The following is a 61,190-nucleotide window of genomic DNA, read 5'->3' as shown; positions in this document are numbered from 1 at the left end:
TATTGACTCTATTTTTTACAGAGCACAGCTAAACCATATTTTTTTACAAAACATAACTCATGACAATGAAGAACACAAAAACAACAAGAATATTGCGTACATATGGGATCATAAAAGATTTGAAGATGAATAAGCCAGAAATATAAGGTAAAAGTGTCTATATGATCTGTACATCACTGACCTCCATCACAAGCATTTAAAACATCTGAACTACAGTTGTAAGTGGAGTCTTTATTGACTTGAGAGTGGTCAGTCATCACAACATGCTGGTCATAAGAGTAATAGGTCCAGTTCAGTAGAAGACTTTGAGGTTGAGGCAGATATGTTACATTGTCCCACATAAAAAAGGTTTCACTTCGATTTAGTGCAGTTTTCCAAACACGAACTTTTGATAGGTAGCCATGGAAAGCCTTGCCAAGTTGAACTAAAAAATACCTGACAACAAAAATTTCAGTCCTGTTAAAATCCAATAAAGTATCTATATTTTTTTTTTAATTTCCATAATAAAAGAATGTATCTGTTTATTTTAAAATTTGTATTAATTTTCAGTAGTAAAAATTGGAGTCAATGCCAAAGAAGACGTAAAAAAAAATAACTTACTCCTGTTGTAAACCTTTGAGGGAAACACATTTTTTCACATCTGGTCGTCTGTTAATATCTATATTTATTGAGCAAGTACCGTTTTCAAACCACACACCAGTAAACATATGCCATTTTTTATCTTTAGGTTGCGAAATGACAACAAAGCTTGAATTGAAAACAGTCATGGCATCAGTGCTGTTGGTGGAAAGACAAGACAAATGAAGAAAGTTTATATTTGTGCTAATCTAAGGGACATAAATTGAATATTTAAAATAGGCAAGAGTAGTTCCCATTGATATCTTGGAAGAGGAGGTTAAGTCTTGATATGATAATAGATACCAAAGCCTCATTATTTAACATTTGTACTCAAAATTTAAGGTAAAGATTTATTCTAGGTTAGTCAGGACCCTTAAGTATATAATAAGAAAAAGTTACAGGAAATCAAATTGTGATTGTAACTTGGGAGGAGGCCTTAAAGATCATACAAAACAAAAAACAGAAAACTTGCCTGTTAATAAGACAATGTTATATCATTCGCAGTATGTTTTTTTCTTTGGTTTTGGTTTTTATTTATAGGCTAGTTTTTCAATAAATAAAAGCAGTATGAATCATATTTTTAATTTAAACCTTAAGAACATGGTCACTGTATATACTGTTGTAATTAACCATGTGGCAATCAAGAAAAGGACCTCTTTAATATGCAAAAGAGAAACAAAGTTGTGATTAATCGATGTGTTTTTTTATACTAGACCAGGGGTCTCCAAACTACAGCCCTCGGGCCGGATGTGGCGGCCCGCGAATTTTTTTTTCAGGGAAAAAATGTTTGTTAGACGTGGCTGAGGAACTTCGCCCATAAAATTTAAAACAAGTTGAATATGTAGCTTTGGGTGCAATTACCATTGCCTTCCGTGTTGCAGACATTGATAAAAACATTGTGACTCAGATAGTGAAAACTGCTAACAAGTTTCGCAATTTTTCAATTGCAATGGATGAGCACAGGGCAACAACTTGACACACTTTCAGCAGTGCAACGTCTTAAAGGCTGAAGCAACAGCTGAGTTCCCCAAATCATTTGCATGCGAGATCATCAAAGACCTCCAGCTGCACTTTCAGTAGCGGTTTTCTGACTAGGATTCAAAGGCAGAAGAAGTGAGACTGTTTCAATCCCAATTGAAGCAAATGTAACCAGTTGCCCCAGATGAACTGCAGATGGAGGTCATTAAATTGCAAGCAAATGACTTCCTTAGAGACAAGTTAAAAAAATGGTAGGTGGGTTTTAGCGTTTGCCCAAGGAGAACAAACTTTTAGACACCGAGTGTGTTGTCGGCCCTTGACAGTGTTTCTTTCAGACTTTTTCTCCTGGGGGGGGGGGGGGAATAGGGGTGGTATTTTAAATATGTATATATTTCTATATAAATTATATTTTGATGTTGGGGGGTGGGGGTTGCGGGGAACTCCGCCACCCCAAGAGATGCATGGAAGAAACTCTGGCCCCCAAACTGATATTCGATAGTTAATGCGGCCCTCAGGCTGAAAAGTTTGGAGACCCCTGTATTAGACATACAAAAATTGAATTATCTTAACTTGTTATACTTCATTAAAGCCAGCATAAATCCATCAACTGGAACATCTTTAATTTGCAAAAACCAAAATGAGACAGTCAGATCTGAATTTGGTGGAATAGTAAATCCATTCTGTGAGGTCACATACTTTTTTTTTTCTGCTAATTCTTTCGTGAAGCCCAAATCAAAATCACCATTTACCACTGAAACATTAAGTACAAGAAGTTAAACATTAATGCATAAAATAAAATACGTCTCAAAACTTTGAGATCTATTTTCCTTGCTATAAAATCTGCCGAGTCATAACAAAGCACATTTTTACACTACTAAGGTAAACTATGTCAATAGAAGCAAAGGGTTAGTAAAATCTTAAACATTGCTTTACAAGACTCAGGTACATCAGATGGACTTGAACACCTTAATGCAGTGGTTCCCAAACTTTTTCGAGTGGCGACCCCTTTCATAAAAAGTAAGTGACCGCGACCCCCATAAAATTAAAAAGCCGAAATTAGTATGGAAAGTAATAAGCACTAAAATAAGATTTTCTAGAAGAATTTCAATATGAACTATTACTGATAACTGTTTTAATAGCATGAGTAAAATTGCATGCTATTTACTAAACATTAGAGGTTAAGTTATTGTTAATGCCAACCCATGTCATTATCAACATTCAATGTATTTCTTAATTTTGTTTCTAATCGGAAAATAGTGTTGAAAATCTATTCTCGAAAAGTCAATCAATTTTACGTTTGGGTATGAATGGTGAATACTACACCAAAATTGAGTGAGCAGTTTTTCATCTTACGCGGAATCATTCCACAAATCAAAGAATTCATTTTGTAATTCATCGTGAATGCTGGCAACATCGATGGAAGAAGAGAATGGGTAATGCGTCAATGCAGATTCTTCTTCTTTCAGCTCAGAAAAATAGCGCCGCAGTTCGTTTTTAAGAGATTCAAGATGCCCAGGAATTGCTTCTTTCAAAATTTTAATTATCTCACAATCAGAGTTCTCAATTTTACAATATTTCCAAGATTTATTTTCTTTGCTAATTTTGCAGCTTTGATAAAAATGCAAAGAGATTATTATGAAAAGAGATAATTTTTGTTCATTTTTCCCTGAAGCTTCAGGTTAAGCTTATGTTGATGTTCAAATATATCTGCTAGGTAAGATACTCTCTCCAACCACTGTATGTCGTTTTAAGTATACCAAAAGATCTTGTTTCCTTTGTACGTCCAAGAACAATTTGATTTCAGATTTCAATTCAAAAACACGATTCACAACATTTCGTTTGACAGCCAGCGTACTGTAGAGTAGAAAAGAAGAACCTCGTGATCTATATCAATGTCTTTGCTCAGTTCATTGAAGGCTCCAGATTTAGTATAATGTACGACTTTTACTAGCAATGTATTTATTTTCTCCATGCTATTTCAAAAAATAGCAACTCTTTTTTGCTATCACCTGAATGAATATAGACAAAAACGAGCAAATGCGAACAGGAATTTTCGTCTGTTGATGTATCAACTTGAAAAGCAAACAATGGTGAAAATTTGATTTCATTAAAAAAATTTTCTTTAACATCTACGGACATGTCTGCTATAAGCAGCTGAATAGTATTATTAGACAGAGATATTTGTTGCATCTTTAATGCACTGTAATACCCAAGAATAAATTTCACCATCTTCAACCTGCAGGTATTGATGAGATTTTCTCCTATTGTGTTTTTTTTTTCTTGACATTTTCTATCGCGACTTCATTTGATGCTTGCACGAATGATGTGTTTCCTTGGTGAAAACGTTCTGTTCGATCAAGTCTCTGATGTTTGCAACTAGCTTCATGCCGACGCAAGAACTGCATATCTTTTTTGGTGTGATCCGAATGACACGCCTCAAATGAAGTTTTGGTTTTGAATATTTCATAAACTCGTGACTGAGAACAGCTTTGTACAGTATGCATTGCTTCTTCTCTATTCCATTTCAGGTGATGTTAGTTAAGCCGAATTACAGATATTCTTTTAAATATTTGTTTTGTTTTTCATTACTAAGGTTTAGCATACCAGTTGGCGATCCCTAGAAAGCCCTTTGTGACTCCCAGGTGGGTCGCGACCCCCAGTTTGGGAACCCGTGCCTTAATGTGTGTAAATATTTTCTAATTAAACATCAGCAGTTGATTAAGATTTTCCAAAAAGTTACCAAATGACAAACATTCCCTTTCAACACCTTCAGACAAAATTTACCTTTACATTCCTTGCCAACAGCAACTTGATCAGGTGGACACATGCATCCAGGTGTGGGAACTCCACTGGCATCAACATACACATGGCAGTTGCTGGGGTCCAGACACGTGGAGCACAAGTCTGCCACGCAACCACCTTCCACACCTAAAGGGACAGAGAAACAGCTGAACTCTACTTCACCAGCCCTATAGACCACCAGGTCCAAAAGGGTAATTTATTTGCATTAGCTGAGGTGTTTCAAATGTAAGTAAAAGCTATGTGTAATTTTGAAATCTTGTATCTTTAAATTGTCCATTACAATTTTTAAAAATTTCAGATTATTAGCTGAAATGAAACATCAGAATGACCATTGCTAAAATCACAATTATACGCCCACTCCCCATCTATATATATAAAAAGCAATGTATGTGTGTGTGTCTGTCTGTCTGTCCTTTAAGCATTACTACACCTCTTATCACATTGCCGTGAAACTTTGAGAAGTTGTTGAGAATATTCCTGGGGAGGTTTCTGCGAAAAAAAATATTTCAAATTCGCAGGGGTGGCGCGATTTGTTTTTCTCTATATACGGTATATAAAAATAGTCGATTTTTTATTTTGACACCCTTAATTCGATAGCCATGAGACTTTGGGGAGTTCATTATACTACTCTAGGGAAGGGTTTTGTAAAAAAAATAATTTTTAATTTCGCAAGAGCGGCGCCAAGGGAGGGTCCGATTTTTCTCTATATACGGTATATAAAAATAATAAAAGTGAATTGCAGTGACACCGTTCATCCGATAGGCATGAGATTTTGAGGGAGTTGATTGGGACACTCCAGGGAAGGGTTCTGTAAAAAAATCTTTTTTTTTTAATTTCGCAAGGGCGGCGCCACGGAATGGTAGAATTTTTCTCAATATACGGTACGTAAAAATAAAAGTCGATTCTGGTTCGATACCATTTATCTGATCGCCATCAAACTTTGGGGAGTTTAATTTTGCAAGGGCGGCGCTACGGGAGGCTGCGATTTTTCTCTATAAACGGATATAAAAATAAAAGTCTATTTCGGTTTCACACCGTTCATCCGTGTTCCAATAAAACTTTGGGTAGATGATTAGAACACTCAATGGTAGGGTTCTGCAAAAAAAAATATTTTTTAATACTGCAAGGGCGCGCCTCCACCCTCCCCCCCCCCCCCCAAAGGGGGGGAACAATTTTTTTTCTCTATACACGGTATATAAAAAAATAAAACTCAGATGCTGTTTATTTGAGTGCCATGAAACTTTAGGGAGTAGATGAGAATACTCCCGAGAATATTTCTGCGAAAAAGGAAACTACAGTTTCTTATGGGCGGCGCCATATAGGGTACAACTTTCGTCACGACACGATTTGGCGCCCAGAATTTTAGAGCGACTATGTTGGCACTTCGCATCTATTAATCGAGCGTCCTGCATAGCGAGTAAGGGGTACTACTATATTTAGCGGTAAAACTACAACAGGCTTCTAAAAATAAATTTGTAACGCGAGGAAATCCTATTGTACAGTTTCGTCGCCTTGCGAAAGATGAAAATAAAACTTTTTGAATATGAGGAGTCTACTGTAGAGTTTCGTCACTTTGCAAATGATGCAATATGCATCTATTATTAGACAATCCAGTCAGAAATTGAGATCGAGCTTCTAATAATAGACCATTAGTAACGCTAGCATATTGCATCAGTCACACTGATGTTTAAAACACGTCAAATAATTTTTTTACGTGTTAAAGAAAAAAAATCGTGTTCATTTGTGTCACTTTAGCGAATGACAAAATCTGCATCATTGTTTACAGGGTGCTATTTGGCACGCTGGGTTATCCTATGAGCACAATGGAGCCTGTTAGTTTTAAGGAGCCAGGGGCCGTATGCTGCACCTATGCGGTAGTGTAATCGGGGGGTGGGGGGGGGGGGGCTCCTGAGAACGCCCCTCTACGTCCCTGACACATGGGCAGTCACCGAAATGTGTTCTACCATATTATTTCGGTTAGTGATTAATGTACACTCAAGGTTTTCATGCGGTAGTGTAGGTAAACCCGTGTCCCGATATTTATGATCCAAGCGCAGGCATTGTTTACATTTAAATAACTCACTTTTAGAAAAGGTCACGCGTCTAAGAACATATGATTGGTAACGCGTTGGTGAAATCCTTCTAATACATTTCGTCAAACTTTCTTCTATCCCCGCGGCAACGTGCGGGGGACGGGTACGCTAGTTATTAATAAAATAACAAAATAATCTTTTAGTCAAAATTACCCTCCCCCACACACACACATGCACCACCACCAACATATTTATTAAAAAAAAAACATGATGACCTACCAGACTGACCACTGGCACAGTCACAATAGAACTGTGTGTTGTTTAAGACGCATGTCCCATGTGTACAAAGGCCAAGGTCAAGGTTACACCAGTTCTTTTCTAGCTCACAAGACTGACCAGCACTGCCCTCTGATGACAGGAATATTTAAACTTTATTAAAGCATATTTGGCTTTACAAAAAAAAAACATTAATATACTATTTACTTTTAAACTTAAATAATAATAGATTAATGAAATTATTAAAAAGTGTGTAATCATTTGGATTAAACATTGTTTTGCTAGTTTAGATGTATTCAGCTTGGCTTCATATTGCTAAGGCTTGGAATCACAATAGAAAACACTAAAAATGAAACATGAAGAGGGAAGTATTTGAGCCCTCAGTAGGCCTGCATTTGTTTTAGATTAAAAGAAAAAGTCTGAAAAAGTATAATATTCTAAAAGGTTGGGTTTTTTTACTATATTCTACTTCATTATTTTTTGGCATTGAAAGCTGTTTCTTTTCTGTTAAGTTTTTTCTTTTACATCCTAACAACATTCTTCATTCTTTTTATTTGTCTTTATTCTTTATCCACCTAGCTCTAGATACTGAATGAATAATTAAGTTACCTGAACAGTCACATTGGGCACTACCATTTGTGGACTGGCAAGTTCCATCTACACACAGGCTATCATTAAATTTGTGACACAAATCTGTAGCATTTTCACAGGTATCTCCTCCTGTTCCTGGTAAGCAGCTAAAAAATAATGTTTAAACTCCTGTCAGTTTTTTTATAATAAGACGCAGTAATACATTTGTTATATATGTCGTTTAATCTCATTTCATATTAACCATATTGATAGATAATACTTTAATTTTAAAACTATTTGTATTGGTGGGTCTCATGTTTTATATCTGCACCAGTATTTTGGACTTTGGTAATAACTAATTTAATTAAAGCTCTCCATAATTAAGTTTGGGGCTAGGTGATGGCTAATTTAATTAAAACTCTCCATGATTAAGTTTGGGGCTAGGTGATGGCTAATTTAATTAAAACTCTCCATGATTAAGTTTGGGGCTAGGTCATAACTAATTCAATTAACGCTCCTCACCAACTAGGTTATGAAAGTTCTACTCACCGACAGAAAGACTGGTCCCAGAGGTTGATGCAGCTGCCATTGTTGTGACATGGGTTGCTCTGGTTACAGTAGTCCACAGCAACTTCGCAGTCACGACCTGTCCAGCCTAGTGGGCATGCACATGTGTACGTCTCATTGTCATGGGAACAGTTGCCCCCATGCAGACATGGTTTCTCCATTGTGCAGATATCAACAGGCCCCTGAAACAGGTAAATTTTCTCACTGATTGTTCAATGAGAGTTTATTCCCCTCATCAGAACAGTTGTTGAGTCTGTATTCAAGATGTCCGCCCTGCTACACACCTGCACATGTAAGATGTGCTCATCCAAGCTGACAACACAGAGACCACTTTATAAAAATATCTCAGTACTCACGATGGTACTTTATAAAACCATCTCTCACAGCCATGGTTAACAATTTTTTTTAATACTTTACTAATTTTTTAAAAAGGTACTATCAATGCAAATTGATTTATTAGATGTCATTTGAGTAAAATGTCCAAAAAAACTTTACTACTGGCACACATGGACTATACATTTGGATAGCCTAAATATCAATGCAGCCTATAATGTTATCAATCCATCTAGGTTTAGGAACATATTCATTAACTGGTGCATGACTTACAAACATACACATGAATGTATATAAAATGTGCCTGTAATAAAAAAATCAACACAAAACAACTACTGCGTGATAAAATCTTGTATAAATGTTACATTTTGTCTAATGCACTACACAATATAATAATAAAACACTACATCAATGAAAGAGTTCTTTCCATGATGTTAAAAAGTACACTTATAAATGTATACAATTATCTGTAAAGCTATGAGAAGAGTCTCACTCACTTTTTGTAGTGTTGCATTCCTACAGAAACAGTTGCAGATGAGTATGTCTTGCAAGTTATTTGAGCTTTGACATTTTTCTATGCAAGCAGAATAATTTGACGTACATGGAGCACCTAATGTAAAATTTAAATGTTAGCCTTCTCATCAAGGAGAAAAAAAATCAGATTTAATTATATATGACTTAAGGCATACATTTATTTGAAAATAAATAATGCGGCTTTATTCATCACTAATCTATTCTTTATATTCTTTTTTTTTTAATTTCTTCATAGCAAATATATATATAATGTTGTGGTAAAACCATGACAAAGGCTGAAAATATTTATGTGCCTTCAGGAAAGATGACTACAAAAATAACACAGGATAATTTTTGTGTGTAACGTTAAATTAGACAATTTTATTTTCAATATAAGCGATGCTGAATATTAAATTACACACATAAAATAATACTGCCGTAAATAAAACTTATAATCACAAAAATTGACTTTAACTGTGACCTACTTTCATTCTGACAATCACAAAAAAATTCCTTCATCCTGTCTGTACATTTGACCAAATCTGAACAGACGTCTGTTTCAGTTTCATTCTTCCACTGGAATTGACATGTAGCACCAATAAAATCTGGTGGACAGCTACAATTGAAACCTCCAGTAAAATTCTGGCAAGTCCCTCCATTAGAGCAGGGCGAGCTGGAACAGTAGTTGATTGGCTCACACTTGCCTGTTGAACCTGGATTTAAGTTTTTTATAGATTATACATTTACATACATAAACAAGATATGCTGTCAATATTATTGATTATAACTCATTAATTTATTTTTTTAAAATGACAAAAAGTTTGAATGACAAATAGGGGCTTTTTTTTTTTTGCATGAAACTTTATATTACAACTTTTACTATTGTTGAGGAACTGAAGAGTTCTGTTAAGTTGAACTTATGAAAGTTGTATTTGATTCAGGTATGCTATTGTAAAACTAACTCAATAAGGTTGCAGGTCTATATCATTAAAGAAATTTATTAGATGGAAAAAAAAATATTTTGTGGTATTTAAGAATTTTATTATAAAAAGATTAATATTTTTTTCTTTTAAAGAATTTTATTATTTTTTAGAAAAACTAATATTTTGTGGCAGTTAAGAATTGTATTTATTTTTTTTTAAAGTGTGGCATTTAAGAATTCTATTGTAACAAACCCAACAAGTGATGTTTAGTGATTGAGTTAGCTAGAGAGTAATATTGAAATCTAAACTTACTGAGGCTGTAGTGTTCCCTACATGTGCAGCTGGCTGTCAGTGAATGGTAATCATTAGTGCACTTATCTCCATCTCCTTCTACACATGTGATATCTTGACACATGTCGTGTCTGACCTCACAATGGCTGCCCTTAAAACCAGGTGCACAGCTGCAGCTGTACTCGTCTATGTTGTCATCACAGGTACCGTTATACAAGCAGCCCTTTGGATTGACTTTACATTCATCTGATGAAGAAAAAAATATTAAATTTATGTTAAATTATACATAGTACATAACTACTAACCTGAAAGTCTAGAAAGTGTTTATAGGCTAGTCTGTATTGACACCCCTAAGCCTACTCTGTTTTTATGGGTACTTAGCTTGATTTAGGTTAAAGGCATTTGGGCATAGTGTTGACCATACTATCCCTCCATATTACATGGTCAGAGAAAACAGAAGAACACTGCAATCTTTTAAAATTAGAACTACTTTTTGAAATTTAAAACTTCTAGCTATTTGCATAAATATTGTCTACCACTTGCTTAACTTTTTATTTATTGTTAGAATAATTAGGAACATTGCAAATGAGTATATATTGTACATCATTCTAACATGCATAAGAAAAACAATGGAATCAAGCAGAATTTAAACCTCTTTGTATCTGTGGAAGCAGGGGGAGGGTAGTTTTAAATTAAAGGTATGAGGATTTTAATCTTCAAAATACCTTAACTCCCAGAGTTCAAACCCTGGCAGATGAGGCTTGATAGCTGGGGACAGAAACCATTTGGGAGGGAAAACATAGAAAATCAAACAAATGCTGCCATGAAGATTGATCTTGGCTGGATGAAGACTAAGGAAGTGAATTCAGAAAGAAAAGCAGGCTGAAGTCTTGAGTCAACCTAACACATGTTGACAGGGAATGCTTAATTGTGATGGGAGGAAATCACCTTCACTATATTTCAACTAAGAACAAAGAGGTTGAATATGTAAAAGTCATGGTTGGCCCAAACTCACCAATGTTTTTTTCACAATTCTTGCCTGTGTAACCAGGTGGACACGTACACTCATAACGTACTGAGTCAAATGTCGTACAGTTTCCATTCAAACAGGGATTTGGGCTACAAAAGTCTGTTGGTATTGCACACCTAGGGAAGAAATCTCGAAAATATTATTATTAAAAAAATGTTTCACAAAAAAAATTTGAATAATAGCAACAACTAAAAAAGATACAAGTTCATCAGAAAACTACCAAAATAGCTTTGTTAATTCAGAAAATACATTAGCATCCATAATTTAAAAAAAAAAAAAAAAATATATATATATATATATATATATATATATATATATATATATATATATATATATATATATATATATATATATATATATATATATATATATATATATATATATATATATATATATATATATATATACACACACTCATGAATTCAGCAACATAACCAATGAGTTTCTTGTGGTCCATGAACATGTCACTATACTGGTCTGCTATGTAAATTATATTAATAGAAGACTACTCAAATTTGTTATTAGTATGTATACAGAAAGTGATAACCATCTCATACTCAAAATTATTGATAGAGAGAACAGATCTAGTAGGCACAAATAATCAACTTAGAATTTTTTATTTTTTTTTAATTTATCCAAGAACAACTTGTGACATAATCTAATGAAAAGAAGTGGAAGATTATGTGACACAATGACTTATTGAAAAATGGGAACTAAGTTCCAAGAAAACAAAATATTAAAATATAATTCTTGCAGTGTAAACCTCACGTTTCATTATAGTCTTGACCAGCAGGGCAAATACATTTGAACCCATCAACCATCTCCTGACAGTATTCAGGTTGTGTGCATGTGTCAGCCTTACACTGGATGTCTATGTCATGCTCACACTGCTTCCCTCCAAATACTGAAATAATAATAAATAATTTTCTTATTCCTTTGTGTTTATATTTATTTATAATGCTTTGCTATGAGGGATTTAATCATGTAGTAGTTAAAATATTGGCTACCTTGTTTTATTTTGATTTTTACATTGTATTTTATTTTATTCTACTCAATATTTTATTGTAATGTAAGAGTTTTGAAATATTCAGATATTCAAACAATATCTAAACTATACCAATGCATATGCCTACATTAATTAAAATGCAATCATATACTTACAATTTACTTGAGTGCAGTTCTTTTTGTAAACGTTAGCTATACCATCAACAACTACAACTAAGGTTAAATATATGAGGCAAGTAGGACGCTGAAAATAATAAGCTAAGCATTCTTTGTTCTCAAGACAATTTGCTTCACAGTCCCTTTGTGTCATCACACCGGTCTGGATAATCACTTCATCTCCTGTTTGAATCCCAAGGTTTGTAGCTAGTTCAAATTTGCAAATTTCATCTGCAATAATATCAAAAGTCATTTTAGACATAGTTTTACTTTATAAATTGCCATAACACATAGCTCTAAAACAGGTTATACTTACTGTAAGGACAACTGCATGTGTAATCAGATCCTTTGGTCACACAAGTCCCATTATTGTAGCAGGGCTTTGTATGGCAAATATCACAGGTCTCGTTACATCTGTCCCCATGGTAACCTTCATCAGTAAAGCATTAAATTTAGAGTGCACTTCATCTTATTTCATGTATATAGCTAAACTTAATTTACTTTAATAAGTTGAAATATATTTAGAATTGTTAATATATTTTTTACATTTTATGGATAGGTTGTACTAAAAAAAATATGTTCTTCATGGAATTTCTAAGCTTCTATCAATACAGGAATGGTACACCATATTTGAATGGTTAAGCTAATTATTTCTTGCCAGAAATATTCAACTACAGTTAATGATCTTGTTTCAGGGCAGAATGGTGGCTAGGTGAAATGCTGACCATAAAATCCTTTAATGCCAACATGAAATATTTACTCCACTTAATCTGCCATACGCACCATCATGTTTGAAAGTGTACCCTAGATTTAAGACTACTGAAAATGGCCTAGTGAAAAGTAATTCCAATATAGTGTTAGCCAAGGTTGAATTTTTTTTTTACCTTCATTACAGGTGCACACAGGTCGATGATCTTTTATAAGACAAGTTCCATTAGAGCCTGCAGCATGGCAGTAGTTGGCAGTGCACAGCTGATCCACTACAGTTGAAATGTAGAAAATAAATTAACAATATATACTGCAGTGCAATCAAAGGGTTATATTAGTAAAACTACATTGTGGAAATCTGGGATTAGACATCATTATGTTAAATGTTTATTTTAATATATAAGAAATTACATATCTATCTCTTTTATTTATGTACCAAAAAGAAATAGAAATCCATGCCTGCATTTTTAAATGTCCTGTGAAATGACAGTATTTTTTAAGTGCGTGATTGTCTATATTACACTTGAGATATTTTGTTTGAACTGAATCAATTTTAAATACTAATTAGCTAGCTAATACAGAAAAACTCTCTCAGCATTAAAGGGCAAATACTTGCACCAACATATTATTGTATTCCTGTATTGTATATTAATTGAAGGAAAATTAACTAGTAAAATTTTAACTAACAAAATATATGGTGGTACTTATAACTACCATCAGGAATGTAGGACATTACAGAACTTTCCTTTTTATAAAAATCAAAATTTACAAGACACATGCAAATTAGCAAATGAACTAACAAACATGGTAATGCTTAAGACAATCATTGTTTATTTTCTTACAAAATTACTACACATAAAGTACATGTTTATTATGACCATGATGGATAAAATTTCTTTTCTCATTTTTGCTTTGTGGTTCATCTGGAGTGGCAAAAGTTGTTTGACCACACTGTTTTTGCTGCACAATTTCCAAGAACAATAAAACAAATTGTGGCAAAAACTCAAGCAGCAATACTCTTGAGTTTACACAAGTATTGCTGTACTCTGATGCTGAAACATTTGATTCAGGTTGGGTATCAAAGGCCTCTTGAAAATTGTATCTAATGTTACTGAATTGTAACTTCGACTAAATTTTTAAGTATCTGTTTCTACAAAAGTTTTTAAGAGCTCACTGGATCTACAATCTCCATGTCAGCACACCAATAGAGATTTATTTGTGGCAAGCAATGGTATCCTAAGTAACAGTGCAGATCCAAAAATGAATAGAACTATGAAAGTTTAAATGCCTTGACATGTTGCTGTATTTTATTAATGTACACATTCATTTTGGAATTAAATATGTTCTATAGTGTGATGAGGCATCAAAGTCAAAAATATATCAGTTTCAAAGTTTTATCAAGCAATGTCCCTTATAGAAACTCAAGCAGACTGGTAGATAGTGGAAGCTTAGATCACTTCATTTGAGGAGAAGAGTGTAGCTCTTCACATCACTCAAATATTCTGATTCAGTGTCAAGAAGTTGAACACCAGCTCTTTTATTCTAATTCATTAGCAATGTTTTCATCAGTGATCACAAGTTGCTGCTAATGCCTCAAGAAGACACTTGATCTCTTATCAATTGAAATACTTCTCAGATGACATATGTAGAAATAAAATAGAATAATAAAGTATTAATATGTGGTCATGATTTGAAAACAAACAATTTTTGTGGCATGACATTTAAACAGATTTGCCTAAACCATACAAAAAATAGGAAACTACAAAATATATTGAAAAAGAAAGCCAAGTCATCCAATATGTTTACACTACTACCAAATTTCTCTAGTAATTTCAGTATGACTGTAATAGAGCTTATACCAGGCCTACATCTCAGTAGTAAAAATCCTAAGTAGAAAGGAACTGACTTCATAAATTAGGATTTTAGATGTACTGTTTACTTCTTTATATATACCAAAGAGATATTAATTCAATTAATATTATAGTTAGATAAACTTTCTTCTAAATATATAAATATCATTTTAAGTATAATTTAAACATTTAAAATCAAAATATTATTTAACATTTATGTCATTGCCCATCAAAATGAGACCATTTCTAAGAAATTGTAACAAATAATATGACCATATTCTTACAAATATTAGCATAAATATTGATCTAATACAAGAACAATTTGATTAAAATAGTAAACAAGAATTAACACACTCACCTGACTATGAAGACTCTAATAAAAATATATTTTGCTTGAAAACCACCATTACGGAAAGAGATTGAAAATAGCGCCGCATCTCTGATTTTTGGAAAAAATTCTACCTTAACCGGTGACTTAGGGGATACAATAGTATTTGTTTAATTAATATATTTAAGCATTGTCTTTAAAAATATACACCTGTTCTACACAAGTTAAATTAAGATGGTACATATAAGTACCAACAGTAAATAAAGACTACATAAACTTAAAAGAACTTAATATAATATTGAAAACAACACACCTTTCTTTGAGCAGTCTGTCAAGCTTGTTGATCCTGGCTTGTCTGTGTAGGTATCTTCAGGGCACTCCTCGCACTGTAGTGACTTGTTATGATCGGTGTAGAAATGTAGAGGGCACTCGTTACATGGTTGATACCCAGTTACAGAATACTCTCCGGGTAGGCATGGGTCTAATTTACACAAAAATACCTTATGGCTTGAACTATATACATATATGTTATACACATACACAAATGTGTGGATATATGTGTGGATATATGTGTGGAAATATGTGTGTATATATATATATATATATATATATATATATATATATATATATATATATATATATATATATATATATATATATATATACACACACTCTCTGACCCTTTGGGGTAGGGTGTCGCTGCTATCTAAGAAAAGGAATTTTATTCAATATGTGAGTTAAACTACAAAATAATGCATCTACAGTGTGTTGTCAAGTAATGTATTAAGACTAACAATAAGTCCCACTTCTGTTTAAGGTGCCAATAAAATGGCATGGCATATCAGTTTGAGCTATTAGCTATTCTTAGATAAAAATTTATAATTTTTTGTTGATTAGAACTCAGTTATTTAAATATTTAAATAAAAGAAGGTTGGCACTACATGTGTTTATTCTTAATGTTGGGGCATGAGTTTGTCCACAACATGGTGCAGTTTAACAGTTGATTCAACTAATACCCTTGACCCCATTTGCTAAGATAGCTACTGGGGAGCTTGTGGCACCCAACTCCAAACTCCGCAGCCTCTCCAATATTTAAAACCTTTTTATGGCAGAAACATCTAGAAATATATAGAAATATTAATCTATTCATAATAAAAACATGAACCAACAGCATTATTTAATTTAGGAGATTCTTAAAGGCAACAAATCTCACCAAAACAAAAACTTTTGTTAACAGCACCAGATACACCTACGGTTGAACCACCATTTGGACATGGAGTGCAGCTTAAGCGATCTGGTGAACTGTAGGTGTCAGTAGGACACGCTGTGCAGCCATCTTTAACATAACCAGTCGAGCTATTGAAACCACTAGGGCATAGGGCTGTAATGGTGAGGAAATGTATGATAAGGCAAATTATTGAGAAAACTTAAAATGTAAGATTTGCATTGTATCATTAAATATTTGATTCAATGCTTTCCAAAATCAATCCATAACTCACAGCTAAAAGGAGTCATGTCAAAGGGCTTTGTATTCATTTTTGTAAAATCAAACAAGTTTAGTAAACCTACAGGCACTAAACTTTCAATTTATTTATTGATCAGAAATCTTAAGTATTATACAGCAGATCTATTATAATTTAAAAACAAATGCTGAACGAACAAGACTTATACTAACCAATACAGTTCTCCACATGTGTACGTGGTAGGGAGGAATGTTTAATGCCATCAGGACAAGGTTTGCATGCTGTCTGACCATCTTCATCCTGGTAGGTTCCATCAGGGCATGTCTGGCATGTGGAACTAAAATTCATCCCTGCTCCACATGGTACTATTGATTAAAAAATATGCAAAAGATAGCATTAAGCTCTACTTCCCCGAAAAGTAAAGTTTTAAAAGACCCTTGAAACAAGAAAAAATGAAGGATTCAAGTCAGTATTTCAAAATTTCAAAGATTAAATGTATATGAGGCAGACACATTACTAAATCTTTAAAATAAAAAAAAACTAATTATATTTAAAATATTTTTTGTTTGTAAATTTAAATTTCAAAAGAAGACTATTTGATGTGTATGCCAATCACTGGTCACCTGTATTCATGAATTAATGTCCTTGTGTTTAATAAAACAGATGTTCATGAATGCCAGGCTTTTATTCTATGATTGCTGAGGCAATTTTCAAATATAATTCTGTGGATGTTTGATGTTTTACTTATGAGTATGAAGTAGACTAGTGAAACAGTCTCAAGAAATGCAGAATTAGATCATGAGGGATTTGTCAACATAAATCTATTAATTACTCACAGCAAAAACTTTCATTTTGAAAACGTATCTCATAACTTTTATCATCACAACTAATGCCTAAGTTTTTTGGGGCTTCAGAATTGCCAACAGTCCATGGAGTAGAGCAATCTTTGCCAGTTACCATAGGAGATGTGGGGCCAAATACTTCAGAGTTCAAAGTGTCTTTGATGCATTGTTCCAACCATGTTGCATTGGCATTTGTGAATAATTTCAAGGTTAAAGTTGTTGTGATCTGTGAAATAAAACAAAATGCCCATAATTTTAAATTCAGTTTTTAGAAAAATTAATTTTAAATTGTGGTTTTAAAAATTATGTAACAACTTTGTTTTAAATACTGCCCCCCCCCCCCCTCCCAATCAGTTTAAACTAGATATTACGTTAAGACAAACCTAACCCTAAACTTGTTTTGCTTAGCAGAGAACAGTTAATTTGACCTGTCAACACTTCCTATTTATTAGCTGATTGGTAAAGTAGACATTTTAATTTTAACTTTGCTGTAATTAATCAATGAGAAAAATATTGCTACAATTTTTATTTTGCAACATGGCCAGTGGTTAAATATTTCAATTGGAATTTTATTTAAAATACTTTGATATGAAGTTTTCTTTAATGTAGCCCTCTCCATAGACATGTGATTGGTGATATTGTTTAGGCATACCAATTCCTTGATCAAGTTTTTTTTACATTTATTTTAACATACTTACACTCATTAGTGTAGAACGACTTGACTTTAGATTTGTTGCCAAAGTTCTTGATGCTCCACAAATTTCACTTAGTTTTATGTTGTTCAATAGAATTGTGTGATGCTCAAAAAAGCATTGATTATCAAACCCTGCCAGCATTTGTGTTGTAGTGTTATACGTGACAGATATGTCATAACCAACCAAAGTGTTTTTAAGTTCTAAAAGAAAAAAAAGAATGTAGGTTAATGAAGTGTTGTATGTAGTTTTTTATTCTGCCAGTATAAAGGTTAGGGATTAAGAATAGAATTAATTTTAAGGAAAGAGTTGGTGATTCCTTTATTATCAGACTGGCTGTGATACATTGCACTGATCAGCCACTACTTAATGTTAGACTATGGTTAATCAGCTTTCCAAAGTTTAAATAATTACAGAACAGAAAAATGTAATACAAGCTACATGATGATGAAAAAAAACATTTTTGACGGCTTTGTCAAAAGCATATGAACAACTTATAAAGCATGTTCAAAAGTACTCTGCCTTGATGTTTGCAAAAGATTATGGTGTCATTATGGCCAAGGTTTAAGAATGTTTAGTTGATATCACAGGAATGGTGTTTCACTGGAAAAAGAAAATGGGAAAGCCAAGCAGGATATGGTGGTGCACAGCAGAAAAAGGACTGACAAAAGCAAGGCTATCTTGACCCTGGCCAACAACAAAAAACCTCTATTTTTTTACATTTTCCATATTTAACTAAAGTGTATGCTTCCTAAATTAAATGGATGAAAGTGTTTATTGTGTTGTTCAAAATAAGTCTCACCAAGACAGTCCATTGAACTAGCTTGTGACCACATCCCATTAGTGCATGTGAAGTTTTGCGCTTGAGTCTTGTCTTGGAACAGAAAATCAGCATTGCAGGCAGCTGTACATGTCATAGTACTGTTGTTTCCCGTGCAGTTGATGCTTCCATTTCCTGGAGCTTTGATTACATCTTTATAGCAAGATACAGCTGAAACGGTTGTTAAAATAACAACACTCAATAATCTAATTAAAACTAAATTAATATCATCAAATCACAATTAATACATTCAGATTTAAAACAGTTTTAAAAAAATTAAAATATGAAGGCTGTTAGGTCAAATGTTGCTGTTTAGTTTTGCCCTACTTTGCTTCACATTGATATACATAAATATATGTTTATTTACTTTGCCTTCAAATATGCAGTTCTCTTGTATTCACTTGTAAAATGGCACAATACTTCTTAATTTTACACCACTTAGTTCACAGGTCAAAACTTGTTTAGTTATAGCTTAAGTATACCATTCAACTTATATCAATGACTTGCAATTTGCTCAGCAGAGAGTGAACACAAATAGCACATTTAATTAAGAAAAAAAACTTAAATGATTGACTCTGATCCAAATGTTCTTACTTGTAACATTGAGCAGAAAAGCACATTCTTTGTAAAATGGATTGTCTCCCTGTACCCTGGCTCTGATGGCATAAACATTCCCTGCTGTTACCTCTAGGCTCGGGGGTGTAAAGGTGAGGGTAGTGTTGGGGGTGGAGGAGACTATAAAGGATTCATTGAATGTGATGGTCTTAGGTAAATTCTCTGTTAGAACAACATCATGTGACACAGGACAAATTATTTCTGGCCTGGAGATGGCTGAAAGAAAAATTTGGTGAAAACAATTAATTTGGAGGAATAAAAGATAAACACATTTATGTATTTTTCTTTGGTAGTGGAATCTGAGGATTTTTTAAATTGGTGGAACTTGTGGTGTGGGGTTAATTGTTGCTAATTCTTAATCAAAATGGTACCCTATTAAACCTAAGTTTTAAGATAGGGACGGTATTGCAAGTAATATTTTTTTAAGAAATCTGAAACGGTCAACAGTTGTTAAAAAAGGAGAGACTGTTCTTATAAATCTTTGGATAAAATTGAATTACTTAATGAGTAAATATTTGAACAAAACAGACCTAAACTCCTCACCTTTCAAATAAATCGTAAACTCGCAGTCCACTGATTGGCTAAAATTGTGTGGATCATAAGCCTGAAATTTGATTGTTGTGTCATTTGATATGACAGCCACGCCAGAGGGTGGTCCTGACTTCAGCATATAGCAAGAATGTACAGAGTTGTCTGTTACTTTTGGGGGGTCATAGGTTATGGTTTCATACAAGCTGAGTGACTTATCCTTTGGGCAGGTGATGGTTGGTTTCTGTGTGTCTGGAATTATTGTGGGAGTTTCACTTATACACTGCTCAAATTTAATCATGAAGAAAGCACACACAAAAGTAACCACCCGATTTCAAATTTTCAAAAATTTTCAAAAATGTGATATCATCTTATCATTGAAAGCAGACTTTGATAAACTCAAGCGCAACATAAAAAAGTATGTGAAAATACAATTTCAGAACTGAAAGCAAAGTTTAAATCATAAAGAATCAATTTTAAAAAAGTATAATTATACAAATAAAATTTCAGCAACTAGTTGTTGACTTCTTAAGGAATTATCCTGTGGTTTATTTAAATTCTTCATGTGCTGCAGTTTTAATACTATGGGTGAAATTTATTCACAACCATTTAATTTTGTAAGGAAATATTTAATGAAAAATATAAACTAGAGACATACCAACACATAGTGGTGCCTCCCCACTCCACTTAGCTGTTCCATTGTGGAACTCACAGATCAGGTGTGTCCGTTCAGCCGTGTAGTTTGTCTGTTCGCACTCGTAGGTCACCACCTGGTCAACCTCATAGCTTGTATTTACAATCTGCCTTGTCCCTGCCTTGGTGCCTGGGTCTCCACAGCTATGACCTTTATAAGTACATTTATGATTTGTTAGTGGTGGGGGATAGAGGGAAAGGGTGACTAGGCTGCAGGCGGGGGCCAATAGAATTTTAAATGGGCTGGAAAATATATTAGGTTTTTTTATGATATTGACTTAGTCCTCTTTACTCCTTGTGAAGCATAGCGCCTCAACAATAACTTTCATTTTGTGTTTTATAGACAGGTATATATCCTTGTGATTAAATAACTGTAGGGACTAAAGATATTTTTGAGAAAGTGCCCTAGTCAAGTTTAAACACAACCAGGTATAAAAATAATGAAAATAAACTGAAATTATTTTATGTCAGAAGTTACACATATTACATTGTATTTATTTTCTAATTCAACTTGTATAAAGCTGACAACAATGTGGGACCATCTCTTATTTCTATGCCAGGGTCATATTCTTCTGCTCTATAGAAACTTTACTTTTAAGATTACAGTAAATGGCAAAGATCTTGTTCAAATTCAACCCACCTTTGCAGATAAAAATGTAAAATAACCAGGTGTCATTCAAATAAAACCCACCTATCTGGGTAAACATAACTAGGTATAGTACAAACACAACCCAACTATGCATGTAAGGATAACTAGTATCATACAAACACAACCCACCTACCTAGATAAGAATGTAAGCACATCGCACCATTACAGGTAAGGATAACTAGTATAGTACAAGCAGAACCCACCTATGCAGGTAAGACTGTTGTAGCCCCAGATGCCGTTGCTCTGACACTCAACTGTAGTGTTGCCCAGTGAGGAATTCCCCCTGAGTTTAAATCCTTTCTCACTGTTACACTTAAACTCAAACTGGCTTCCATACGTTGTGTTAGCGGGCCTGTCAACAACAGCGCCAGGAATGTTCCAGACCTCGCCACAGTCCACCTCTAGAACAAATAAACATTTCTCTGATATCAACAAATAGAAAAACAAATGTTTACTTTAACACTTGCCCTGACTGCACAGAGCCTTATTTGTCTGAGAATAATTTTCAGGTTGGGTCTGTAAAATAATTGTAGTGTTGTTACATTTATTAATTGTGTACCTATCTAGTCTGTAAAAAAAACTGCTGTGCTGTTACTTTTTATTGTGTAAATATCTAGTTTTTAAAAAATTGTAGTGTTGCTACTTTTATTAATTGCGTAACTATCTAGTCTGTAAAAAAAACTGCTGTGCTGTTACTTTTTATTGTGTAAATATCTAGTTTTTAAAAAATTGTAGTGTTGCTACTTTTATTAATTGCGTAACTATCTAGTCTGTAAAAAAATTGTTGTGTGGTTACTTTAAATTGTGTAACTATCTAGTCTTAAAAAAAATTATAGTGTTGTTTCTTTTTATTGTGCAAAGATCTAGTTTTTAAAAAATTGTTGTGTTGTCACTTTTAATTGTGTAACTATCAAGTTTTGAAAAAAAATTGTAGTGTCGTTACCTTTGTTAATTGTGTAACTATCTAGCCTTGAAAAAATGGTGTGTTGTTACTTTTAATTGTATAACTATCTAGTCTTTTAAAAATTGTTTTGTTGTTACTTTTTATATTGAGTAACTATCTAGTCTTTAAAAAATTGTTGTGTTGTTACTTTTAATTGTGTAACTATCTAGTCAAATGGTAGTATGGATGAGCAATAGCCCCAAAATCTCTGGTTTGTATCAATTCCATGGGATGACCCTGAGTCCACTTAACTCTGATACTAGCTTGACTTGTTTGGGGAAAATAAAGAAAGCCCAGGCATAAATCTGACCACATAAACCACTTTATATTCTAAAAAGAAATGCTAATCATTTGTACTATAGATCATCCTGTCCAATAAAGAACAGGACAGTTTTTTTGAGTAATAATATTAGTAATTATAAGCTTTTCCCATTCGTGCCCAAGAGGCAGGTGGAGTAGAGTTTATCTGTTTCAGTGACCTGGGCATATAAAGGGACAGTGTGGTCAGCATTATGCCAAGCCGCCTTAATTTTCTCTAACATGAGTTAGGTACCCATCAGAGCTGGGAGAACTCAGGGACATTCTACTGACTTGAACCTGGATTCAAACTCCAGACTTTAACGTTAGCAGTCTAGTGCTCTACCGCTAAGCCACATCATCCCATATAATATATTACTGATGGCTTCTGATTGTTTTGAGCTAAATTACTAGAGTCATTAATTGAGCAAATAATTATTTAATAAATCATATGCTAAAAAATGGTTAGAGGTAAACTGAACTTACTGTTCCTTTACTGCATCACTACTTAATTTAATATGAGCAGGCAATTATTTAATAACATTTCTCAGAATCAATATCATTGTTAATTATTCTAAAATCCCTGCAGAATTTTCATTGTTAAAATTGTTTTAGTAGCATTCAGGGTTGTTTATAACTTCAAAACTGAATACTTTACCTGGACAGGTAGGGTTATCTCCCTGCAACTCAAAAGCCCCTGTCCTGTTTGGTGCACAGAAGAGTGTCTTGTTAACAGTTTCACTGCTGTGCTTTGTGCGGCAGATGATGACCAGTTCTTCTCCTGGTTCCAGCCTTGTTTTTCCATCTGGGATTCTGCCAGCCTCAAGGTCACTCTTGGGAGGAATGTCGTCGCAATACATTTCTGGTATAAACCGAATTAAATTTTATATTTTTGCAATGACTGTCACCAGAGAAATATAACAAATCAAAAATACACCCAGCTTAGCTAAATGAACTAATATCATAAATCATGATAAACTAACAACAACAAAATATTTATAGTTATTAAGTTATAACTGAAATTATTTATACTATACAGAAAAATTTAGGAAACAAAATTATCTGATTTGATAATTAACACATTAAACTAGTAGTTTAATGTGTTAAAGTACAGATAATGGTAAAACTTGTCAAAAGTATGGACAACTTTTAATGTTAAATACAGTTGTACAAAATATTGATAAAAATTTTATATATATATATATATTTTAAGAGAGAGTGGAGGATTATGAGGGTTTAACCAACAATTTCCATATCGGAACATTAGAATAAATTAACATAAGTACAAATATTGATAAAATTGCAACATCTTATTCAGATTTTTAAAAAAACAATCACCAAAGTAAAAAAGACATGGAACAAAATCTTACCTTTACAGGTTGGAACTTGTGTCCAGCTGTTGTTGCCCAAACATCTGACACTAGATGGACCTTCAATCTTAAAGCCAAATTCACAAGCTACGGCAACAGTTTCATTGTAGACAAAGCGAGACCTTTTGGTCAGGAAGGTCCCATTTAATGGCTGGTCAGGTGTGTTGTCACACACAGTGTCTGCAGACAGGTGGAGTGAACAGTTAATAGAATTGTTTTAACAACAGCACATGGAGGATTTAATTCTTTTTTTATTAGGCAAAGTCTAAAGACACAGGTGTGAAAACAGATGTAATTACCAGGTGTGATAACCGGACACACATGTGAATACCAGATAGACATATATGATAAGCACGGGCATGAAAAATTCATAGACACAGGTGGGAAACAGACAGGTGTGATACAGACAGGTGTGATACAGACAGGTGTGATACAGACATGTGTGATACAGACATGTGTGATACAGACATGTGTGATACAGACAGATGTGATACAGACGGGTGTGCTACAGACAGGTGTGATACAGACAGGTGTGATACAGACAGGTGTGCTACAGACAGGTGTGATACAGACAGGTGTGATACAGACAGGTGTGATACAGACAGGTGTGATACAGACAGGTGTGCTACAGACAGGTGTGATACAGACATGTGTGATACAGACACAGGTGTGATACAGACAGGTGTGATACAGACAGGTGTGCTACAGACAGGTGTGATACAGACAGGTGTGATACACACACAGGTGTGATACAGACATGTGTGATACAGACAGGTGTGATACAGACAGGTGTGATACAGACACAGGTGTGATACAGACATGTGTGATACAGACAGGTGTGATACAGACAGGTGTGATACAGACAAGTGTGATACAGAGAGGTGTGATACAGACACAGGTGTTATAAATTACAGACAGGTGTGATACAGACAGGTGTGCTACAGACAGGTGTGATACAGACAGGTGTGATACAGACAGGTGTGATACAGACATGTGTGATACAGACAGGTGTGATACAGACAGGTGTGATACAGACAGGTGTGATACAGAGAGGTGTGATACAGACACAGGTGTTATAAATTACAGACAGGTGTGATACAGACAGGTGTGCTACAGACAGGTGTGATACAGACAGGTGTGATACAGACAGGTGTGATACAGACAGGTGTGATACAGACAGGTGTGATACAGACATGTGTGATACAGACAGGTGTGATACAGACAGGTGTGATACAGACAGGTGTGATATAGACAGGTGTGATACAGACAGGTGTGATACAGACAGGTGTGATACAGACATGTGCTACAGACAGGTGTGCTACAGACAGGAGTGCTACAGACAGGTGTGCTACAGACAGGTGTGCTACAGACAGGGGTGATACAGCCAGGTGTGATACAGACAGGTGTGATACAGACAGGAGTGATACAGACAGGTGTGATACAGACAGGTGTGATACAGACAGGTGTGATACAGACAGGTTGCTACAGACAGGTGTGATACAGACAGGTGTGCTACAGACAGGTGTGATACAGACAGGTGTGATACAGACAGGTGTGATACAGACAGATGTGATGCAGACAGGTGTGCAACAGACAGGTGTGATACAGACAGGTGTGCTACAGACAGGTGTGATACAGACAGGTGTGATACAGACAGATGTGATACAGACAGGTGTGCTACAGACAGGTGTGCTACAGACAGGTGTGATACAGACAGGTGTGATACAGACAGGTGTGCTACAGACAGGTGTGCTACAGACAGGTGTGATACAGACAGGTGTGATACAGACAGATGTGATGCAGACAGGTGTGATGCAGACAGGTGTGATGCAGACAGGTGTGATACAGACAGGTGTGATACAGACAGGTGTGATACAGACAGGTGTGATACAGACACAGGTGTGATACAGACATGTGTGATACAGACAGGTGTGATACAGACAGGTGTGATACAGACACAGGTGTTATAAATTACAGACAGGTGTGATACAGACAGGTGTGATACAGACATGTGTGCTACAGACATGTGTGATACAGACAGGTGTGATACAGACAGGTGTGCTACAGACAGGTGTGCTACAGACAGGTGTGATACAGACAGATGTGATACAGACAGGTGTGATACAGACAGGTGTGATACAGACAGGTGTGATACAGACAGGTGTGATACAGACATGTGATACAGACATGTGTGATACAGACAGGTGTGATACAGACAGGTGTGATACAGACAGGTGTGATATAGACAGGTGTGATACAGACAGGTGTGATACAGACAGATGTGATACAGACAGGTGTGATATAGACAGGTGTGATACAGACAGGTGTGATACAGACAGATGTGATACAGACAGATGTGATACAGACAGGTGTGATACAGACAGGTGTGATACAGACAGGTGTGATACAGACAGGTGTGATACAGACAGGTGTGATACAGACAGATGTGATACAGACAGGTGTGATACAGACACAGGTGTTATAAATTACAGACAGGTGTGCTACAGACAGGTGTGCTACAGACAGGTGTGATACAGACAGGTGTGCTACAGACAGGTGTGCTACAGACAGGTGTGATACAGACACAGGTGTTATAAATTACAGACAGGTGTGATACAGACAGGTGTGATACAGACAGGTGTGCTACAGACAGGTGTGATACAGACAGGTGTGCTACAGACAGGTGTGATACAGACATGTGTGCTACAGACAGGCGTGATACAGACAGGTGTGATACAGACAGGTGTGATACAGACAGGTGTGATACAGAGAGGTGTGATACAGACACAGGTGTTATAAATTACAGACAGGTGTGATACAGACAGGTGTGCTACAGACAGGTGTGATACAGACAGGTGTGATACAGACAGGTGTGATACAGACATGTGTGATACAGACAGGTGTGATACAGACAGGTGTGATACAGACAGGTGTGATACAGAGAGGTGTGATACAGACACAGGTGTTATAAATTACAGACAGGTGTGATACAGACAGGTGTGCTACAGACAGGTGTGATACAGACAGGTGTGATACAGACAGGTGTGATACAGACAGGTGTGATACAGACAGGTGTGATACAGACAGGTGTGATACAGACATGTGTGATACAGACAGGTGTGATACAGACAGGTGTGATACAGACAGGTGTGATATAGACAGGTGTGATACAGACAGGTGTGATACAGACAGGTGTGATACAGACAGGTGTGATACAGACAGGTGTGATACAGACATGTGCTACAGACAGGTGTGATACAGACAGGTGTGATACAGACAGGTGTGATACAGACATGTGCTACAGACAGGTGTGCTACAGACAGGAGTGCTACAGACAGGTGTGCTACAGACAGGTGTGCTACAGACAGGGGTGATACAGACAGGTGTGATACAGACAGGTGTGATACAGACAGGTGTGATACAGACAGGTGTGATACAGACAGGTGTGATACAGACAGGTGTGATACAGACAGGTTGCTACAGACAGGTGTGATACAGACAGGTGTGCTACAGACAGGTGTGATACAGACAGGTGTGATACAGACAGGTGTGATACAGACAGATGTGATGCAGACAGGTGTGCTACAGACAGGTGTGATACAGACAGGTGTGCTACAGACAGGTGTGATACAGACAGGTGTGATACAGACAGATGTGATACAGACAGGTGTGCTACAGACAGGTGTGCTACAGACAGGTGTGATACAGACAGGTGTGATACAGACAGGTGTGCTACAGACAGGTGTGCTACAGACAGGTGTGATACAGACAGGTGTGATACAGACAGATGTGATGCAGACAGGTGTGATGCAGACAGGTGTGATGCAGACAGGTGTGATACAGACAGGTGTGATACAGACAGGTGTGATACAGACAGGTTGCTACAGACATGTGTGATACAGACAGGTGTGATACAGACAGGTGTGCTACAGACAGGTGTGCTACAGACAGGTGTGATACAGACAGGTGTGATACAGACAGGTGTGCTACAGACAGGTGTGATACAGACAGGTGTGCTACAGACAGGTGTGATACAGACATGTGATACAGACATGTGTGATACAGACAGGTGTGATACAGACAGGTGTGATACAGACAGGTGTGATACAGAGAGGTGTGATACAGACACAGGTGTTATAAATTACAGACAGGTGTGATACAGACAGGTGTGCTACAGACAGGTGTGATACAGACAGGTGTGATACAGACAGGTGTGATACAGACATGTGTGATACAGACAGGTGTGATACAGACAGGTGTGATACAGACAGGTGTGATACAGAGAGGTGTGATACAGACACAGGTGTTATAAATTACAGACAGGTGTGATACAGACAGGTGTGCTACAGACAGGTGTGATACAGACAGGTGTGATACAGACAGGTGTGATACAGACAGGTGTGATACAGACAGGTGTGATACAGACATGTGTGATACAGACAGGTGTGATACAGACAGGTGTGATACAGACAGGTGTGATATAGACAGGTGTGATACAGACAGGTGTGATACAGACAGGTGTGATACAGACAGGTGTGATACAGACAGGTGTGATACAGACATGTGCTACAGACAGGTGTGATACAGACAGGTGTGATACAGACAGGTGTGATACAGACATGTGCTACAGACAGGTGTGCTACAGACAGGAGTGCTACAGACAGGTGTGCTACAGACAGGTGTGCTACAGACAGGGGTGATACAGACAGGTGTGATACAGACAGGTGTGATACAGACAGGTGTGATACAGACAGGTGTGATACAGACAGGTGTGCTACAGACAGGTGTGATACAGACAGGTGTGCTACAGACAGGTGTGATACAGACAGGTGTGCTACAGACAGGCGTGATACAGACAGGTGTGATACAGACAGGTGTGATACAGACAGATGTGATGCAGACAGGTGTGCTACAGACAGGTGTGATACAGACAGGTGTGCTACAGACAGGTGTGATACAGACAGGTGTGATACAGACAGGTGTGATATAGACAGGTGTGATACAGACAGGTGTGATACAGACAGATGTGATACAGACAGGTGTGATATAGACAGGTGTGATACAGACAGGTGTGATACAGACAGATGTGATACAGACAGATGTGATACATACAGGTGTGATACAGACAGGTGTGATACAGACAGTGTGATACAGACAGGTGTGATACAGACAGGTGTGATACAGACAGATGTGATACAGACAGGTGTGATACAGACACAGGTGTTATAAATTACAGACAGGTGTGCTACAGACAGGTGTGATACAGACAGGTGTGATACAGACAGGTGTGCTACAGACAGGTGTGCTACAGACAGGTGTGATACAGACACAGGTGTTATAAATTACAGACAGGTGTGATACAGACAGGTGTGATACAGACAGGTGTGCTACAGACAGGTGTGATACAGACAGGTGTGCTACAGACAGGTGTGATACAGACATGTGTGATACAGACAGGCGTGATACAGACAGGTGTGATACAGACAGGTGTGATACAGACAGGTGTGATACAGACACAGGTGTTATAAATTACAGACAGGTGTGATACAGACAGGTGTGATACAATCAGGTATGATAAACTTACAGACACAGGTGTGGTTGATGTGGTACTTGTGATCAGGCTCCGAGCCATCCTCAGCCTGAGGGAGAAAGTATCCATTTGTCCCATTCTGGGTGTAGAGTTCAAAACCATCTGGGTCACAGGAACACTTGTATGACCCAACCAGGTTGTGGCAGTGCTGACCACAGTAGCTGGTGTTCTCTTCACATTCATCAATATCTGGTCAACATTATTGATTACATAGGTCAATATCTGGTCAAAGGTATTGATTACATAGGTCAATATCTGGTCAAAGAGTATTGATTACATAGGTCAATATCTGGTCAAAGAGTATTGATTACATAGGTCAATATCTGATCAAAGGTATTGATTACATAGGTCAATATCTGATCAAAGGTATTGACTACATAGGTCAATATCTGGTCAAAGGTATTGATTATATTGATCAATATCTAATCAAATTTTTTTATTACATTGGTCAATATCTGATCAAAGGTATTGATTACATAGGTCAATATATTGATTATACTGATCAATATATGATCAAAGGTATTGAGTACATTGATCAATATCTGATCAAAGTGTTAGATAACATTGGTCATTATCTGATCAAAGGTATTGATTTTTTTAGTCAATATCTAATCAAAAGTCCTGATTACATTGGTCAATATCTGATCAAAGGTATTGACTAAATTGTATTGATGAAATTTCATTCATTATTATCTGATCTTAGATATAGATAATATTCATTCAACTGCCAAGATATCTTTTTTACAAGCTTTTATTTAACTCACTTCCTTTGTCGTCAGTCTGATGTTATTTTTAAAATTCCTGCTAAAAAAATGTAATTAAGTGTTTAGGACCCTGACTATTATCCACATGAAATAAACAAAAGTTAAATGAATGACTCAATCTCTCTAGATACCTGTGCAGGTGTAGGAGCTTTGCTCTAATTGATAACCATCTTTGCAGTTGCAGGTGTAAAAGCCAATGGTGTTTTCACAAGTCTGAGTGGTGGTGTTACAGTTGTGTGTCTCATTTAAACATTCATCAATATCTGAAAATATGTGTTTCTCATTTAAACATTCATCAATATCTGAAAATATATGTTTCTCATTTAAACATTCATCAATATCTGAAAATATATGTTTCTCATTTAAACATTCATCAACATCTGAAAATATGTGTTTCTCATTTAAACATTCATCAATATCTGAAAATATGTGTTTCTCATTTAAGCATTCATCAATATCTGAACATATGTGTTTCTCATTTAAACATTAAATAATATCTGAAAATATGTGTTTCTCATTTAAACATTCATCAATATCTGAAAATATGTGTTTCTCATTTAAACATTCATTAATATCTGAACATATGTGTTTCTCATTTACACACTCATCAATATCTGAAAATATGTGTTTCTCATTTAAACATGCATCAATATCAGATAATATGTGTTTCTCCTTTAAACATTCATTAATATCTGTAAACATATCTTTCTAATTTTTTCATTCAACAATATTTGAAAACATGTATTTCTCATTTTAACATTTATCAATATATGATAATATGTTTCTCTTATACATTCATCAATAATGAAAATATGTGTTTCTCATTTATACAATCATATTTCAAAATGTGTATTTCTCATTTTCACATTTATCAATATATAAAGATACGTGTTTCTCTAATACATTCAACAATGTATGAAAACATAGTGAAACCTAAATCTCATTTAATACACAGACATGACTTCTTTTTCACCTGCATGTAATTTTTAAAAATTCAAGTAATATTACCTACATACACCATTAACCTAACCACACATGTCATGACATTTCAGGACATCTACATGACATCTGATTTGCTCAACATGTCCTAAAACCCACCCCCATGACATCCAACCTACCAACACATGTCATGACATTTCAGGACATCTACACGACATTTGATTTGCTCAACATGTCCTAAAACCCACCCCCATGACATTCAACCTACCAACACATGTGTCATTCTGACTGAGTGTCCTGTTGGCTGTGCAAGAATGAATGACCTCTGGCGTGTTTGTCCTCTCCACCCAATAGCCAGGGTGACACTGAAGTGAGGCGCCGGCAAGAAACTCCACAGGCAACGAGGTATTGTAGGCACCATTTTCAACCGGTAGGAGGGGACAAGTCAACTCTGTGAAAACAAAACAAAAAACATTGTATTGTTGAAGCTGCACTGTGGGAATACCTACTTATAGCTGTGGGAATACCCACTAGTGCACTGGAAATGCCAACAGGTACACTGTGGAAATACCCTCTAGTGCACTGTGCGAATACCCACTTCTACAATGTGGGAATTACTTTCTCTGATGACCATATCTGTAAATTACTTTCTGTGACGAACTTACCTGTAAATTGCTCTCTGTGATGAGCTTATCTTAAATTACTTTCTGTGATGAGCTTACCTGTAAATTACTTTCTCTGATGAACTTACCTGTAAATTACTTTCTGTGATGAACTTACCTGTAAATTACTTGCTGTCATTCACTTACCTGTAAATTACTCTCTGTGATGAACTTACCTGTAAATTACTTTCTGTGATGAACTTACCTGTAAATTACTTTCTGCAATGAACTTACCTGTAGATCACCTGCTGTCATACACTTACCTCTGGATCCTCTGATGTCAATCATCTACGTACTTGTAGATCACCTCACTTGCTTGTATCTACACACCTCACCCCTCAGCCCAGGTGTAAAATAACCAATCTAACAAAACAAAATTCCACGTACTGCGACATGAAGGCACCACATGATTCCAGCTGCCGTTAGCCAGGCAGACAATCTGTTGAGATCCCAGCAGGTCAAACCCAGGAGAACATTCAAATTTTATAACAGTGCCAAAACTTCTGTTGGCATTCCTTATTTCTTCAGTGTTCCCAATGTTTTCAACATCAGTTAACTCTGGGCAAAGTTTTGCTGTTGAGTATTAAGAAGAATCCTTGTTATTTGATTGAAGAAAATTATTTTTAAAATAAAAACATGTTATAAGCATGGGCAGGGGGGGGGGTGATCAGTACCAAATTGTGATCAATTTTATTTATCATTAAAAAATGTTATTTCAATGTTTAAAAGGTAAAAATAATTCAAGTTGGCCATCTTCACCATGGCAATCGCGGGAGTTGTTTGGGCATTTTTAAAGTTATTTTTAAGCTTTTTTTTTTTTTTAAGGCGTAACTCTTTGAGTTTTAACTATATTCTAAATATGATAGTATTTGGTTTAGAAATTAGTATTTTGGCTGCTTTGATAATGATCACCCATGCCCATGCCCTTAAACAAGCAAAAAAAAAAAAATTGAAAGCCTTTACCATTAAAAACATTTGACCATTATTTTGTTTTGTTTTTGTTTGTTTTTTGCCAGTGATTTTTAACTTGAATGTCATGTCATTACAAACTCTAGTTGTATTTGAAATCAACCTTTTCTTTGACTAAACAAAAATCTGGTTTTTATACAAATTATATAGGCCTACCATTTGCAAGATTGTTCCTTTTATTAATTAAAAAAAAATTAAGTACCTTCACAGGTGGGTGGAGTGGACCAGCTGCCATTAGACAAACACTCCACTGTGTCCGATCCACTTAGGTTGAATCCACCATAGCATTCGTATGTGGCTTTAGCACCCAGGGATACGTTGGCACTGATATAGGTCAACTTGCCATTGTCTATAGGGGAGGGCACTCCACAGTACACAACTAAAGGGAGATAAATAGGACATGTGGGTTGTGTATTAGGATGGAGTGTAGCAGGGGAGAATATGACGTGGCATGACACAGACAGGCCAAAACAGAGGTAGACCAAGACAAAAATTAAGAGACAGACCATGATGAACTGACATACAAAGACAAAAAGATCAAGACAGACCACAGCACATAAAGACTATGACAAAGACATAGCAAGACAAACATACCATGATAAAGACAAACATACCATGACAAAGACAAACATACCATAGCAAAGAGAAACATACCATGACAAAGACACACATACCATGACAAAGACAAACATACTATGACAAAGACAAACATACCATGACAAAGACAAACATACCATGACAAAGACAAACATACCATGACAAAGACAAACATACTATGACAAAGACAAACATACCATGACATAGACCATGACAAAGACACACATACCATGACATAGACCATGACAAAGACACACAACAAGACACATTACCTTGACATGTGGGCAGTCGTGTCAGGCTGTTGGAGCCCCAGTACCAGTTACCCCCCAGCTTACACTCCGCCTCTAGTGTGCTGTTGCTGTTGTACTCCTCTTGAACAAACGTGTACCCCGTGGCGCAGGTGATGCTTACCTTGTAGCTCTCACCCCCCTCCCTACCCTGGGGACTGACCTCCAAGTTAGGTGAGTTCAGATCACTGCAATCTATAAGTAGATGGGACCAACTTTATTTTAGGGGTTGATATGTCATTATACATCTTCAACAATTTTTGTCAAAAGATTAGCTTAACATTAGTTTAATATTAGCTTGATAATGGTTTAACATTAGTGTAACTCTGGTTTAATATTGGCTTAACATAAGCAGTACATTGGTTTAACAATAATTTAACATTTGCTCAACACTGGTTTAACATTAGTGTAACACTGGTTTAATATTGGTTTAACATAAGCCTTACATTGGTTTAACATTAGCATAACATAAGCACTTGATTTAACAATGGTTTAACCATAGCATAAGATTCAATAAACATAAAATAATTACCAGTATGAAGTGCTATTGAAACTATTGATGACATCCTTATCAGGAGATAGAGGACATTGGTAGATGTCAGGAGCTACTCAGTAAACACTTAGGTACTCAGTACACACTTAGGTACTCAGTACACACTTAAGTACTCAGTACAGTACACTTAGGTACTCAGTACACACTTAGGTACTCAGTACACATTCAGGTACTCAGTACACACTTCAGTACTCGGTACACATGCAGGTACTCAGTACACTTAGATACTCAGTACACATTCAGGTACTCAGTACACACTTAAGTACTCAGTACACACTTAGGTACTGATTAAGTACTTGCAGAGTCTGCATAAATAGGTAATCAGGGGACAAGCCAGAGGGGGGGGGGGGTGGGGGATAAAAGTAGTGTGATACATCCCTGGGTACCTGACAGGTCATGGGCAGGCAAGGGCATAAAATAATAAGCTCATAAAGGCTGATTCTCCCCAAGAAGTATTTATACCTCTGTAAATTAATTATTCTACTGCTAACATGGAGTATTTATTTATACCTCTAACTGTCACAAATGTGATTAATTCTACTGCTCATATGGGGGTATGTACAAGCTACATGTATGTACACAGTGTCACATGTACACATAATCATATGTATGGATATATTGTGTTACATGTGCAAATTATATATATGTACAAGCATAGGTACATGTGAATGTACACATTAATATGTAGACCTACATGTGTTTGCACACACTGTTTTATGTAGGCTACACACAAGATGGAATATACAGTCATTTGTACACATATATTTACACACATGCATGATTTAACATACATTGTTGCACACGGATGCATAAACTGTATTCCATGCTTGTACATACATGTATGTACACATTGTGTTACATGTACACACATGATGAACTGTACACAGTTATTTGTACACAAGTATGTATGCATCGTGTTAAATGTACATGCATTATTTAACATAGTTACACAAAGATGTACACACTACATGATCATGCATGTATGTACATATTGTGTTACATGTACACACCTGCATATCATACCATGTGCCATGTCAGACTGACCTGCCGATACGGCTCCCAGCAGCTTGCTGCCAGATGTGAGACCATATGACCTATAGACCATCACAACTGTGCTGGACAGCCCCAGATGACTGACTTTGTTTCCAGTGCTTCCATTCACTGTGACAACAGGCGCCCCACCAACCTTCCCATCATACAGCTGCAGGATATGAATTTTTTTTTTAAATTAGAATCAAATGTTAGAATTTTGTCAGCTTAATGTTAAAAAGTAAAGGTAAAGTTCCCTCTAAACATGACCGTCTATGGGGCAAGTGAGTCCACCTGTTTCTGTGACCTTTGGCATATGCAGGGATAGTGTGGTCAACACTATGCCCAGCTGCCAGTATTTTCCCTAACATGAGTTATTTACCCATCAGAGCTGGGTGGAATGAGGGACTGTCTACTGACTTCAACCTGAATTCAAACGAATGGATCAGCAGTCTAGCTTTCTATCGCTTGATCACACCCTCTCAACACAATGTTAACCTTTTGTTAAATGGTTAAAAATAGGTGTCTCAATTTAAGAAAAGCAATGAAATTTTATTCTTGCAACAATTAAATTTAAGCAGGCTGTTCAAATTTTGACATGCTCAGCATACATTTTAACAATGTAAATATAAATTTGAACAATCCAAGGAATCATTACAAATGAGTACAGCTGCATAAATTCCAATATTATTGACACAAATACCAAATGTTGAAACTATGTTTGGTTCACATATATTAACTTGGATACTCACAAGGTTAATAGAACTTTTAATTTTGGCCTAGCAACTTGGTGAGGTAAAAAATCATTCATTCAAATAAAAACTAGTAGACTTACATGTTCTAAATATTTTTAAACCTTAACCAACTGTATAATTTATTTAGAATAATTTTGGAACATTTATTTAGAACAAAATTTAGGGACAGCGTGGCGTAGCTGCAGAGAGCTAGACTGCTAACCCAAGTCTCAAGTTCGAATACGGGTTCAGATCAGAGTAACGTCCCTGAGTCCACCCAGCTCTGACAGGTACTAACTTACTTTAGGGAAACAAAGGCGGCTGGGCATAGTGCTGACCACACTATCCCGAAGTCAATGAATCAGATGAACTCTGCTTTATCTGCCCCATGTGTCTTGGGCACGAGCGCGATTAAGAACAACTGTATAATTTAACATCTTGTGCAGCTGATGTCAGCTTGACCTGGCCCTCTCCAAAAGTGACCATCAACCTAAAAAAAATCAAAAACCTACTTGTAAAGAATCTTGTCCTAAAAACTGTATATCCTGCATATTGAGGCTGAAATTGGTGGGTTGTCTGTTCTTGATGGTCCACTCACACACAATGTTTTTACTCAAGTTGAGGAGCTCAAACCTCGCCTGCGTCAGCTCCATGCTGAAGTTGCAACCTGGGGAACAATTAAATTTTCTTTTGAGATTTGCTCAGGGTTTTTTCAGACCATTAGCTTGGAGCAGTAGCATAGCGATGGGAGGGGGGCGGGGGGGGACATATGTCCCCGGGCGCCGAGCTTAGGGGGCCCAAAATGGGTTGGAAAAATAAATTGAAAGGTTGAGGGGGGTGCAAATTGAAAGTTTGAGGGAGGGCGGGTGCAAATCAAAATCTTGAGGGGGGGGGGTGAAAATCGAAAGTTTGAGGGGGGGGTGCAAATCGAAAAGTTTGTCCCCGGGCGCCGGGAAGGGTCGCTACGCCTCTGGCTTGGAGAGTGGGGGGGTGAAGTGGGGGATCTTTTTAAATTCTTGGGAGATCAAATTTAAGAATGGTTGAATTTAATATTCTATCTATATTGTCTGGAGACAATAGGAAGGTGGATATGATTTGGGCCTCCCCCCCCCCATTACTGCTTGAGGTTTGCCTGAAAGAAACCCTACATTCGTCTTCATTGGATGTTTTACCAATCAGTAAAGTCATTTTGAGAGTTGGTTAACACAAGGATTATGTTCTCTGCTGGGTTTTATGTAGGCTACTTATTATATGCAATGGGTAGTCATAGTTTAAAACTCAATTCAACTGTGTTACAATTGCAGTAAGGATATATTTTTTATTTAGTTATCTTTCATGGGGTAAGGACTGGTTTATCATTCAGTTAGTCTAACAATCATGCAATACAGAAGGCCTTGGTTTTCATTTCTTATATTTTTACATTTTTACTAACAAAGGTCTCACTTGTATTCAGTAAATGCTAAATTGGTGTGATTCCTAAAAAAATATTTCAGAAATTCAATACAAAATTCTTTTGGTGGGTAAAATTTTTTCCAATATTGTGTTGTATGCACAGAATAACTTTTGTTGTTGATGTATGATACTAACTGGAAATTTTTAAAATAGCCAAGTAACTTTTGTGGAATTTATTGAGTCAAAGACTTACTTCAGGTATTGACCAAATCATTTTGTGTAAGGAGGTAATGATTGCCTCACAGTTTTTGACAAGTTCATTAATGTGTAGTGTTGGATTGTGGAGACTTACATGTGTTGACCACAGCATCAATGTTGTTACGGGTCAGTTGTAGGTTAGATTAGAATAGGCTAGAAAAGTCTAGAATGAGAGAAGAGGCGTGTGTGAGTTGAGTTAACTCCAGGGAGTTTAAGTATTGTTATCCCAAGGTCGAGTGCACGGATTGTGTTGACCACAGCATCAATGTAATGTTGGATTGTGTTGACCAAAGCATCAAGGTACTGTTGGATTGTGTTGACCAAAGCATCAATGTAATGTTGGATTGTGTTGACCACAGCATCAATGTAATGTTGGATTGTGTTGACCAAAGCATCAATGTACTGTTGGATTATGGATACCTACCTGTGTTGACCACAGCATAAATGAACTGTTGGATTGTGTTGACTACAGCATCAATGTACTGTTGGATTATGGATACCTACCTGTGTTGACCACAGCATCAATGTACTGTTGGATTATGGATACCTACCTGTGTTGACCACAGCATCAATGTACTGTTGGATTATGGATACCTACCTGTGTTGACCACAGCATCAATGTACTGTTGGATTATGGATACCTACCTGTGTTGACCAAAGCATCAAGGTACTGTTGGATTGTGTTGACCACAGCATCAAGGTACTGTTGGATTGTGTTGACCACAGCATCAATGTACTGTTGGATTGTGTTGACCACAGCATCAATGTACTGTTGGATTATGGATACCTACCTGTGTTGACCACAGCATCAATGTACTGTTGGATTATTTTGACCACAGTATCAATGTAATGTTGGATTGTGTTGACCACAGCATCAATGTACTGTTGGATTGTGTTGACCACAGCATCAATGTACTGTTGGATTATGGATACCTACCTGTGTTGACCACTGCATGAAGGTACTGTGCAGTGTTGGTCTGGACAGAGATGACCATAGAAGGTGAGCTGGATATGAAAAAGGCCCTCCCTGTACTGGGGTCACAGAGGGAAAATCCAACATTTGTTATGCTGATGCTGGACTTGTTTGCTAGATCAAAGGAGCTGTTGTGTATCTAAAAGAATAAGAAAAATCCAACATTTGTTATGCTGATGCTGGACTTGTTTGCTAGACTAAGATTGAAGGAGCTGTTGTGTATCTAAAAAAATAAGAAAAATCCAACATTTGTTATGCTGATGCTGGACTTGTTTGCTAGACTAAGATTGAAGGAGCTGTTGTGTATCTAAAAGAATAAGAAAAATCCAACATTTGTTATGCTGATGCTGGACTTGTTTGCTAGATCTAGATCAAAGGAGCTGTTGCGTATCTAAAAAAAAGAAAAATCCAACATTTGTTATGCTGATGCTGGACTTGTTTGCTAGACTAAGATTGAAGGAGCTGTTGTGTATCTAAAAGAATAAGAAAAATACAACATTTGGTTTGCTGGTGCTAGACTTGTTTTCTAGATCTAGATCAAAGGAGCTGTTGCGTATCTAAAAGAATAAGAAAAATCCAACATTTGTTATGCTGATGCTGGACTTGTTTGCTAGATCAAAGGAGCTGTTGCGTATCTAAAAGAATAAGAAAAATACAACATTTGTTATGCTGGTGCTGGTTTAGCATTGATTGAGTATTGACATGTAGTTTAGTTTAGTTAGCACCACTCTATACATGTAACCTAACTTACTATGTAAAGATGACTGTGGCATTAAATTATATAGCGCATCTAAAAGTCAACAGCTTACTCATCCATTAAATGCGAGAGTAGAGTTTTTTCCTACTCTGTCTAGAGTCTAGAGTACTCTCAACTCTCAACTCGACTACAGTCTGAAGCCTAAACTTGAAACTAAATTTTAAAAAACCAACTGCGGCAACAGGGAGTTATTAGTTAGGTTAGGCCCTTTTCTCTAACTTACTACTTGATAAACAATAACATAACACCATACTGATTGAGATACAGCAATACCAAATGTTGAGTATAAAAAAAACACTCGAGAAGCGGACTTTTCCCTGTGGTTTAAAAAACAATTATTTCATTTTTAAGTATGATTTAAGAAATTAATTTTTTAAAAATCACCAACCTCCAGTAGAATGGTCTCCCCTTCTTTAGCTTCGAGTGACCAGGTTTTTCTGTAACTCAGTGGCAAATTTGATGAGTTGTGGTGAGGGGAGTTAAATTCCCATGGGGTGCTTGTAACACGAATTGTTTGAACCGTCTTAGAAAGTTCATCATCTAAATACGAAAAAAAGTTGTGTAGTATGGTTAGCTTTAAACTAAAGCTAACCATACGACACAACTTTTTAAAAGTTTAATATGAAAAAATTAATATAAGGTAATTGTTAGCAGTATAAAAAAAATACTCCATTAAATAAAATCATGTTTCTTTCTGAAACTAACTAGACCTTTAGGTGACGTCCTTAAACAACGTCACGTTTTTTTGTTTTTTTTTTTGTTGTTTTTTTTTTACATTTTTTTTTCTTTGCCGGCTTTTTACCGACCCACTCTCTTAAAATGACGACCATTATCCAAATCTCTTTTTTCTTCATACGGGGACGTAACGAAGATTGACTAATTATTTTAAAAAATATTAATTGAGTTATTTCCCTTAGAACGCAAAAAAAAACTTAATAGTCTGGGTCACATAGATTCACTGCTCCATTTTCCAAACAGTTCATTAAAATTGTTTTGGGGTCATTCATAAATGACGTCACGCTTATTTTTTGACGATTTTTACCTCAACCCTCCCCTGCGCCACACATCGTCACAAAAAGCCAGACACACCCCCCCCCCCCCCTAAAAAGGCAATGTTTGAAAACTAGTTTTAGCCGTTATTTCGCGTTTTAGAAAACTGTTTTAAAAAATTGTAATAGGAGTTGATTTAAAAAATATTCCATGTTGACAGATTTCAGACAAGATGTTAGAAAATATCGTATTTTAAGAAAAATTCAACTGCAATTTTGAGGTGGGGTGGGTTGTAGGCTGAGGTGTGACGTCATTTTAGGGGGGGGGGGGGGAGGTCGGGCTTTATGTGACGATGTGTGACGGAGGGGAGGTAAAAATCGTCAAAAAAAGCATAAGGTCATTTATGGATGACCACTTATAGATAGCAATAATCTTTGGTTTGCTGAAGCTGACAAATACCTGGTTCCCATTTAGCTGCGAATCCACTGGCCACATCGGTTGATCGAAAGACGACAATCAAAAAATGGTTGACGCCAAACACCGTCTTGGGCATGTCGTTGCTGCGTATTTGTCCTACCAATTGGCTTGTTTTGATGGAAGGTCCGCCCGAGTAGATCAGTAGCGTGTCGACGCCTGCTTGTATGTGTATTGCCGTAAACTAAAGAGACAGTGAATTGTTTTTTTTTCATTGACTTGACGTTGACATGGTTATCGCTTCTGACAACTAAAGCCTAGAGCGAACACAACACCACACATAACCTACAACTAACACAACACCACACATAACCTACAACTAAAACATCACCACACATAACCTACAGCTAACACAACAACGCACATAATCTATAACTAACACAACACCACAAATAACCTACAGCTAACAACTTACAAAACACCACACACATATAATAAAATCTTGCCCTCTCCCTCCCCCCCCCCCCCCACCCATTCCAATCTATATGACACAAATCAACATTAGTAACTAACCAACACCACACACACACATCACGTCTCACACACATCCACACATCGCAACTAACCTAACGCCACACAATTGGAGACCTTGTTATCAACTGACCTCGATTTTCAGGACTTCGCCAGGCTGACCTTCAATCGTCCACTGACAGTTGTCCTTCCGTGTAAAGTCAACAATTTGGTCACTGCTTGCATTGATGTGTTTCACACAGTCTGTTTCACATGAGGGGAGACAATAACGGTAAACCAAAACTAAATCTTAACTGTGTACTCACTGTTAGCTGATCGTTATACAACAGAGGCAGTTGTCATGGGTCAGTTGTTAGAAGCAGTGGTCATGGGTCAGTTATCAGAGGGTAGAGGTCATGGGTCAGTTATCAGAGGGTAGAGGTCATGGGTCAGTTATCAGAGGGTAGAGGTCATGGGTCAGTTATCAGAGGGTAGTGGTCATGGGTCAGTTATCAGAGGGTAGTGGTCATGGGTCAGTTATCAGAGGGTAGAGGTCATGGGTCATTGTTAGAAGCAGTGGTCATGGGTCAGTTATCAGAGGGTAGTGGTCATGGGTCAGTTATCAGAGGGTAGTGGTCATGGGTCATTGTTAGAAGCAGTGGTCATGGGTCAGTTATCAGAGGGTAGTGGTCATGGGTCAGTTATCAGAGGGTAGTGGTCATGGGTCAGTTATCAGAGGGTAGAGGTCATGGGTCATTGTTAGAAGCAGTGGTCATGGGTCAGTTATCAGAGGGTAGTGGTCATGGGTCAGTTATCAGAGGGTAGTGGTCATGGGTCATTGTTAGAAGCAGTGGTCATGGGTCAGTTATCAGAGGGTAGTGGTCATGGGTCATTGTTAGAAGCAGTGGTCATGGGTCAGTTATCAGAGGGTAGTGGTCGGTGGTCAGTTATCAGAGGGTAGTGGTCATGGGTCAGTTATCAGAGGGTAGTGGTCATGGGTCAGTTATCAGAGGGTAGTGGTCATGGGTCAGTTATCAGAGGGTAGTGGTCATGGTTCATTGTTATAAGCAGTGGTCATGGGTCAGTTATCAGAGGGTAGTGGTCGGTGGTCAGTTATCAGAGGGTAGTGGTCATGGGTCAGTTATCAGAGGGTAGTGGTCATGGGTCAGTTATCAGAGGGTAGTGGTCATGGGTCAGTTATCAGAGGGTAGTGGTCATGGGTCAGTGGTCAGAGGGTAGTGGTCACGCGCCACCATGGTTACCTCGACAATCCGCCTCATCTGTCCCGTCACTGCAGTCCATCGCTTGGTCACATTTCCACTTGACGTTGAGGCACGTTCCGTCTCTACAGCGAAAGGAATCTGCAGGATAAATCACATCATTTACAGTCTATCACTGCTAAATAAATCACATCATTTACAGCCTTTTATTGCAGGATAAATCACATCATTTACAGTATATCCTTGCTGGATAAATCTCATCATTTACAACCTTTTATTGTAGGATAAATCACATCATTTACAGCCTTTTATTGCAGGATAAATCACATCGTTTACAGTTTATCATTGCAGGATAAATCACATCATTTACAGTCTATCATTGCAGGATAAATTACATCATTTACAGTTTATCATTGCAGGATAAATCACATCATTTACAGTCTATCATAGCAGGATAAATCACATCATTTACAGTCTATTGTTGCTGGATAAATCACATCATGTACAGTCTATCATTGCTAAATAAATCACATCATTTACAGTCTATCATTGCAGGATAAATCACATCATTTACAGTCTATCATAGCAGGATAAATCACATCATTTACAGTCTATCATTGCTGGATAAATCACATCATGTACAGTCTATCATAGCAGGATAAATCACATCATTTATAGCCTATCCATGCTGGATAAATCACACAATTTAAAGCCAATTATTGCTGGATAAATCACATCATTTAAAGCCTATCCATGCAAGATAAATCACATCATTTACAGCCTATACATCATTTACTGCCTGTCCTTATGGACATGGTTATGAATGTTTACACGGTTGAGTATGAGCTCATGCAGCTTAAAAAGAGTTATAGCTACGTAAGTAAATTGTAAGATATATATTTCTTCAGAAAATTTTTTTTTTTAAAAAATACCTTTATGCTGACCAGAAAAATGCAACGAAAAATGTGCAGCTGAAAACTAAGCAAACGTATATTTTTGAATAAATTTGAATTTGAAATTTGAATAAATTTGAATGCTCAAATACAAACGTATTACTGTTTAATTTTCGTAAATTTCGTGGAAATATGTTTTATTATGCTATATTTTACATAGTGTAATTATTTGCTAACTTAATTTTTTTTTATTTCTCATTAGAAAAATTAATTTAAAATTTCCATGCGCATTTTTCCGTTACACTTTTTTCTCCCGAAAACCTAAGTTCGATAAGCAGGACGAGTTTGAGTTGTTACAATATTCTAGAGTTATCTACCTTGTGGACAGGCAGGAGCCCTGCAGACGAACCGCAGACGATCTCCTAAAGGTTTTAGCGTCCACCTGCCGGCCATGTTACTGGCTATGGCCATGTTGACGTCATCGCTGGCTGGTTGCCCCACTTCCCAGAATCCCTTGCACTTGGTGGCATTGGCAATGACGAAATCTTCTGCGGTATTGTATTCTGGAAAAAAAAATTTAATGTTTTGTAGATTATGTCCAGCAAGATTCCAGAATTAACATTAAATACACTTTACTTAACGAATTATCTCCCTTTGGCTAACTGTATATTTTGTTTTTTAAATTATCTCCCCTTTCCGCCTTTCATAATTTTGATTGTAAGTATTAGATAATTGGTGTAATAGAATTTGAGTAGAATAAATAATTGTTGTTACAAAAATTGTCCCCCTCTCCACCTTCCATAATTTGATTGTAAGAATTATCTCTTCTCAACAACCTTTCTATAATTGTGTGTGATAAGAACTATCTTACCAATCTCCTCATAGCTAACAATGTACATGAACCTTCGCCACACCTCCCATAGATCTGTCTGCATGAATCGTCACTCTCTCTCCCTCAACCTTCCGAATGGTCCTCAAACCTCCCATAGTCCTCTGTAAAATTACCTAGCCCACCTCTTTACAAACCTCCCATTGTCCTCTGTTAAATTACCCCGCCCACCCTTCACAAACCTCCCATAGTCCTCTGTAAAACTTCCCCGCCCACCCTTCACAAACCTCCCATAGTCCTCTGTTAAATTACCCCGCCCACCCTTCACAAACCTCCCATAGTCCTCTGTTAAATTACCCCGCCCACCCTTAACAAACCTCCTATAGTCCTCTGTAAAACTTCCCCGCCCACCCTTCACAAACTTCCCATAGTCCTCTGTAAAATTACCCCGCCCACCCTTCACAAACCTCCCATAGTCCTCTGTAAAATTACCCCGCCCACCCTTAACAAAACCTCCCAAAAGTCCTCTGTTAAATTACCCCGCCCACAAACCTCCCATTGTCCTCTGTAAAATTACCCCGCCCACAAACCTCCCATAGTCCTCTGTAAAATTACCCCGCCCCCAAACCTCCCATATGTCCTCTGTAAAATTACCCCGCCCACCCTCACAAACCTCCCAAAAGTCCTCTGTAAAATTACCCCGTCCACCCTTCACAAACCTCCCAAAAGTCCTCTGTAAAATTACCCCACCCACCATTCACAAACCTCACATAGTCCTCTGTTAAATTACCTTGCCCACCCTTCACAAACCTCCCATAGTCCTCTGTAAAATTACCCCGCCCACCCTTCACAAACCTCCCATAGTCCTCTGTAAAATTACCCCGCCCACCCATCACAAATCTCCCATAGTCCTCTGTAAAATTACCCCGCCCACCCTTCACAAACCTCCCATAGTCCTCTGTAAAATTACCCCGCCCACCCTTCACAAACCTCCCATAGTCCTCTGTAAAATTACCCCGCCCACCCATCACAAACCTCCCATAGTCCTCTGTAAAATTACCCCGCCCACCCTTCACAAACCTCCCATAGTCCTCTGTAAAATTACCCCGCCCACCCATCACAAACCTCCCATAGTCCTCTGTAAAATTACCCCGCCCAACCTTCACGAACCTCCCATAAGTCCTCTGTAAAATTACCCCGCCCACCCATCACAAACCTCCCATAGACCTCTGTAAAATTACCCCGCCCACCCCTCATAAAACCTCTATAGTACTGACCTTGTCCCGCAGAGATCCAAAAGTATTTCTGGCTTTGTCCGAACGTCTCGTTGGCTTTTTGGGCCACGACCTTGGCCTCCCTTTCGTCCCTGACCTCGAGCAGCGCGGCTCCGTATCTAGGCAACGGAAGTATCAACATCCGATGTTTGGCGTTGGGGTATTGTGTTTAGGGTAGGGACTATAATGGGATGTGACAATAAGAATTTTACTATCTGGGGGCCAGTGGCTTTGACAGTACCACTTGTAGAATGGACTATGGGCATAGCGGGTGCTGTACCAATAGATGGTTAGCATACAATTTTGTTGACATCAACAATGTTGGAGATAGGGTGAGGTAACTCTTAGGCCTTAGGGGTGTGAAGGTGCTGACTTCAGTTTAGGACCTGGAGAACAGCGGGTGGGGATGTGGTGGTATCCTGTAGGTCCGGGTGTAAAGGGGTGGGGGTGTGGTGTCATCTGATATGTTGTATTCTATTTTATCGAGTGATCTAATGTATTCTATTGTAAAGAGTGAACTATAGACTGAAAAGTTGTATTTGGTATGGACTGATATGATGTATTATTTTGTATGTACTGATGTGTTGTATTCTATATTTGTCAACACCACTTTGAAATATAAGGCGGGTTTTACTAAGACATGCCATACACTAACTAGCATGACAATACCACTAAAGCATCGTAACTAGCACGACAACATAGAGGCGTAGCGACCCTTCCTGGCGCCCGGGGACAAACTTTCAATTTTCGATTTGCAACCCCCCCCCCCCCAATATATTTTTTATATGTATAATCTAAAAATGCAGCTTAGATGAGATTTTAATTTGTTTTTCCAACCTATTTTGGCGCCCCCTAAGGGTACATATGTCCGCCGGGGACATATGTACCCCCCCCCCCTCGCTACGCCTCTGCGACATCATCCGTAAAGCTTCGTGTAGCCTATGTGGTGAGTTCGGCATTGGCCAGAGAGAGAAAAAAAATGTTTTACTTGTCACAGACATCCACGGCAGCACCGTAGTCCAGCTCGACCCTGCTGTAGTAGTAGCAGTAGGTGCCGTTGGGGAACAGGGTCCATCCTGGGGGGGGGGGGGGGGGGGGAGGAGGTCAAAGGTTAACACATGGTGAGCAAAAGTTTAAGTTCAACATTCACATCACATGGTGAGCAAAAGTTTATGATCAACATTCACATCACATGGTGAATTTTAAGATCAACATTCACATCACATGGTGAACTTTAAGAACAACATTCACATCACATGGCGAACTTTAAGATCAACATTCACATCACATGACGAACTTTAAGATCAACATTCACATCACATGGTGAACTTTAAGATCAACATTCACATCACATGGTGAACTTTAAGATCAACATTCACATCACATGACGAACTTTAAGATCAACATTCACATCACATGGTGAACTTTAAGATCAACATTCACATCACATGATGAATTTTAAGAACAACATTCGCCTCACATGTCGAACTTTAAGATCAGCATTCATATCACATGGCGAACTTTAAGATCAACATTCACATTAAGATCAACATTCACATCACATGACGAACTTTAAGATCAACATTCACATCACATGGTGAACTTTAAGATCAACATTCACATCACATGGTGAATTTTAAGATCAACATTCACATCACATGGTGAATTTTAAGATCAACATTCACATCACATGGCGAACTTTAAAATTAACATTCACATCACATGGTGAATTTTAAGATCAACATTCACATCACATGGCGAACTTTAAAATTAACATTCACATCACATGGTGAATTTTAAGATCAACATTCACATCACATGGTGGATTTTAAGATCAACATTCACATCACATGGTGAATTTTAAGATCAACATTCACATCACATGGCGAATTTTAAGATCAACATTCACATCACATGGCGAACTTTAAAATTAACATTCACATCACATGGCGAACTTTAAAATTAACATTCACATCACATGGCGAACTTTAAAATTAACATTCACATCACATGGCGAACTTTAAAATTAACATTCACATCACATGGCGAACTTTAAAATTAACATTCACATCACATGGCGAACTTTAAAATTAACATTCACATCACATGGCGAACTTTAAAATTAACATTCACATCACATGGCGAACTTTAAAATTAACATTGACATCACATGGCGAACTTTAAAATTAACATTCACATCACATGGCGAACTTTAAAATTAACATTCACATCACATGGCGAACTTTAAAATTAACATTCACATCACATGGCGAACTTTAAAATTAACATTCACATCACATGGCGAACTTTAAAATTAACATTCAAATCACATGGTGAATTTTAAGATCAACATTCACATCACATGGCGAACTTTAAAATTAACATTCACATCACATGGTGAATTTTAAGATCAACATTCACATCACATGGTGGATTTTAAGATCAACATTCACATCACATGGTGAATTTTAAGATCAACATTCACATCACATGGCGAATTTTAAGATCAACATTCACATCACATGGCGAACTTTAAAATTAACATTCACATCACATGGCGAACTTTAAAATTAACATTCACATCACATGGCGAACTTTAAAATTAACATTCACATCACATGGCAAACTTTAAAATCAACATTCACATCACATGGCGAACTTTAAAATTAACATTCACATCACATGGCGAACTTTAAAATTAACATTCACATCACATGGCGAACTTTAAAATTAACATTGACATCACATGGCGAACTTTAAAATTAACATTCACATCACATGGCGAACTTTAAAATTAACATTCACATCACATGGCGAACTTTAAAATTAACATTCACATCACATGGCGAACTTTAAAATTAACATTCACATCACATGGCGAACTTTAAAATTAACATTCACATCACATGGCGAACTTTAAAATTAACATTCACATCACATGGCGAACTTTAAAATTAACATTGACATCACATGGCGAACTTTAAAATTAACATTCACATCACATGGCGAACTTTAAAATTAACATTCACATCACATGGCGAACTTTAAAATTAACATTCACATCACATGGCGAACTTTAAGATCAACATTCACATCACAAGGCGAACAGAATATTCACATCACAAACTTCACATCAACATTCACCTATTTTCTCATATTTACACAACGTTTTTTTTTTCTAACACTTTCTTTGATCGTATATTCACTCATTCTCTTCATTCCTTCTCTAAAATTGGTTATTCTGCTACATATTTCTCTTTATGTAAAATCAACACAATGTCCAAATAGATATTATGGATGTGTAACACTAATTGACGGATTTAGATCTGAGTCGACCATTAATGAAGTCATGGTTTTTAATGCCGACTTTTTAACTCTCGCCCCTCCCCCCCATCCGCCATTCGTCTCTAAGTCACACAACATTTCAAATCGTGTGTGGAGTCTTGAACACTAACAAACATTCGACACACGGGTCATCTAAAGGTCATTCTGAGTAGTAAATGGATACCAGCCCACCCTAACATTCCCACCCCCACATACACACACGTACACCAACATACAGACATATACCCCGCCCTTCTTCGTCATACCCAGTAACGACCAGTAAAGACTTGCTGTCACCATGTAGAACTAGATTTACCGTAAGGCTAACTTATATCTCGATTGGAGGTCTAACTCTTCGCTGTGCGGGTGGAGAGGGGGGTGGGTGGAGTAAATACAGAACGAAAACAGAGAAACGACTAGAATATTTTTACCTCCCTCCCCCAACAAACACACACAACTTTCCACATTGTCACACATCGTTACTAAAGTCACCACCAACGCCCTCTATCGCTCTATTGCTTTGTTTAAATAATTATTGGGTTGTTTCCCTTCCATATCCAGCCAAGCTAGGTTGATTTCGACTGTTTTATTAATGCAGTTGTTTCCCTTTACAAGGTATCACTATCTTTTTAAATTTCAGCAAAGCCTAATAAATATAACAGTCGTTGACCACTTTCCATTTACAACAACACTTATTTTAAAGTATGAAATAACATTTTAAAAAATAGTTTTAAAAACTTACTTTTTTTAATATAAAAAGTATTTGTCTCACATTTAGGGCCTACACATTGTTTCAACGCGCTCCCCCAACTTCTCTCTGTCAGAAATCGTCAGACAAGTCCGACTATTGTAAGGGAGACTACTAGTCTTAACAAAATTATTCTTACCTTCAGGACAACTGAACTCCAGTGTAAAATTGCAGCTGACGAGGGCCGTTAATTCCTGGGGGAAAAATTATTTTTATCTTGTTTATAATGATAAAAATTAAAGTTATTGAATCTAGCGGGTTCTAATACTAATTTTCGTGAGAGTTGAGTAAAAACGCATCACTGATAGTTAAATTGTAAAGTAATATTTTACTGCAGTATAGTAGAGACCTAATATTCACTAATTCTCGAGTAGAGGTTAATATTCACAAATTCTCTATAAGAGACCTAATATTCACAAATTCTCTATAAGAGACCTAATATTCACAAATTCTCTATAAGAGACCTAATATTCACAATTTCTCTAGTAGAGATCTAATATTCACAAATTCTCTATAAGAGACCTAATATTCACAATTTCTCTAGTAGAGACCTAATATTCACAAATTCTCTATAAGAGACCTAATATTCACAAATTCTCTAGTAGAGACCTAGTATTCACAAATTCTCTAGTAGAGACCTAATATTCATAAATTCTCTAGTAGAGAATATTCACAAATTCTCTAATATCTAAATAAAATAGTGGTTTAATCGCTAATTTAGAAAAGGGTTTATTTTTTTTAACAAGAATAACCGCACCTCTATTATTCTTTTTAAACAGAAAACACACACTAAGAATGTTATAAAGAATTTGGTATTTTAATCAGCATGAGCGTATGAGACATTGTTTCAAGCTTATAAAAGCATTAATCTTTATCACTTCCTAAACAAAAGTTTTTCTTAAATTCCAGTCTTTACAACCAGTTTTAAAAAGAAAGAAAAAATCCGTGTATTGTATTCAGATTTGTGCGTTGTGAATTTTTCCTGCTTTTTTTTTTTTTGGACTATGTTTGCAATTCGGCAACTCAGATTTTTTTATTTCTATTGTCATCGGGTGTCACAAACTGGTTTTGAAGACCAAACAATGTCTTTGTTCCTAGAAATGGGAGAGGTGGTTTTCTATGGAAATCAGTGTTTCTTTCAGACATTTTTCTCCTGTGAGGGGGAGTGGCACTTCAAGAAGTCTTTTAAAGTTAAGTGGCGTCACTGACATGCAATATATGCAACTATATATACATATATATATATATATATATATATATATATATATATATATATATATATATATATATATATATATATGTGTGTGTGTGTGTGTGTGTCTGAGTGTGTGTATGGGATGGTGTCCCGAAGTAGTTATATGACCTAGTATGACATTGGTCATGGTTAAAAAAATGTTTATCTTTGTGTTATGCAATATATGAACGATCACTTCAATGTGGTATAAAACGTCCTGTCTCTTTGTAAGAAGGCAGGATTGTACTATATGGCCGGTGGTTTCAAATTTATTGTTGTACACGGTTAACTTATATGAATTGAAAATTAAAAGCATTGTAACTGACACGAACGCACTATCGCTGATTAGCGTAACTTAGCACACCACCCCAACCCGCTAGTACTTTACAGCCGCTGATTCATGAAAGGAACCGATATTGAACATAAATTACTAATTTTATCCAAACTTAACCACAATTTGAATTTGTTTACGTATGTTCTCAGATATAAATTAACTCACCAGGGAAAAAATAAACAAGAAATAAACTCGTGCTAACATCTATAGGCCAAGACTGTGTTTCGATACATTGAAGAAAAGTTCCCTTTTCGAACCTGTAGGCCCATGGGGAAAGTGAAGTAAAGTTCACCTGTTTCTGTGACCTCAGCATATGAAGGGATAGTGTGGTCAGCACTATGCCCAGCCGACTTTACTTTCCCTAACGTGCTCTAGGTACCCATTAGAGCTGAGTGGACTCAGGGACGTTCTACTGGTTTGAAAAAAAAAACAAGTTCTCAGATAAAGATCAACTCACCAGTAAACAAACAGACAAGAAAAAAACGCGGGCCCACATCTTTAGCGGCGTGTCAGCAGAACTCACATAACACAACTATCTGCAAGCTTTAATCCCCATTAGGTCTCCAAAAATGTGCGTTGATCACACAAAACTTCTTTAAAAACTTAAACTCCGAACAGGAAAAAAAACGTTGAGCTGTTAAAGAGCTAACTGATCACGAGCTCCACAATATCCTAATCCCAAAATGAAAATTTAACTCAACGAGCTCTGAGTTTAGCTGCGTATCCAAACTCCGAGCTAACAAACCAAAGTGTCAGTGAAAACGAAACTCTTTTGTTAGAATCGTGCAGCAGTTTATCTCCCTTCAATTCTTCTGTGTTGGAGACCATAAATCTTTAGCTCTTGTGTCGTAACAAGGAAAGTAAACCCGTCCTGCATATCCTAAATTCCCCCCCCCCCCCCCCCCCACACCCGCCTCCTTTTGTTAAATCAGAATTGTGTGTGTGTTAGGGGGGTGGTATCGAAACAGTGTGACTGATAATAAAGTGATTGTTGCCTAAAATAAACCAGTATATATAGGAAGATCGTACCTAAACTTCGTTGAGAAGCGGACTGGCAATAAAGATTGAGGGCGGTGCAAGATTCATTGTGTCTTTTTAATGTATATGTACCTGTTGTCTGTTTAAAAAAAAACAAGTATATTTTAGCAGGATTGTTTGTTGTTTTGTGTATTTTTGATGATACACTTTGGGCGTCTGTGCAAGAGTGTGGTCTCATGGCAAAAATAGTCGTGGTCTACACACGTGTGGTTGTACGAAACAGCTGAGAGTTGCCTACACTAACGTGTAGTACCCCACACAAACCAGCATTACCCCACACAAACCTGTAGTACCCCACACAAACCAGCATTACCCCACACAAACCTGTAGTACCCCACACAAACCTGTAGTACCCCACACAAACCAGCAGTACCCCACACAAACCAGTTGTACCCCACACAAACCAACAGTACCCCACACGAACCTGTCGTACCCCACACAAACCAGTATATCCCACACAAACCAACAGTACCCCACACAAACCTGTAGTACCCACACAAACCTGCAGTACCCCACACAAACCAGCATTACCCCACACAAACCTGTAGTACCCCACACAAACCTGTAGTACCCAACACAAACCTGTAGTACCCCACACAAACCAGCATTACCCCACACAAACCTGTAGTAACCCCTCACAAACCTGTAGTACCCCACACAAACCTGTAGTACCCCACACAAACCTGTAGTACCCCCACACAAACCAGCATTACCCCACACAAACCTGTAGTAACCCCTCACAAACCTGTAGTACCCCACACAAACCTGTAGTACCCCCACACAAACCAGCAGTACCCCACACAAACCTGTAGTACCCCGCATAAACCAGCATTACCCCACACAAACCTGTAGTACCCCACACAAACCACATTACCCCACACAAACCTGTAGTACCCCACACAAACCTGTAGTACCCCACACAAACCTGTAGTAACCCCTCACAAACCTGTAGTACCCCACACAAACCTGTCGTACCCCACACAAACCAGTATATCCCACACAAACCAGCAGTACCCCACACAAACCTGTAGTACCCCACACAAACCAGAGGTACCCCACACAAACCTGTAGTACCCCACACAAACATGTGTGTGCACACACAGACCATTAGTTTCCCACAGAATCCCTAATGTCCTATATCATTATGTTGTGTGCTAACGTCATATAAGTCAGCAGTATCACATCATAAAACAGTCTTGGCCTGTAAATTACTGACTTACTATCCTCCTGTACAGTAATAAAATTTTATAAAACATAGGCCTACTTGTATATGTTTAAGTTGTTTTTTTTTTTGTACTATTATTTTAAAACACACCTTCGTCCTTCGGCAAGTTAGTGTGCTAAAGTTATATACTGTGTTATATGGTAGCATTAGCTCATAAAAAAATAGTGTATGCGGACGTACAAGAGGGCTGTAAACTACTAGACCATCAAACGGTTTCCTAATTCTTATCTCCCAGTCTGACACTACACACTACAAGTCCTAGCCTCGCTTCTTCGGGGCTTATCAGTCAACCTACTGTTATTGCAGCAGTAAAGAATTATAACTTACACTAAAACACAACGTGATCAATTTGCCGGGTCAAGACTGTGAAAAGACAACAAGGGAAGGGGGTGGGGGTATGGAGACTCACACTATTAAAGTAACACTTGACGTTGTGTTTGCAATAAAACATTCTAGATCCCGGCAAGTACGGGCGTAGTGGAAGTACACCACCAATGAGAAGCCGGGGGGGGGGGAGGTCACGGTTGTCATCAGCAGTGTTTCTTCCAGACTTTTTTCTCCGGGGGACACTTGAAATTTTCGGGGGGGGGGGGGGGCGGTAGACTTTCTTCGGGGGGGGGGGGGGGGGGACACTGTTAAAAGTATATATTCTCTATATAAATTATATACATTTCATTTCGTTCGGGGGGCGGTAGAATTTTTTCGGGAGGGGGGGGCGAAACACCCCCCCCCCCCCGAAGAAATGCCTGGAAGAAACTCTGGTCATCAGGGGTTGCGGTATTCCTTCGTGTGATGACGTCACGGCTGGTCAATGTGCTCTTTTGGTCGTGATTCTATGAGAGGGCATTGGACTCATCTAACCATAACATCATTGTGTATGACTTCATTAGCGTTTTTTAAATCGTTTTTTAATCGCGCGGTGACGTCATGAGAGGTCATGCTACTCCATCATGGGAGGTCATCCAATGCACCCAGTTCTGAGGTTATAAGTAGCTATGGTGTTATGAGAGGCTACGGTGTACTGCCTAGGGTTGACATCACTAGCTGACCGTCGCTTGTGGTCGGTTGTCGGCACGTAATGAAGTTGGTGGGCTAATTCTATGTTTTGGTTATGTTTAAATAACGCCTAATGTATCAGTAAGCCTAGCTATTCAATTATATAGGCCTATAGTATATTCAATACGGGACGGGGTGGTCCGGTGGTAGAGCTATCGACTGCTATCCTGCAGTAGTTCGGATCTCGGTCCGGACTCGAGACTTCAGGCCGTCCCTGAGTGACCACACCATCCCTTCCTATGCCGAGGTCAAGAAACGTATAAACTATAATTCATCTGCAATATGGATCGTATGGTATATATATATATATATATATATATATATATATATATATATATATATATATATATATATATATATATATATATATATATATATATATATACACCATATGTAATGAAGTACTAAAACTACAATTAGGTAAAGAAAAAAAAAATTCTCGATGAGGCAGATAAGCCAAACTGCACTCCACTGAATCACATATTTTTTTTAGTTTGAGGTGGCAACTCTGACCTGGCAAAATTGTACGTGTGAACAAGTGGCAAATTTATTGTCCTTGTTTAAAAGGCTTGACTCGACGGGGAAATCTGGCCACGTAGTGTTACGCCCTTTTATGGGAGGTGTAGTTATGTTATCAGTATACTGTCAATGACAAGGTAAGTATGAAAGATATTGAAACACGTTTCTTCCCTATTTACTGGTGTAATACGTTTCCACACAATAGGGCCGGGTAAGAGGGCTGTACCTATCAGAGATGGTGCCCCTATTGTGTAAGTGTAACAGGAAGGGAAGTGGTTAGGGTGGTTAGGGTGGTTTGTTATTAATGTTGTGTTATAGGCGTAGGGGTGGGTGTGGGTGTGTGGTTTGAAATTGCATTTGATCTCCATATAATGCGATTTTTTTTTTGTTTTTTGCTAAATAACTGCTATTTTGAATGGTTAGAAGAATGCGTTAATTCAATTAAATGTCTTACATTTCTTTCCTCTTTGCATACTCAATAAAATATGTGACGTTTTATGGATCAAAATTGAAGTGGGGGGGTGGGGTTCATAAAATTGATTGTTGTTTTAAAATAAAGCGAGTGATCTCCCCTAAACGGTCTCGTATATTTTAACAGTAAGGGAGATAGCACTTCACGATCTATGGGGCAATAGAAAGTTGTTGTTTTTTCTTTAATTATATTTTTTAGATTGAGAAGAGCGAAGTAGAAAAACAAAGAATTCCGCATCAATTAAACGCAAACTGCAGTTACTTTCATGCATTTCTTCGGAGGGGGGGGGGCTTTCTCCCTCCCCCACTCCCCCCCCCCCCCACCCCCCCGAACGAAATAGAATTTACACAGAAAATACATTCTTCTACCAGTGTCCGCCCCCCCCCCTCAGCCCCCCCCCCCCCATCCGAAAAATTTAGAGTTCGACCCCCGAAAATATTAAGTCCCCCCCCCCCCGGAAAAAAGTCTGAAAGAAACACTGGCAAACTGTGTGTGTATAATCGAGCGGAAAATTAGTACTTTATAAAGGAAACATTGATTACATTTGTTAAGAAATCGGAAATAGCGTGTAATGTATTACCTCCTTTGACCCCGGGTGGTGTAACTACTATATCGCGGGAGGGGGGGGGGGGTTAAGCCGTTTAGCGGTCCAAAATCCGACTAATAACACCATAATATTTTATTTTTTTGCACATTACTATATTAGTAGTCTTGTAAAAAAAATCTACTACAGCAGTAACTAGCACATACTGTTGCACACACTGTAGCGTGGAAAAAGAAACTACATGAGCAAACCTTCAAACCACTTCCATGACTTATCGCCCCTTTTTAAATAGTCTAATAAAAGTGCCCAAACAGATCATTATAAATTATGTACTAAATTCTGTACTAAGCTAATTAAAAAGCAAGTTGTTCTCTTAATTATTATCAATATAAGGTGTATTAAAGAATGAAACAGCTATAGAAGAAATGTTTTCAATACTATTAATATAAATGCGAAAATTACATAAGAATTAAACAAACACGGGAAACCATAGAAATTATAAAACCTCATTGATTAAAATACTTTTGACCGGCTTGGCAAATTAATTTAATCTTTTACTCGATGTGTATAAATTTATTTTAAAAAAAAAAGAAAGAAAAAAAAATTATTTAAATAAATTTAAAAACACGATTAAATATTGCCTGAAATGTACATTTTGTTATCTCACAATGGATATATATTGCAATGAAAAAGGTTTAATTATGAATTGTTTCATTAGTTAATTTATAATTTAGTGAGGCAGTCTAAAACTTACTAGTAAAAAAGTCCCTCATATATATATATATATATATATATATATATATATATATATATATATATATATATATATATATATATATATATATATATATATATTTGCTGGCATTTTTATCTAGTGTTCCGCCACTGCTTATCCCTACGTGTCAAATTTTTTCTACCTAACTGAAACGGTACTCAAATTAACGGTATTCTAGAAACCAGAAATAGAGTTAAGTACCACTTCCGGTTATCGCAGATTCACTAAACAATTGAAAGTGATCTAAGTATAAGACCTTATATTTGAAATTTCGTACATAACTTAGCGTGTTCCCAAGAAAATATAGTAAAATACCACTTCAGTTTACGTGAAATCGTTCAAAACTTGAAAAACCTGTGCAATAAGGTATAATGATTATGCGTGAAATATGGTCCACTTAACTTAAACGGTACTCGAATTATTGGCGTTTTAGAAACCAAAAGTAGAGTACGTAACACTTCCCGGAAATCGCTCAAACGTTCATATAATGTAGAACTACATAATACATTGATATAATTATATAATATGTATATTTACAATTTCTTTCACATAACTGAAACGATACTTAGGTTATCGAGTTCACAGACACGCAGGTACACACATTAATAGACGTACAGACAAAATTGCACATTCCGACTCAGTCTAGATGTAAAAACCCAAAAGAATACAGCAATACACGTAAGAAAATGTAAGCAATATTTGTAAGAACGTACAGCAATATATATAAGAAAAGCAAATTTTGATTATTTTTATTTTTTAATTCAATATTTAAACATTGTTACAATCACAGACATATTTCAGATTTTAATCTCTCTAAACATTTCTTTTATCCACATTGATCTAACTTCGCCTTACGTTTGTCAAATTCAACTACTTATACAAAATTACATTGTCTTTTACAAAACAGGTGGCGAAAAAAATAGTATTTCTCATAATATATTGACATTATAAAGTAATGATGTTCATACTGTCCTAACGGTAGTTAGTTCCCTTCGTAAGTTTCTTTAATTTTATTTGCTTTAGCCTTTTTCAAAACTTTGTATTTGTCTTTAGTCTTTTCTAAATCTTGCAGCCTTTTTTGAAAACTTAGTATTTGTCATTAGTCTTTTCTAAATCTTGCACTACAAGAATTGAAAGTAGAGACGTTTAGGTAAGTATGCTACAATGATAATAACAGTGATGGGAAAACGTGGTTAATTTTTTGTAATTAGATATTTGGTGGCTCTAAGGAAAGGGTGGGGGACTAAGCCACACTGGTCAGCTACATTGTAACAATTTGATGGGGAAATCTGTCTATATTACATACATAAACGTGTATGTCGCCACCTTGAAGCATTGATAGGGGGCAAGTGTTTGTTTTTACAAAGCGGAGCTGTGCGTCTTTGAAATAAATCAAAAGAACAATAAACGCAAGTTGGGGGGGGGGGGCTATTCACGTTGCATAAAACACACTTCCATAATTTATCTCCCCTTTCCCTTGCCAGGTTTACTTAAATTAAGGTTTCATGCGCTGAGAAATCAAGAAAATCAATGAAGACAGGACTTTTAAAAAAAAAAAAACGGCATTAAAAAGTCAACACACTTTAATAGGGTGCAGGCTTCACACATAAAACAATGAAAAATATTTTGTGTACAGAAGATATTTTTATATAGCAGGTTCCCGTTGGATTGTTGTCTTACAGAGACACGTGATGTGTATAACAGGAAATGAAGGGGTTAACAGTCATTAAATAACTAAAAAATCACACAAACACACGTACAACTGTACAACCAAACTAATAATAATACATGTATACATGCACGCCTTGTTTGTTTTTTTCGCGATTGAATCCAATTTTTGCATGTACAATTCGATTCAAACTTCACAATATTTTTTGCCAGGTTTTTAACACCATTTTAATTTTAAATTTTAATTCATCACCAAAATTAGTTTGAATTATGAAATTATCTGCAGACGTGGTAGATCCGGGTTGTTGTAAATTTTTTAAAGATGTTTCCTATTGAATGGGTTTATTCTAGTCGGCTTGGAAGGCCTTGTTCGTGTGGCAGCCAGTGACGTCAGCTTGGGTGGTGATGACGTTTGCGGGTGACGCCTGGGACGTAGGGGACGCTGCAGGTCCGGCCACGCCCATTGGTCGAGGAATCTGAGGATTGATGTAGAGAATTGATGTAGAGAATTGATGTAGAGAATCGATGTAGAGAATCGATGTAGAGAATTGATGTAGAGAATTGATGTAGAGAATTGATGTAGAGAATTGATGTAGAGAATTGATGTAGAGAATTGATGTAGAGAATTGATGTAGAGAATTGATGTAGAGAATTGATGTAGAGGATTTATGTAGAGGATTGATGTAGAGAATTGATGTAGAGGATTGATGTAGAGAATTGATGTAGAGAATTGATGTAGAGAATCGATGTAGAGAATTGATGCAGAGAATTGATGTAGAGAATTGATGTAGAGAATTGATGTATAGAATTGATGTAGAGAATTGATGTAGAGAATTGATGTAGAGAATTGATGTAGAAGGGGTTAGCGTTATTCTATGAAAGGATGAAATAATAATATTATGTGTGTGGTTGCGTGTGTATGTGTGTTTTGAGAGAGAGGGTATGTGTGTGTGTCACTGTGTGATTTAATTGTTATAAAATCATTTAGAGGTAAAAAAAAATTCAATCATTAAATCAGGCTATAGTATAAAGAAACAATAAAACAAATTAAAAAAAAAAACTTTATAGCAACAAGCTTTTAAATTCACTGAAAATAAGAAAATAAAACTTTGCTTTCTTTCATAAAAGCTTTTGTCGCAACATGTGTAAAAGATATCAAAGCAAACTTATTTTCAGTGAATTTAAAAGCTTGTTGCTATAAAACTTTTAAAATATTTGTTTTATTTTCTTCGTTTTAGTGATTCCTAAGTAATTAATAATTAATAAAGTCGTCAAGACTAAAAATATTTGCTGTAAAACACCATCAGTAGCTGGCGATCTCTGAAAGACGATTATCTGCCTCGTGAAAGTAGCCGTCCCTGATCATATTTTACAATCGATAGCAAGTTCTAAATCTTTTTACCTCCCCTTAGTTTCAAATCGTTTAAAAACGTTATTATCTGCCCCTAATAGTCTTCACTAGATCGACCGTGTCTATGTTTGTAAACATTCGGCGTGAACCACGGCTCACCAGACTTCCAGCTATTTATCTCCCCTTTTGTTATTGAATACAGTAATCTATCGAGTGATTTAATTTTGTTATCTCCCCTTAGTTCAGAAACCGTTTAATTAATTTTTTATTACTAATTGAACATATAATTATTTTTTTTAAACACATAGACTTGTATGTTAATAGAAGTGAAACGTATCTGGAAAGTTTGAACGAAATCACTACATTAGGAAAGTGTCAAAATTGAGTTACAAGATTTGCCACAAATCCACAAACAAATTATAAACAAACGAAAAAAACAGACAAACAAACAAACAGACGTTGCGAATTAAATAAAAGTTTGTAAAAAAAAATATAAAATAGTGTGTAGACTTTGGTGAACCAAAGGTTGCTTTGCGTTTGATTCAGTAATAAAAAAAAATTGCATGCACTTCACATGAAAGAATGTAAAATAAACTGGGAGTGGTATCTTATTTTGGTTTACATTATTTAAATCTCTAATTACTTTTTTTTAAATCTAGGATCTGGGATTTGACGAAGCGTTCTGTCAAGGGCTTGTTCGCGACACACCTTTAGAGAAATGACTCTTTTGCGGTACACCTTTTAAAGAAATGACTCGTTTGCCCTTTAGAGAAATGAATTGTTAAAGGCACTCCTCATAAATATAGAAAGCTGCAACTGGAAGATACAAGACATAAAACATGAAGCTACAGGAGGCTACATCAGTAACGTAGCGAGGGGGGGGGGGGGCGAGAGGGACATATGTCCCCGGGCGCCGACCTTAGGGGGCGCCAAAATAGGTTGGAAAAATAAATTGTAAGGTTGAGGGGGGTGCAAATCGAAATCTTGAGGGGGGGGGGGGGTTGAAAATCGAAATCTTAAGGGGGGGTGCAAATCGAAAAGTTTGTCCCCGGGCGCCGGGAAGGGTCGCTACGCCTCTGGGCTACATGTAGCAAGAGGCTACAGGAGGCTACAGAGGCTTCATGAGGCTTCATGTAGCAAGAGGCCACATGTCGCAAGGGGCTACATAAGACTACATGTTGCAAGAGGCTACAGGAGGCTACATGTATCAAGAGGCTACATGTAGCCTCTAGCTACATGAGACTACATGTAGTATATAGCAAGAGGCTACAGGAGGCTACATGTAGTATATAGCAAGAGGCTACATGAGGCAACACGGAAGTTTTCCATCAGCAAATAGAAAGTGCTGCCATCGACGCGCAATATACGCAAGAGA

The 61,190-nt window shown here is 36.9% G+C and overlaps 2 protein-coding genes across 3 annotated transcripts in view; both read right to left on the bottom strand.

Moving 5' to 3' along the window:
- Positions 1 to 2,156: 2,156 nt before the first annotated feature.
- Positions 2,157 to 51,915, bottom strand: LOC131949304 (sushi, von Willebrand factor type A, EGF and pentraxin domain-containing protein 1). The gene is made up of 43 exons (XM_059311123.1): positions 51,625 to 51,915; positions 49,739 to 49,793; positions 46,516 to 46,603; positions 45,531 to 45,646; positions 43,802 to 43,987; positions 42,574 to 42,672; positions 41,466 to 41,575; positions 40,847 to 41,045; positions 39,786 to 39,937; positions 38,605 to 38,779; positions 36,530 to 36,684; positions 35,299 to 35,455; positions 33,687 to 33,896; positions 33,020 to 33,196; positions 32,236 to 32,421; positions 31,455 to 31,637; positions 30,379 to 30,510; positions 29,478 to 29,672; positions 23,894 to 24,073; positions 23,182 to 23,385; positions 21,487 to 21,684; positions 20,600 to 20,785; positions 19,957 to 20,193; positions 19,393 to 19,629; positions 18,781 to 18,969; positions 17,985 to 18,181; positions 17,281 to 17,512; positions 16,657 to 16,809; positions 16,195 to 16,362; positions 15,295 to 15,462; positions 12,980 to 13,075; positions 12,412 to 12,525; positions 12,096 to 12,326; positions 11,703 to 11,838; positions 10,920 to 11,050; positions 9,926 to 10,150; positions 9,176 to 9,403; positions 8,616 to 8,787; positions 7,827 to 8,048; positions 7,317 to 7,444; positions 6,711 to 6,839; positions 4,381 to 4,524; positions 2,157 to 2,347 (listed from the first exon to the last, which is right to left on the bottom strand). Exons 1-43 carry the CDS (start codon positions 51,661 to 51,663, stop codon positions 2,157 to 2,159), a joined length of 7,110 nt encoding a protein of 2,369 aa, XP_059167106.1. The 5' UTR covers positions 51,664 to 51,915.
- A 5,636-nt stretch (positions 51,916 to 57,551) lies between these two features.
- LOC131949316 (rhodopsin-like) overlaps positions 57,552 to 61,190 on the bottom strand; it is a 16,721-nt gene continuing 13,082 nt past the window's right edge. For both annotated transcript variants that reach the window (XM_059311143.1, XM_059311144.1), the window contains one exon: positions 57,552 to 58,940. In XM_059311143.1, the coding sequence (XP_059167126.1) occupies positions 58,812 to 58,940 (129 nt within the window). In that variant the 3' untranslated portion in view covers positions 57,552 to 58,811. The remainder of the gene's footprint in view (positions 58,941 to 61,190) is intronic.

The sequence above is a fragment of the Physella acuta genome, unplaced genomic scaffold, assembly GCF_028476545.2.
Source record: "Physella acuta isolate Inbredline_101_S28 unplaced genomic scaffold, ASM2847654v3 ptg000688l, whole genome shotgun sequence".
Classification (NCBI taxonomy): Eukaryota; Metazoa; Mollusca; class Gastropoda; family Physidae; genus Physella; species Physella acuta.
Note: the sequence above shows the minus strand (reverse complement) of the source record. Positions and strands in the feature narration are given on the sequence as shown.

What these genes read in the sequence shown, in the direction of transcription:
- LOC131949304 (XM_059311123.1), bottom strand. Translation starts at nt 51,663, where the DNA reads ATGTGGGCCCGCGTTTTTTTCTTGTCTGTTTGTTTACTG. An exon ending in CACATGCAGTTGTCCTTACA is followed by an intron (nt 12,327 to 12,411) that starts GTAAGTATAACC and finishes ATATTATTGCAG; the next exon opens with ATGAAATTTGCAAATTTGAA. An exon ending in TACATTTATAAGTGTACTTT is followed by an intron (nt 8,049 to 8,615) that starts TTAACATCATGG and finishes TTGAACAATCAG; the next exon opens with TGAGAAAATTTACCTGTTTC.